Source organism: Elephantulus edwardii, unplaced genomic scaffold (assembly GCF_000299155.1).
Source record: "Elephantulus edwardii isolate Elephantulus edwardi_28Jun2011 unplaced genomic scaffold, EleEdw1.0 scaffold00014, whole genome shotgun sequence".
Lineage (NCBI taxonomy): Eukaryota > Metazoa > Chordata > Mammalia > Macroscelidea > Macroscelididae > Elephantulus > Elephantulus edwardii.
In genome coordinates this window covers 9,333,096-9,401,403 of record NW_006399764.1, presented here as the reverse complement: position 1 = coordinate 9,401,403, position 68,308 = coordinate 9,333,096, and the positions used below count along the sequence as shown (strand labels likewise).

The window sequence follows — 68,308 nt, the reverse complement described above, 5'->3', positions numbered from 1 at the left end:
GGCTTCACCTTCTCCAGGACAAACCTGTTTGTTCTCCTAGCAGTCCATGGTATATTCAACACTCTTCTCAAGCACCACAGCTCAAAGGCATCAATTCTCTCTCTATCATCCCTACTCACTGTCCAACTGTCTGATGCATAATAGATAATTGCAAAGACTAGCCTGGATCAGGCGCACCTTAGTCTCCAGTCTGATGTCGTTGCTCTTTAGTACTCTTGAGAGGTCCCTCACAGCTGACTTTGCCAGCAATTCTTCTCTTGATTTCCTGACTGCTGTTACCAAGAGTGTTGACTGTAGAGCCAAGTAAACTAAAACTGTTAACTATCTCAATCTCTTCACCATCCATACTAATGCTACCAATTGGCCCAGTGGTGAGAATCTTTGTTTTCTTGATGTTGAGCTTCAGTCCATATAGGAGGCTGCAGTCCTTGATATTCTGCAGCAAGCGCTTCAGGGCCTCCTCAGTTTCAGCAAGCAGGGTTGTGTGATCTGCATAACGCAGGTGGTTGATGAGTCTTCCACCAATCCTGATGCCACATTCCTCTTCGTATAGTCCAGCATCTCGGAAGATCTGTTCTGCATAATGACTGAGAAGGTATGGAGACAGAATACATCCCTGATGAACCCCCTTCTTAATTCTGAACCATGTAGTGTCTCCGTGCTCTGTTCTGACAACTGCCTCTTGGTCCAAGTATAGGTTTCGTATTAGCACAATCAAATGTTCTGCGATCCCCATTCTTCTCAGAGTCAGCCACAACTTGTTGTAATCCACACAGTCAAAAGCCTTTGCATAGTAAATGAAGTACAGGTAGACATTCTTCTGGTATTCTCTGCTTTCTGCCAAGATCCATCTAGCATTCGCTATAATATCCCTAGTACCACGACCTCTTCTAAATCCAGCCTGCACATCTGGCAGTTCTCTGTTGACGTATCTTTCCAAATGTTTTTGGATAATTTTCAGCAGAATCTTGCTTGCATGTGATATTAATGATATTGTTCGATAATTTCCGCACTCTGTTGGGTTACCTTTCTTTGGAATGGGAACAAATATTGATCTTTTTCCAGTCAGTCGGCCAGCTGGCTGTTCTCGAGATTTCTTGACACAACTTAGTGAGCACATCCAGGGCAGTGTCTGTCTGTTGAAATATGTCAATTGGAATGCTGTCAACTCCTGGAACCTTGTTTTTTGCCAATTCCTTCAGAGCAACTCGAACTTCCTCCTTCATCACCATAGGCTCTTTCTCATATGTCATTTCATGAAATTCTTCTGTGTCAGCCAATTCCTTCTGATACAGTGACTCTCCGTCTTCCTTCCATCTACTCTTGATACTTCCTGGATCATTTAACATTCTACCCAAGGTATCGTTAAGTATTGCCACCCGTGGCTTGAATTTGTTTTTCAGCTCCTTCAGCTTAAGAAACGCTGAGCAAGTCCAGCCCTTTTGATTTTCTGACTTCAGCTTTCTGCACATTTCATTATAGTATCTTGTTTTGTCGTCCCAGGCTGCCTTTTGAAATTTTCTGTTTAGCTCTTTGATTTCTTGGTTTCTTCCTTTAGCTTTGGCTTCTTGGCGCATTAATGCAATATTCAGAGTCTCATTTGACATCCATCTTGGTCTTTTCTTCTTTTTCAGCCTTTGTAATGATCTTTTGCATTCTTCATGGACAATTTTCTTGATATCCTCCCAGAGCTCATTTGGTCTACGCTAGTGGGTGCTCAAGGCCTCAAACCTGTTCCCAAGGTGGTTTTGAAATTTAAGTGGGATAGATTTAAGATCCAATTTTGGTTCCCGTGGACTTTATTTAATTTTCCTCAACTTTAGCTTGAACTTGCATATCTGGTATATATATGTGAGTGATATTTTTCAAGACTATAGAGTTCAATATTCACAATCACTTTTCCTTGGAATTTTGAATATTCTTCTATACCTTAAACATCTGTGCTGCAAAACATAAATTGGATGCCAATCTAATTCTAATTTTTTTGTATCAATGATATATTTGTTTACTTATTACTTAGGAAGCTATTGTAAGATTTTTATTTAATCTTTTGCATTCTTAAGTTTCTTGCTTATGTTTGTATGTCACATCTCCTACTCTGAGATTTCTTCTCAGTACTAACTTGAATACTAATTTCAAGGTTTGAAACTTTATTCAGCTCAGGAAAATTATTTTTCCCCTCTCTTTCCTTCTTTACCACTTTTATTATAATTCATGTTAGACAAATTGTCTAACTTCTGGTACTATTATCATGTTCTCATCTCTTTATCTTTTCATTGTGTTTACAAGAGAGTCTATTGACATCGTGTGCCAAATTTAAGATGCAATTCAGCTGTGTTTATCTTGACATCAGTTCTGTTCAAGATAAGATTTGTTCTTGTCTTGCTTTTTTTCTTATTTCTTACAATTTGCTTTTAAAATTTTGCTCCTCATACTTTTAAAAGATTTTTTTTTAACAGTAAGAGTGTCAGTGTTTGTACTGGTGATAATCTTCCAATACATTCTATAGTTTGAATTATACACATTTTTTTCTATTTATCTTTTAATTGCATGTTTATTTTTCTGTTTGTTGTGATCATTTGTTGTTCTGACTCATAGCTGACACTCCAGCAGGTTTTCAGATGTAGTAAATCGCTTGGGAGGAGAACGTCCATTATATTCACATGGAGCAACTGGTAGATTCAAACCATGTGCCTTTGGGATTGCAGCACAACTTTTTACTGCTCTTTCTCTCTTGATATTAATTTCTTCAAATAATTTTTTACTCTTTATTGTATGTCCACATTTAAAAGTGAAAGTCTGAATTTTCTCCTGCACTTTCTGCTATTTAACCTGTAACTTATATTGTTACACATTTTTTAGTATGCACTGGCTCATAGCTGACCCTCCAATGGATCTTGAAAGGCAGTAAATTATTCGAAAGGGAGGAGATTGCTGGCTTTTTTTCTATGGAGCAGCTGGTGGATTTGAACTGCATAACTTTGGGTTGCAGTGCAACCCCTTACCAATAGTGACCATTATTATTCGCTTGAGTGGATTTCCCTAGTGTCAATTTCAGTGAGTAGTTCAATTATCACAAACATTCTAATCTCTGACCTTATAATTTCAGAGTAGGGACATATTATGTAATTATTAATTTGTTTAATTACATTTATGTGTGCATCTACATATTTGTCTCATTTCACAAAGGTATGTTTCTAACACATTTGCAGGTATTTAGTCTATAGATTTTGGTTTACAAATATGTGCAATCTTTTGTCATTTCATGATATTTTTCTTTAAGCTCTGGATATTAATTTATATATTAACCTATCTCCATAGCCTAAAGGTAAGTTGTGATTGTGTTGTTGCTGCTGTTAAGTGCCATAGAGTTGAATACAACTCATTGGGACCCTATGAACAAAAGACCTGAGCATTGTTCTATTACTATCGTTGTTTCTCTGTTCATAGAGTTTCTAGTGGCATGTGGTTTAGGAAGTGTATCTACTCCTGCTTCCAAACCTGAATCATTCTGGGAGCTTCACCAAATAGTGACACATGTATTGTGTAGCAATCAGCATCACAGCAAACCCAAGTTACTTCACTCCAGCAAATTGACAGACCAGTGCTGTACCACTTAGAAAAATGTTCATTTAAAAATCAATTAAAATGAGGCCCAAGGGCCCTACCTCCTTTTATATACACGGAATGCCCACCAGGTGCTGGTTGACACTAAATCAAGAGACTTCCAGCCCACAGCTCCTTGTTAGCCAAATCCAATCAATCCGATCAGCTGACACCCAAGTGTGAATGAAAAGAACAGAAAAAAACTGAAGCCCCACACCTGACCCTCACCAAGACATGAGAAACCATCTTCTAGAGTCTAATTGCTTCACACATGAGCGTCCAAATTGTGAATATACACACACAAAAGCACAAAGTCTTGGCTCCAATAACCTAAAGGTTTAGAATTTGAACCCATCATATGCCTCATGGGAGTAAAGATCTGGTAATCTGCTTCTGTAGATTTGTGGTCCAGAAAATTTATGAGAGAGTTTTCTGTCTCTTTTATAAGGGTCACTATATAAATCAGAATTAACCTCAGGTGACCAAGTAACTGCAACACTATTTCTGGAGTTATACGGAGATCTATGACTATACTGTGGTTATTGTAGCTATGTATTACACAGTTGGAACTGACCCATAACTGACCCACCAATAGGTTTTCAGAGGCTGTAAATTGCACCAAAGAGGATTGCTCATTTTTTTTTTTCAGGTGGAAGAGGAGAGTCCAAGCACCTGCCTTTGGATTCGCAGCAGTATTTCAGTAGGAACTGACTCATAGATGACCCTCCTTTGTTCAGATTATCGGATGAGCGCTGGTGGCTTCATGGTAAGGCATTGCACTGTCAACCCAAAGGCATGCAATTCAAATTCACTAGACGTTCTGTGGGAGAAATGGGGGCAATATTCTGCAGTGAAACTTACTGGCTCTGAAAAAGAAGGGTCAGCTACAGATTGGTTCAGGCTCAAACACCACATCGTGTGTGTGTGTGTGTGTGTGTGTGTGTGTGTGTGTATGTGTGTGTGTGTTATCCAGTTGGTTCCAACTAGTATGAATTTTTATGAGAGGGGACTGTCCATTGTTCTTTCTGGCAGTTGCTGGTGAATTTGAACTGCTGACCTTTAGGTTATTCACCAAGCCACTGGAGAAACTGTCAAAGAACTGTTAAGATTATTTAATTTTTTTATCTTCTAAAAAGTATTATATTAATACCCTAGAAAATATTTCAAAGAGCTTTTCTGGAAGCTGGAGATATATGTCTTAGTTAGAGCATATCTTAAGTAATTGCAGCTAGATTCTTAATATCTTATTTTACATATCCTGCTGATTTTAGTAAGTATTTAATGTGTAGTAGAATCAATCTATGGAAATATTTTCTGATGGTATTTCCTGTATAAATTTATTGGTTTTTCCTTTTTCATAAATTTCACAAGAATTGTTGTATCTAGGGCTACAAAGAACTCAATAGAGAACTGCCAGATGTGCAGGCTGGATTTAGAAGAGGTAGTGGTACTAGGGATATTATAGCTAATGTTAGATGGATCTTGGCAGAAAGCAGAAAATACCAGAAGAATGTCTATCTGTGCTTCACCAACTATGCAAGGGCTTTTGACTGTGTGGATCACAACAAGCTGTGGCTGACTCTGAGAAGAATGGGAATCCCAGAACATTTGATTGTGCTAATGCGAAACCTATACTTGGACCAAGAGGCAGTCGTCAAAGCAGATCAGAGGGACACTGGATGGTTCAAAATTAAGAAAGGGGTCAATCAGGGATATATTTTGTCTCCATACCTTCTCAATCTGTATGCAGAACAGATCATCTGAGATGCTGGGCTGTACAAGGAGGAATGTGGTATCAGGATGGTAGAAGAATCATCAACAACTTACGTTACGTGGATGACACAACCCTGCTTGCTGAAACTGAGGAGGACCTGAAGCGCTTACTGCAGGTCAAGGACTGCAGTCTTCAATATGGACTGAAGCTCAACATCAAGAAAACAAAGATTTTCACCACCGGGCCAATTGGCAGAATCATCAGTATGGATGGTAAAGAGATTGAGATAGTTAACAGTTTTAGCTTACTTGGTTCCACAGTCAACACTCTTGGTAACAGCAGCCAGGAAATCAGGAGAAGAATTGAATTGGGAAAGTCAGCTGTGAGGGACCTCTCAAAAGTACTGAAGTGCAACGATGTCAGGCTGGAGACTAAGGTGTGCCTGATCTGGGCTATAGTCTTTGCAACTACATGCTATGCATCAGAGTTGGACAGTGAATAGGGATAACAGAAAGAGAATGGATGCCTTTGAGGTGTCATGCTGGAGAAGAGTGTTGACTATACCATGGACTGCTAGGAGAACAAACATTTTTGTCCTGGAGAGGGTAAAGTTGAAATGTCCTTGGAGTCAAGGATTCTGAAGCTTCGTCTGACATATTTTGGGCATGTTGCAAGGAGGGACTGGTCCTCAGAGAGCGACATTACATTTGGGAGAGTGAGTGGTACAGGCGAGGAAGAACCTCGAGATGGATTGATTCTGTGAGTGGAGTGGTGTGAATGAGTGTATCTGAAACAGCGAGGTTGGCACAGGATAGAACTGCATTTAGGGCTCTTGTACATAGGGTCGCTTTGAGTCGCAAGTGACTCGATGGCATATAACAAAAACATTAACAGGGCTACAGAATGAGATGTTTGTTGCAGATGAATAGGGTCTAAAAAAGACAGGCAATAAGCAGTCACAAATATATTTATCTAGACTACTTTTATAACTATTGGATCTTTACAAACTTAGGTTTGGGTTTTTGTGCTCATAGACAACAGTTAGTTAAGTAAGTAACCATGTAAAAAAACTATGAAGATGGTTTTTAATCATTAAGATAATGATGGTATCCCCTGATGGTTCATAAGTTAACATGCTATTGGCTGCTAACCATAAGGTATAGAGTCCTCATTGCACCACCAATTACATTTTAGCCCCCAGGTGATAGCTGTAAGGAATGCTGAAAAAGAAAGCATGCATTCATATCCTTCTATTTATGTTCCTAGAGAACAACATTTTGATTAGCTTTATAAGAGTACTCTGCCATTACTATTCCTGTCATCAAGGCCTGAACTCTTAATAACCCTGCTTCTAATTTTTGTCTTACATTGATTTTATTTACATTTATCTAAAACCAATTATTTTCACAATATTGAGATTTTACATTTCTTATTTCTATTTTTAAATGTTTCAATTAAACATATCAAGATGCATGAGAAGGTTTCGTCTTAATAACTTCCATGTAGATAAATTGTTGTTGTTGTTGTTAGGTGTCGTCAAGTTGAGTATGACTCATAGCGACCCTATGACCAACAGATCTACACCCTGTCCTATCCTGTGCCATCTTCACACAATAGGGTCTGTTGCAGCAGCTACTGTGTCAATTCATCTGGTTGAGGGATTTCTTTCCAAGAATGATAGCCCTCTTCAAAGAATAATCTCTTCTAACAAAATGCCCAAAGTATATCTGAGACAAAGCTTTATCATCTTAGCCAATATGTAGCACCCTGACTGCAATTTCTCCTAGAAATACCTGTTTGTTCTTTTGGAAATTCATGGGCTATTAAGTACTCCTCTTCAATACCCTGCGCAAAGGTATTAATTCTTCTTATGTCATCCTTATTCTTGTTCAGCTCTCAGATGTATAGCAAGTAATCAGAAAGACCATGGCTGGAATTAGAAGCACCTTAGTCCTCAAACTGAAATAATAGTTCCTCAATAATTTAGAGAGGACTCTGACTGCAGATTTTCTCAGTGCAATATATCTCCTGATTTCCTAACTGCTGGTACCAAGGTTATTGATTGTGGATCCAAGGAAGATGAAATAATTAACAACTTTAATCTTTTCTCCATATATTGTGTTGTCTATCTGTCTGATGGGCAGATGTTTTCTTGACATTGAGATGCAATCCACTTTGATGTAGATAAATGACATCACATCACTTTAATTCAGAATATTTTGGTATGTTGTTGTTATTGTTGTTTTTGCTATGTGCTGTTGAGTCACCTGCGACCCATAAGGACCCATAAGGAAGCTCTGAACCCTGCTTTGTCCTGAGCCAGTCTCACTAATTCCTATACAACAACTACCGTTGTCCTAGTCACTGTATCAGTCCATCTCATCAGGGTGTTCCTCTCATGCTGTTCCTCCATCCTTCTGAGCAAGATGTCCTTCTTTAATGACCGGTCTCTCCTGGTCACATGCCTGAAGTATGTGAGAAAGAGCTTCAAATCCTAGCCTCCAAGGAGAAAATTAGTTTCACTGTCTCCAAAACCTATTTGTTTTCTTGGCGGTCCATGGTATGTTCAAGAGTCTTCTCCAGCTCCACAATTTTAGAATGAGATATTTATATATGATATCTATAATATATCTCTCTATCTCTATATATGTTTACACAAACAGTATATAACTAATAAATTAATCATACCAACTCTGATTTCCTTTCCCTCTACTGTGGGTCCATTCTATAATGTTTCAAACTTTGTTAAAGATATTACCCTCTGTCTGGCCTACGTGGTTGTGGTTTTCTTTTTTTTTTTTTAATTTTGAGTCTGAGTATAGAGCACTTGTGTTGTTTCTTTTTCAAAAAAATTCTAGATAATTATCACAGAGTAAAAGGACAAGTATAAGCAAAGCAAAACTCGTGTATGCCAGTGACTGTCTTTTCTTGAGTGGTCATGGACATATTATTTAAATGGAAGTTCTAGGAAATTTTTAAGTCTATGTAGAACTTATTTAAAAGAGAAATACATACTGTATATAAATATGTGCTATTATAGAGAAGCAAATGTGTGCTTATGGTTTATCTACTTTCACTTTCATGTTTAGTTCTCAAGAAAATAAGCAAAACCGCTGTGCCAGAATGACACATGTAAATTAATATTTAACATAAACCCTGTTTATGCCTTTTAGAGAGTGCTTACATGTGAAAACATTGTTGATATTCAGTCAAGGGCCCTGATGACTATGAAATCTATGTGAGGAATGTCAGATCTATGGTGAAAGATTCCTTCTTTTCAAGAATATGGATCCTTGAGAATGACTGACTTTTCCAGATGCATACATTGTGATAAAGAATAGTTATTTGATTCTTGTCAAAGTGATGAATTTGGACAATAAAGGAAAAAATATAAAAATTGACATGGGAAATATCTGGAAAGTTTCAGCAATCTAGTTTCAAGTACTTACTGCTGGACTTCACAGCACCTCCAGCTTTATACTTACAACCACAGGAAAAAGAAACAAGCAGCTTTTCCATACCAAGAAAAGTATTCACGTTAAAACAGTTCACTTAAGAGACATAACGTAAATTTCTTCCTATACTTTTCACTCTCAGAATCCCTTGACATTTAGTCCCATTTACACTAAAACACTTACATATGAAATGCCTTATAATTTGAAAGGCACATATGATGGGTCCATGAGGAGATAGAGAAAGCTGACACAACGGTTTAATTTTGTCCATATTTTACTGGTGCTTCAAATTTTTCCTTTGAATCATAATATTTTATCATAAATATAATTTTCTCTAGCGAATTTCTGAATGTGGCTTGTTAGACTTTTGATTTTAAATAGCTTCCATTCAGGAATAGTTTCCACAGATACAATAAACAACGAGCACAAAATAACTTTCATTATAGAAATTTATCAGTTAACTGTTTAGCCAAGGAAACAATGTATTACTTATCAAGTAATCAACAGTGAGGAGGAATAAAAAATATTTAAATACATTCATATACATATATAAGTATATATACACATATATGCATATATAAAATATATACTATACATACATAGAATATATAATTTTATATATAAAATATATAATATATATACATTCATACAATTGAGCCTTTTTTACATTTGTGTAATGTCTTATTATTTAATATAATCTTATAGCCCATGTTACCTTCTACTTATTTGAATGTGAAAATCAGATGTTTTTAAAAGTTACTTGTAATTACGGTTGTAATTTATACAATAGTCTTTTACTCTTTTGTATGAAACTTGTGCTTATTCTTTTTATGTAATTTGTTAAAAGAATGTAAGTTTCAATTGTATCTACACTGAAAATAAGTTCACTCCAGAAAGATGTTTAATGAAAGTACTCTAAGTTAGCACACTGTGTCTTTCACCATTTATAGCAATATTTGCAGCATCAGCTTGTCAGTTAATAAACCACAGTACTGTATGATTCGTTCTGTGTTATATTCAGGAATCCTGCCGTCTTGGTAAGGTGAGGGATAAGGACATAGGAACCTAAATTGTCTTGTAATGGGAGTCATCGTTCCATGATTTCTGGCCTCTTTTTGTTGAAACTGCTGAGCTCGTGGCCAGCTTTCCATATTTAGTTTTCAACATGGCCTGCAATCTATGTCGGGCCCCATGGTACCTGAGACTGGCATTCTTCCTAGCGCTGATGCCTCTTTAACTGGAGATGCCTGCTCTATTAAGAAAGGACTGTGCTCCATTGGGGAAAATAAAAATGTAGCTATTCAGAGTGGAAAAGTTGCATTCGAAGAGAAATTCTGAAACTCTAGGACTTTGGGATGGATGTCATTATTCTTGGCCTTCAATCTCAAGTTTAGATGCCACTAAGTGATACTTACTGTCACTGAAAACATAAAAGCAAAACTAAAAAAAAACACCCAACAACCACAACAAAAGGCCAAAACCCTCCACATGGAATAACCCTCAACTCGACTCCATCAGAACGCCAATCCTTTGACCTTCTAAAGTGTGAGATAATCAGTAAAGTCAGCTAATATTTTTGTGTAGTGTACCACTTTCATTTATCTAAGGCTCACCCAATACATCTTAAATTTCATTCCTTTAGCAAGTGACTTGGTGCACAATTAATTGGCTATCCACTGCATTCCACATAATATGCTGGATATTGGACAACGGTGAACAAAACAAATTAAATTCTTACCCTCAAGTGCTTATTTTTCTAATGGGATTGTTGACCTGCTTTCTCAGAAACAAAGATAGAGTCAGCTCTAGAGTATGTCCTCTCTTCTGAGCTCAATGATCCTCTATATGATACTAAATTTTTAACATTATTTTATGTTCATCAGGTTTTTCTACTGCTATACAGTTAACGATATACTAGTTTGGTGGTGTATGCTTTTATAATCTGAACCATGTTTACATGACTTATTCTGGAGAAATACATTTCCATTTTCTCGGAAATCTACCAGCTTTATGTTGTTAAAAATATGGAGAACAGGAATAGTAGAATCTAATAACATGAGTGGGGAACTTTGGTGGCCTAGTGACAAGGCGTTGCACCGCTAACACTAAGGCACAAGGCTCAAATTTGCCTGCTGCTCCACAGGAGAAAGAGAAGGAATCTCCTCCCGAATGACATGCAGCCTCTGAGAGAAGGGTCAGCCATGAGTTAGTTCCCACTCAATGGCAATAAGTTTGAGTTTTGCATATCTTGAATAATATGAGTATAGCCCTGGTGATGTGGTGTATTATGCACTGGATTAATAACTAAAAGGTTGATAATGTGAATCTACCTACCAGCCAGAAAAAAAAAATGATGGAGTCATCTCCTTCTATAAAGATGCACCACCTTGGAAACTCAATGGAGGGGCTTCATGACCTGAAACAATTTGAAGTTAATAGATTTTTGAAATAATGTAAGTTATGTAGAATTATAATTTTCCAGACTTAACCACTATTTAAGAAAAACATCTTTCCTCTTACCACAGGAAGTTTTGGTAATGTAGTGCATACCCAGCTAGACTTACAGCCCAAAGACCATGTGTCACAAGCAGTTCAAGTCCATCTGCAGCATTAGGGATGAAACACAACCCATATATTTCTGTGCAATTTACTCAACAAACTATTAAGGGTCAACTATGTGCTGGTTCTGACTCCTCTGTGGGAGCTGGAGGGGAAATGGAGGTGGGGGAGAGAGAGAAAGAAAGAGAGACAGAGAAAGAGAGAGATCACAAAAATATTATAGTTCATGTTCTGTTCCTTCTGTATTCTTGTGATTCTTCTTAATTGAAGTGCAATTTTTAGAAGAGATCAAAAGTTGTTTGTGTAATGTTAAAAAGAGTAGGGATTAGAGTGCAATATGTAGGAAATAAAAAAATACAATGCATAGTACATTGTACAGAAAAAAAATCTGTCAGTCCATAAATTAGAACATGATTTTATTTTATTGACAATTATGTCTTCTATAGGGGTAGGATAATAGATCAGCTGTGGGTATTGCTGTGTATAAATTATACTAGTACCCTATATAAAGCAGAGATTTTTAAAAAACAATACTGTTAATACTTAACCATAGAAAGTAGAAGCTATTCAGATGTATACAGAGTTGAATTTTTAAGAGAGAAAAAAGAACACAAATATCCTATCTACAAAAATCTACTTTGCAAATAAATCTAAGCCAATAAATAACAATACTGAGATTTTTCTGGCAGAAAAAATCTTGAATATTTAACAAAAGTTTTGGGATATTTTTTAGCTTCTTTGAATAGACTTAACTCATCTGAACAAAATGTCATAGTATCCTGCCCCTTCTTTTTAGTTTCTTTTTTTTTTTTTTCTTCAGATGAGTGAGATGTTGGCAAAATAAAGAGTGGTCTGCAATTAGCTTGTCAAGGACACTTCTTTCAGTCTGGGATATGTATTATGAATAAGAAAATATGAAGCAAAGCTAACTTCACAAAAGTTGTTAACAAAACAAAATAGAAATGGGAAAGTAAAATAAAAATCAGTGCCTTTCCAGAGACAATCTCTTAATAAATGACCCTTACAAAGCAGCAAATTTGTAATGATTGGTGCCATCAAGTTGCCTCCAACTCAAAGGAAACCAAAACAAAACAAAAAGAAACTCTGCTCTATCCTTAAAACCTAACGGTTACAGCCATCTTGTAGTGAAATTAGGTCATTTTCATTACTATTCATTGAGCTTCAAGACCTTCTCCAGGAACTGGAACCTCCATGCCTAAATCAGGTGAGATGAAGGAACAATCTGGGAGTACTTTTTCCAGGGCAGATTTATTTGATCTTTTGGCAGTTCATATTATATTAAATATTCTATGCTAACACCACAATTCAAAAACATCAATTCTCCTTTGGTTTTCTTTATTCATTGTACAACAGTCACATGCATAGAAAATAACTGAAAATGTTATGGCTTAGGTCAGGTGCCCTTTAGACTTTAAACTGACATACTGGATATTTTAAAAAGGTATCTGACAGCTTATTTTCCCAGTTCAATATTATGGTATTGAGGGTTTATTGTTCAAAGTAGCGTATCTAGCCATTGATTTTTACTTTGCCATGTGGACTTGTTTGTTCTCCTAGTAGTCAATGGTATATTCAATACTCTTCTCCAACACCACAGTTCAAAAACATCAGCTCTCCTTCTATCATTTCTAGTAATTGTCCAGCTCTCTGATGCATAGCAAGTAATTGCATAGACCAGGCCCTATGTCAGGTGCACATTAGTCTTCAGATTGACATCTTTGTATAATTAATATATAAATAAGTAAGTAAGTAAGTAAATGGCAAAGATTCATGATAGATAAGAACTCTGACTATAGAGAAGAAAAGTTATGAGGATAGTTTTCAAAGGATGTTACCACTGAAGGAAAGGAAGGAAAAAAGAGGGATAAAAGTGTTTTAGATTTTTGGTGGTTAGAAGAAATAAAAAAAATGTAGACAATCTAGTGTCCAGGTTTTAGAAAGTAATATAATATGCACTTTCCCCCCCCTACTACCATCCCACACACACACATAAAATATTTAATAAATGTTATCTCACTGTTAGAGTCCTGTGTGGCATTGTGCTTAAAACACTTGGCTGCTGACTAAAGAACAGATCTTCAAACCTATTCACTGCTTCTTGGGAGAAAATAAGGTAATTAGTTTCCATAAAGATTACAGTCTCTGCAGTCCCTACAGAACTGTTCTATCGTACTTTATTCGATAGTCATAAAAAATTTGTTGAGGAACACACACATACACACACATACACACACACACCACACACACACACACACACACACACACACATTCCAAAGTATATTCAAATTTTTTAAAAATGAACAAGAAAAGTTTAGAAGCCAAGAAAACTGTCAGAGGAAAAAAGGAAAAAGACAAAAAAAAATGAGAAATATACTAACTACTCAAGGGACTTTAGACTCAAGTGAAACTTTAGTAGAAAGGCAAAAGCAAACAGAAATATGAAGAAAATAAATAGAAAGGAATAAAAGGAGCTAGTAAAAATCTGAAGGAAATGGCAAAGAAGAAAGAACATACATGTAATTGGATGCTTACGGACGCCAAACCAAATAAGTACAACAATTAATATTTAAACTTATAATTCCAGAAATGTTTCTGAAATGAAATAATCAATCTCTGTATTGTAAATAGGAATCTGGAAATTTAATCTGGTTAAGCATTCCTCTGGAAAATCTATGCACATTTAGAAATGATGATAGATATAGAAAGGCTTCAGGTCTTTCATTCATAGGGTCGCTATGAGTCGTGCTTGAGGTGACGGTAATCAACAACTCAGATAGAAATAAAAATACTAAACTCTTTAGAACAACTATGAGCAGAAAAGGACGGCTAACATATCTACGGCATAAGCCTTCCGCCTAGTACCAGAGCACCATGGCCTCCGTCTCTGAGCTCGCCTGCATCTACTCGGCCCTCATCCTGCACGACGATGAGGTGACAGTCACGGAGGATAAAATCAATGCCCTCATTAAGGCAGCCGGTGTCAACGTTGAACCTTTCTGGCCTGGGCTGTTTGCAAAGGCCCTGTCAAATGTCAACATTGGGAGCCTCATCTGCAATGTGGGTGCTGGTGGACCTGCCCCAGCGGCCAGGGCTGCACCAGCTGGAGGACCTGCTCCCACGACTGCTGCTGCTCCAGTTGAGGAGAAGAAAGTGGAAGCAAAGAAAGAAGAATCTGAAGAGTCTGATGATGACATGGGATTTGGTCTTTTTGACTAAACTCCTTTTGTAACATGTTCAATAAAAAATGCTGAACTCTTCAAAAAAAAAATTGTAGAAAATTCAGGTGATTTCAATGCAATAAATGCTACTGCTCTTTCATCTAAGATGCTTTGAGAAAATTATCTCCGATGACTTTTTTACAAAGTTCAAATTCAGCGTACATTATTTTTAGGACTAAGAAATAAATTACAGTTTGTTCTACACTAAAAAAATAGTAAACTTTAATAATTAACAAAGCATCCTTAAGACTTTCTAGAAAAATATTAAATCACATAGGAAAGCAAAGGAGTTACACTGACACCACCTTCTCAAAAAACACAAGATTGCAATACAGTATCAGTCATAAAAAAGATGAAACTATGAATTTTAAGTTTGTATGTCTTTCTTGATGAAATGTCCAGTTTTCCTACATTTGTGTCATGTTGAGGCTCAAATTTCTAAATACATTTCTGAAAACTACTAAGATAAAAATGTTTTTAAAAAAATGAGATGCTCAAATTCTTTTCTTAGCCCAAAGGAAAAGGATTTCTGTTAAGCCTTCATACCAAGTTAAATAGAATAAAATTCTTGTGAGTAGAAGATTTCCTAAACAAAGATGGTTAGACCAATGGTGAAAAATTGTAGTAATCATTTTGAGCCACTTTTTCTCTTCCTGAAATTTAAAATCCCAGCCGTTAAAATTAACAGTTGCTGTGTTAACAGTGAATGCATGTTAAAAAGAAGCAGTTAATCACCAGGAGTAGGGCATTAAAACTGTTAATTTGTAGGTTTGAGACTTCCTTTTAATTAGAGCTGTAGAAAGTTTCACCCTCAAAGCAACCCTGAGATCTCATGGTTCTTTGTCATGCTTGCCAAATATCACAAAGAAAAATGCTCTCAGAGGGGAAGGTCAAGGTGAGGTGACTGAGGACATTCTTGATTTGGATGAGAGGTATTCAAAACAAAACCAACTCATTGCCCTGGAGTTAGAATTGAATTTTAGTTGACCTTCCAATGAATTTCTGGAGGATGTAAATCACACTGGAGAGCTCTCATTTTCCTCCCTGGGGCCCTGGGGGAATTTAAACCCCCAGAGAAGTGCTGCATTTGGGTTAACTGTGCTACTTTCTATGGACTACACCACCAGAGGTCCCAGATAAGGGGTTTAATCAGTCATTACAAGGAAAATACTGTGTGATTGCATTGGTAAGAAATATCTAGAATAAATAGGTATGTCTAGAGAGATCACTATTTATTAGTGCTTACCAGGGATGGAAGAGAAAGGGGTGTTGCTTACAGAATTGACACAAATGATTAGAAACACTTACAAATGTGTAGAACTTTAATTGGTTAATTTCATAATTTCTGACTCAGTTGATTTTCTCCCTCCACCCCAATCTTTTTCATGTAGTTTTCCTGGTTTACTTTAGAACTTTGTCTATTTCTTCCTTTAGCTCATTGAGCATACTTGATAAATTTTCATTTCTATCAGGCAAGTTCAATGTTTCAACTATCTCCGGGCTTGATGTTGCTTTATTTTGTTCATTGGGTGCAGCGTCTTTTATGTTTTCTGTATACATCGTGATTTTGTTGTTGAAAAGAATGCAAATCACAGAGTGAGATAACTGAGAATCAGATGTTTCCCTTTCTCCTGGATTTGCTGATTTCTTTCTTTCTTACCTTTCCCCCCCCCTCACCTATTATTCTCCCAAACCTGGCTTACTTGATGAACATGTTTCATTACAGTCACAATTGAATCCATACATGAAAACATAAACAAACAAACATGACATATAGTCTTCGCAGATTAGCTCTGTTCTGGGCAATTTATCAACACAGCCTTTTTCATGCGTCCTGGAAGTCCAGCTTGCATTTTCTGAAGAGAAGTGTGATGCTATTTCTTTATTCCTTTCTACATAATGCATCCTTCCCCCAACCCCTTTAGTATTTTGCCATAATCACTGCTTTTCAGACTTTGATTGTCATATATCATGCTGGAATATTTTTTTATTCTGCTTGAATTTAATTCTAGTTTAGAAAATTCATCATTTGGGAGACTGATTAGCATTGGTTTTATTGTTAAGTCCAATTAATTTGATTCTGACACGTGGGATATCCATGTACCACAAAAGAAAATACTTCCTGGATATGCAGTGTCCTCATAATCATTATAATGTTTAGACTAAAATTCTGCCAGAATTCTATATTTTTCTTATGGAATCCTTCAGTGATACAATTCAAGGATTGAAATTATTTCTTGGTTCTTTCAGGTTTGGAAATTCTCAGCTGCTTCTTTCTTTTTTGTTTCCTAACACAGGGCCTTTTCTTATTCCATTAGACTGTCTTCTGGAGCTACTGTGTGGAATCTTCTACTCACTTCTTTCCGTTTATTCCTTAGGCATTTGGGTTTTTTCTACAAATGAAAGCAAATGAGTCTCTTTCTGATACCCAGTTTGAATTGTTGTTTTGTTTTGGGGTTTTGTTTTTTTTAAAATAATCTTTTTGCTTTCTTATGCTGTTATGTTCTTGACGTCATCCCACATGTCTGTTCTTTTGTCATTTAGTGTTCAATGTTTTGCCAGTCTAAGCCTTGCATTGATATTTCTGCTATCCACAAGGTTTTCACCAGGTATGCTCCTCAGTTTTTCTCAGCTTGGTAGCTCTGCTGAAATCTATCTATGATGGTTGACCTTGCTGATGTTTGACATATTGCTAGTAGTGTCAAGAAATATAGAAACTACCAAGACGATTACATAATGGCAGTCTAGTTGTGTTTACTGTTTCTAGAATAATAATTATGATAATTATTTATTCAAATAAATATACAGGCTTCTCTTCTGTCATCTTTGCAGTCTGTTTTTCCTTTCACATACTGTAGTTTTCTTCTTTGGAGTTTCCATTTGGTTTTTATTATCATGTTCATGTTTTCCTTCTAGACATTTAACCTATAAACTATACTTATTATACCAATATAAATGCTTTTGGCTGTGATTTCTGTGATGTCTCTGTTTCAATTTTCTTTCTTTTCCATTTTGCTGTTGCTTTTGGTCCCATTTCCCCAATTCATGTTATGTGTAGTCATTTTTACCTAGACGCTGCCCATTTTGAATTTTGCATGAATGAGTGAAAGCTTTTGTTGTGTTTCTTTAAAATATGTTAGACTTTTATAACAATTATGTACTCAATTAAATGTGATCTTTTTTATTTTATTAACACCTCCTTTAGGATGGTCATGTATACACTTCATGCTAGGGTTAATTCATCTTCACTTACCAGATGTGGTCTTCTAAGTTTATAATTAAGGCTCTATCCAGGCACAGAGTGTTCTTCATTCCAGCAGGAAGAAACAAATTATTACAATCTCTTTGTGGCTTTGTTTACTCTGGGAATTATTTTCTGTACTGCATGAGGTAATTATTCATTCATTCTTCACAAATCACTTTTGTCTAACAGATTGGGATTTTACTCAATGTTTTTACGAATGTGCAACCATTAAAAATTCAAGGGAACAACACTTAAGCAGATTTCTGGACCTCTCTCTCCACCCAGGCTACAGATGCTAAACAAATAAATACCTAAAGCATTTTAATGACTAGCTCCACTCTAGTTATCCAGATGCTTATTAGCATAGCATTAAGCTTATAGAGAAAAAAGATTTTTAATTCATGCCCCTTGGGAGAAAATAACAGTGTTTATTTATAAAATATGAAAATACCTTTTACATTTTTTAAACCATAAATCTGGATATTGAAATAATATGAATGAAAGAAAAAATTATTGTGATTTTAAAGTAATTAACTTTGACCTAGCACATATTTGTAAGGAGTGTGGATTAGTATACTACTGGGTAATGAAAGAGTCATATTATTATTAAAACCTGTATGATAGACCAAATTACCTATATTTATCTTAAGAATTATAAAAGAGCATATTTTCAACATATATGCAAACTGCACAAATACTTATTTTAATAAAAATTATTTTGTTTTATAAATTAAGAGATTATTTTTCTTTTATCTAATTTTTAAAAAATAAGTATTTTTGTCGATATATTTTAAAATAAGTGTATCAATATAGATATTTGCATATACATGCAAATATAAAGTTAAAATGTGCCATAAAACCTGTACCTTTGATTGTCTAATTGCCTTGAAAATGCATCCTTTAAATTTTCACAAATTCTGTTAATAATAATTAGAGTTTTTGTGTGAATAGTTAGGCAATACTTTATGGTTTAATATCAAAATGGATGTGCAAGCTGTATCCTTTCTCCATATCTGTTCAATCTGTATGCTGAGAAAATTAATCAGGAGACAGAACTTTATGAATAAGAATGTTGCATTAGGATTAAGGAAGACGCATCAACAACTTATATTATGCAGATAATCTTTTTTGCTGAAATGTGGAGGACCTGAAGCATTCACTGCAGAAGATCAAAGACCACAGCCTTCAATATGGATTATATCTCAAAATCAAAAATACAAAGATTTTCACCTCTGGACTTATAAGCAACATTTGATTGTTGTTATTATATATCTCTGTGTCAGAACCAATACATAGCTGTCCCCAGTAAATTGCATGAGAAGAGATTGCCCATCTCTCTCTACCTCAGAGCACTGAGTGGATTTGAACTACTCGCCTTTGGGTTGTTGTTGTTGTTATGTGCTGTCGAGTCGCTTGCGACTCATAGCAACCCTCTGTACAACAGCCCTAAACCCTACTCTATCCTGTGTCAATCTCACTGCCTCTGACACACCCATCCCGATTACCCCAGTCACTGAATCAATCCACCTCATAGAGGGTCTTCCCCTCATGCGCTGTCCCTCCACTCTGCCCAACATGATGTCCCTCTCCAAAGACCTGTCTCTCCTTACAACATGTCCAAAATATGTCAGGCGAAGCCCCAGAATCCTTGCCTCCAAGGAGCAGCCTGGTTTAACCCTCTCTAGGATGAATCTATTTGTTTTCTTGGCAGTCCATGGTACATTCAGTACTCTTCTTCAGCACCACAGCTCAAAGGCATCAATTCTCCTTCTATCCTCCCTAGTCATTGTCCAACTCTCTAATGCATAACAAGTCATTGCAAAAACCATGGCCTGTATCAGGCGCACCTTAGTCTCCAGAGAGACACCGTTGCTCTTGAATACTTTAGAGAGGTCCCTAACCACAGACTTTCCCATCCCAATACGTTTTTTGATTTCCTGGCTGTTGGTGCCAAGAGTGTTGACCGTGGAGCCGAGCAAACTGAAGCTGTGAACAATCTCAATCTCTTCACTACCCATCCTGATGCTACCGATTGGTGCAGTAGTGAGAAATTTTGTCTTCTGGACATTGAGCCTCAGTCCATATAAAAGTCTGCAGTCCTTGACCCTCTGCAGTAAGTGCATGAGGTCCTCCTCAGTTTCAATGAACAAGGTTGTGTCATCTGCATAACGCAGATTGTTGATAGATCGTCCACCAATCCTAACGCCACGCTTCTCGTCATAGAGCCCTGCCTCCCGGATAATCTGCTCTGCATACAGGTTGAAAAGGTATGGAGACAGGACACATCCCTGGCGTACACCCTTCCCAATTTTGAACCATGCAGTGTTGCCCTGCTCTGTTCTGACTACTGCCTCTTGGTCCAAGTATAGGTTTCGCATTAGCACGATTAAATGTTCTGGGATTCCCATTCTTCTCAGAGTTAGCCACAGTTTGTTATCATCCACGCAGTCAAATGCCTTTGCATAATCAATGAAACACAGATAGACATTCTTCTGGTACAATTCCTTACTACTAGGCAACTAGAACCCCCTGACATCATGATAGATGGAGAGAAGAGTTACATTGTCAACAATTTAGTCTTCTTTGGATCCACAATCAACTCTTGGCACCAGCCGTCAAGAAATCAAAAGGCATATTGCATTTGAAAAATCTGCTGTCAAAGACCTCTCCAAGATGTTTAGGAGCAATGATATCAGTTTAAGGACGAAGATGTGCCTGATTCAAGCCAAGATCTTTTCAATTACTTGGTATGCATCTGAAAGTTGGACAATAATTAAAAATTACAGAAGAGGAATTGATGTCTTTGAGTTTTGAGGTGGGAGAAGAGAACTGACTACTGCCAGAAAACAAAGAAGTGGGTCCTGCAGAAGGTGCAGCCAGATGTTCCTTGGAAGCAAGCATTGTGAAGCTTCATCTCACATACTTTGGGCATGTTGTTAGGAGTGTTATTCCTTAAAGGGGGTCACCATCCTTGGAAAGGTGGGGGAATCAATGAACAAGAGGAAGACGTTCAATAAGATAGACTGAACACAGTGACTGTAGTAATGGAATCAAATACATAAAAGATGATGAGGATGGCACAGGATGCGGCAGGGTTCAGGTCCTTTGTTCATGGGGTTGGTAAGAGTCATAGTTGACTCAACAGCAGCTAACAACAACAACAACAATATGAGAGTAATTAAACTAGAAAACAACTCATTTAGACCATTACTTTCCCCTATGTAGATATAGGGCACAGCTGACATAATAGAATTAGTATTTTTGTGTTCATGTGCTTATGGTGAGCAGCTGTGCTGCAATCCCAGCAGCATGCTGTTCAAAGCCACCAGGTGCTCTGAGGAAGAAGGATGGGCATTCTCCTCCCAAACGATTAACTGCCTCTGAAAACTGGCCAGAGGGTCAGCTATGGGTCTGTTCTTACTCTATGGAACACAACAACAACAATCACCCTAAAAATAAACCTAAATATTGTCCACATTATTGTTCAGCTGTCTATGGTACCAAACTTCCAAGAGTGAAGAAGTTTTCTAATCTTTGTATTATTGGAAATTTTGCATTACACAATTTCATTACTTTAAGATTCACTCTTTGCTGAATGTACTTCTCTTCCTTTATCCTTTATTCTGTACCATGGATTTCAATATCCCAGAGATTATGAGTGTCACAGAGACTGTGAAGATGATGCAGGATTGGACAGATTTTCATTCTTTTGAAAGTTCACTGTGAATTGGAGTCAAACTGGTGGGACCTAACAAAAGCAATAATTCTGACAAAACTAAGCAAGCTATTCTATGGTATGTGATATGTGTCAGAAGTTTAGACAAAACTACAGTCAAATCTTACTGCGAATATTTGCCTCTTGTATAACGTCGGTTAAATTATGTAAATTAAATTTAAAATTATGTATAAATAATCTTAATTTCACATTTTAATTCAATTACTAAGTAATGTTTGATACATGAGTATATTATTAAAGTGAATTTTTTAATTAAAAAACAATTATTTTGGAATTAGTTAAGGTCAAGCAGAATGAACATTGAAATATACATATTTCCTGGATAAATAAAATCTGAAATGTGTTTGAAACTATGGTGCTTAGCATAGGCAGTGACACTGGATAGCTCTTTGGGAGAAATTGGTTTTAAGGCCCCATCTCCCGCCTTGGTTGCCTGGTGCATTTCAGAAGGGTTTGCTCACTGCAAGATCAGTGATTCTAATTCACCAGCTACTCTAATGGCTGTGGGATCAGCATCTCAAGGACAGTGAATTTGGTGATTGTTGGCTTGGAGTTTGTCTTGTTCTCTATTTGAGCGTTTTGTTTTGAAACTTGCAAATATTTTATTGACATTGGAACAACTCTTTCTGCCACTATTACCAAGCCTTTATTTCTGACAAAGTTGCTCATTTGCTGTATTGCCTCATGAATGAGACTCTTTCCCCCCCCTTTTTTTAATTGAGATTTTAATGAAAGTTTATAGAGAACTTGGATTTCCATTCATTCATTGTTACACATACTCTCTCCTGTACCCCTCCTCCCAGTTCACTTTTTTCCTTTGGGAAAAAAAATTCTTTCATTGTTATACAGTCCTTTCCCCCCCCCCCCCCAGTTCACTTTATTATGCAGCTCTTCTTCTGGACTCTCGGCATGCTGAGACGCCCCCTTTTCAAAGGGCTTATCTCTGTTTATTCGTAGACTCACATTTCTCAGGAGAGCTTTTGATCTTCAATTTTGTCTGTTTTTTCAATAGTTTTACAAGATTCTCCATAGCACAACATTCTCTTCCTTAGAAAGTAACAACAAATTCATGCCAAGGTATTTATACCCTTGGTTCTGTTTTACTACAAAATACTTTGAGCAGGGGTGACAATACAAAGCAGTGATTCCTTGAGTGTGGGATAGTGTCATGAACCTTCAGTATGATTGTTCTATTTTCCTACATTCTTTTTCATCATTTCTCATATGTTGTTAGGAGTGTTATTCTTCTTGGGATCTGTTCTTTCCAAGAAATTGCCCCTTTTTGATGTTACTTTTCAAATGAGCACCTGTTGTAACTCCAAGATATCTTACCTATATCATGATCTTAAGAAACAGAGTTTGTTCTTCAAACTACCACTTTCATGTCTTTGTTACCAGTTTTTTTAAGAGATCATTTCCTGGAATATACCTCATTTCTACAAGTGAAATTGCAATCACTGAAGTTATCAACATGAGTTTATTAATTTTCAGCATCCTTAAGGGGAGAAAGAAAACAAAATGAATTTCATGAGTTTAAAGCATTTTTATTCACTGTAATTTTCCACATAATGAGAATCATGAATATTTAACTTATGTTCTAAGTAGGAAAGAAAAAATGTTGTCTTCAGAGTTCACAACATAATTTTTCTCAGGGATAAAAATGTATATAGTTTTTTGACATGAAGTTAGGTTATCTAGAAATATCTTAGAAGGATTTAGATTTAAAAAATAATCGCTAGACTTAATGATTGCCATTGAGATCAGGTCCATTTCAATTCATCGTAATCTCCTGTGTTACAGGATAGAATTGTTCCATAGGCTTCTTGGTTGTGACCTTTACAAAAATAGATCACGAGGCTTCTTCAAATCACCAACCTCTTTAGTTTAACAATCACTACCTACTCATGTTCCCCAGTAATCTTATATTCTGTCAGTAAGCAAATACAAATATGACTTCACATGAGTGGTTGTAGTATTACAAGCTTAGGGTGATTTAAGAGTAATGAAAAATCTGGACATAGACCAGGACTTTGTATATAGGAGTGATTTTGGTCATACTAATGAGGAAATAAATGGTCAAGAATGGGGCTTTCAGATATTACTAAAAGATATTATTAAAGCATCAAGGAGCTTTGCTGGCCTAGTGGGTGAAAGTTTGCACTACCAGTCCAATAGCAGCCAGTTCAAATTCAACTATAGCTACAAAGACAAAAGATGAACAACTTTCTCCTGTGTGATTTGTTGTTGTGAGGTGCTGTCGAGTTAAGTAATTCTCCTGGTGACTATGAACAACAGATCAGAACCTTGTCCTATCTTGTGTGATTGTCATCGACTTTGAGACCCTTGAGCCCATTGCTATAGTCATAGCCTCTCAACACCTGCTGGGAGGTCAGCTTTGAGTTAGTTCCAACGCATAAAAACAACAACGTTTCGAGCAATATTCTATCCTCCTGTTACATCCAACCAACAGAAGAGAGTTACCTCACTTCAAGGGCTAGTCTAGTTTCTAGGGAAGAAGAAAATCTAGACTGTAATAGGATAAAGCAAAATGGAAAAACAGAACAGGTATATATTCAAAAGGAATCACAGAAAGCTGAGAAGACAAATTAGGAAGAATTTAGAGCACAGAGGTACCTCAGAGAAATCACAAGCCCCTATCTTTCTTAAAAATACATATATTCTTGAATATTTATATAATTGAAAGAACATTGAGCTTTTTCACTCAGTTTGAATCAAATTTAACTCACATTTCAACAAATCTGTGTTAAATTATAATAAGCCATAAATGGCATCTTAATCTTATATGCTACCTGATAGTTTTACCATATAATTTATCTTCATTTATTAAATTTCTTTTAAACCATGTGGTGATTGTGCAAACGTGTTACTAGAGCATGCTGCAAACACTTTAACAATATGAATTTTAATGAAGAATGTTGCCTTCTAGTAGTCAAGTGATCACACTATTACATCTCTCTCATATGAAGAAGAAAATTACACAGGTGGTTATGCTATTAAGAGTAGCATCTAGTTCTGTACTCATCAGTAGTGTCCTTTTTATGAGCACATTAGTAACAAAGCCAGTTGTTAATCTGCTTTCAAATTTCATGACCCTATATCTTATATTTTCTCTAAATTTCAGTGCTTTCTCCCTCCACTCTCTCCTAGGCTTATCTAATACAATCATATTAAACAAAACAGTTCTAAAGTTGAAATGATGTCTTTTTTTCAGGTTTGTGAATCCTTAGTTTTTCTCCTATTTTCTAATAAAACTAATGACATAAACATCTACTCCTTTATTAAAATGCAAAGCATTACCTTTTTCTCTTTCCACTATTCCCTCCCTATTCATTGTCACCTCCACATCAGATAGTCATCATTTCCTCGCTATTTTTCTCTCTCCTTTATCACTACCTCCTTCCTTTCTGTCCCTTAACTTTTTCACACCTCCATTCTTTTTCTCCATTTCATTCTTTTTGTGATTATGTTTGAACACACACACCATTATGCACCTCTCTTTCAAGTATACATTTTGAAAGTTTGCTACGCACTAACATATTAATAAAAACTCCTTAAGACTGTTGTGTACCGTAGAGTCAGAATTGAACCATAGCTGACCCTCCAGCATGTTTTCAGAGGCAGTAAATTGTACAGGAAGAGATTGCCTATCCTTCTTCCATGGAGCTGGTGGTGGCCTAGAACTATGTGCCTTTGGGATTGCAGTGTAGCTTCTTGCCACTAGGTCACTAGAGCTCCCCTAAGACTAGATCTTTGGAAATATTTGTCAATCTTCCAATTTGACCTCACTGAAAAATACTTCTCTAAACATTCTCCATACTCTAAACATACCAGAAAACTTCTCTAAGACCAAGTACAACATATGTCCATGTTATTATCTGACATTTTTTTTTCTTCCTCAGCTTTCAATTACTATTTCTCTTTAAATGCAGAGCTCAAATCCACTTACATAAAACAAGGTGTAAATTTCACTAGCAACTGGAAAATAACTGTTGCTGATTAATATGTTATAATTAATTATAAAACACAAATCTCTAAGAATGCCAAATTTACATTCTTAAATTTACTTGTTACCTATCAGTACAGAACATATTTTTTCTAGTACGATGACCAGACAGTAAAATTTTATAATATGTCACAAATGTGCACCTTACTACATAACAAAGGATCTATATCTTTAAGTCAGATAGTTAATGCCATATGGTTCAGACATTCAGTAGAAAAGTTAATGACTTTGCCCTACCACTGTACCTTTAACAGAAGGGATTATAAAGAGCTTTGCAGGATTATCAGAGGCAAAGGGATACCTGAAGAAGATTGAGGTCGTGTGTAAGATTTCATTAGGTAGTATTTACATTAGACAAGAGCCTTTAACTTAATGTTCAAGGAAATACCAGAAAATACTCAACATAAAGAAGAATCAAGGGATATAAGGAAAACTTGATGTGCTTCTTAGAGAATAAAGAGGTATTTAATCATCTATCAACAAAGTCAAAAGCTAGCTGACTAAACCTTAGCTACAGAAGATGAGTTCCCCAACTAGGAAAGGTTTGAAGAGGAATTGCTGAGCCAACACCAGGAAAAATGTGAGCTTAAATAACAAATAAATGAGGTTATTTCTGCAAAGAAGTATTTCTAAAAAGAAAGACATTTTTTTCTGTATAAAGGACCTTTTTTAGGAAAAGGGAAAAATAAATAAGAGAGGGATGGGTCTTACGGCAAAGCTGAGCTTTCAACATAAGAGAGGGTAGGGAGAATGAGAGCCCAACCGAAAATTACAAAAAGAAGAAATCTATGACTAATTTCTATCTATCTCACAATTTTGCAAATGAAAAATTGAAGTCAAAGAAAGGAAGAGTTTGTTGTTGTTGTTTTTTTGGGGGGTTATACTGGTTTACTTATAAAGTTCACAAAATACAAAGTTTGAATACATTGTTTTTCACACTGGATCTTTCCTTTTTCCTTTACCAACACCTCTTTCTGCCTATCAAATTGTGTGACCCTATGATTAAGTTAAGCCCCCCTTGGATCCTCATAGTCATTCTACAATAATGGCCTTATATGGTATTTATCGTTATGAGATTGAGTTAGTTCACTTAGCATAAAGCTCTCCAGTCCTACCTGTTGTTAGGTAGTAATTTACAAAATCATTGCTCTTGCATTCTGCACAGTATTCCATTATGTGAATGTACCATAATTCTTCAGTATATTCTGTAGTGGTTGGGCATTTGGGTTCTTTCCATGTTCCTGCAGTCAATTACACTGCTATGAGCATTGGTGTACAAGTCTCTGTGCCAAAGTTCTCATTTTCCCAGGGGATATTCCAAGCAGTGGAATAGCTGGATCATATTGAATTTCTATGTTCAGTTATTTGAGGAAACACCAAACTGCCTTCCAGAGTGGTTGTAACATTTTACAATCCCACCAACAACAATATATAATAATTTCTTTCTTGCCACATCCTCTCCAACATTTATTGCTTGCCGCCCTGCTAAATTTTGCCACTGCTACTTGGATAAGATGTATCTCATTGTGGCTTTAATTTGTATCTCTCTTATTGCCAGTGGTTTGGAGCATTTCTTCATGTGTCTACTGACCATCCAAATGTCCTCCTCTGTGAAAATTCTTTCCACATCTTTTGCCCATTTTATAATTTGATTATCAGGCCCTCTCTATAGGATTGTGGAAACTTTGATTATGAGATCGTTGTCTGAGATGGAATTGCCAAATGTTTGTTCTCAGTCAGTAGGTTCTATTTTCACCTTGTTGGAAAAGGTTTTCAATGAGCACAAAGATTTAATCTTTAGAAGTTCTCCTCATCAATTTTATCCTCTTCAGATTGTACATTTCTGACTGTATTAAGCAGGGTCTTTATACCATTGGTTAGGCCTTCTAAGTTTGGTCCCAGTTTGTCTCTTATGAACTTTATGATTTTGGGCTTTATTCTCAGGTCTCTGATCCACCTTGAGATTAATACTTGTGTATGGTGTGAGATGTGGGTCCTGTTTCAGCTTTCTGCAGTTAGCAGTTCAGTTTTGCCACCACCGTTTGTTGAAGAGGTTGTCATTTCCCCGTATGATAGGTTATACTTCCTTGTCAAATACCAATTGACTGTAGCTATATGGGTCCGTTTCTAGGATCTCATTTCTGTTCTATTGGTCTATGTACCTGTCATTGTACCAGTACTATGTGTTGGTTACTACTGCTGTGTAGTTGGTTTTGAGGTCAGGGAGTGTTATGCCTCCCATTTAATTTTTGTTTTTCAGAAGTGCTTTGCTTCTTCAGTGTCTCTTTGTTCTCCAAATAAAGTTGACAATTTCCCTTTTTTATCTCCTTGAAAAATGAATTTGGTCTCTGTATTAAGATTGCATTGAATATATAGTTTTTTTTTGGTTAGGATTGTCATTTTCACAGTAGTTACTCTTTCTATCCATGAACAGGAAACATTTTTCCATTTATTTAGGTCTTTTATTGTGTCTCATGAAAAGAGAGGAATCCCACCTGATTTTTGGATATTGACCTTATATCCTGCCACTCTACTAGCTCTAAGTTTTTTTGTTGAGCCGTGTGTTTTCTGTATACACTATTATACCATCTTCATATAGCAACGGTTTAACCATTTCTTTGTCTACCTGAATGCCTTTTATTTCCTTCTCTTTTGTATTGCCCTACCGTGTACTTCCAATGAGTTATGAATAGAAGTGACAAAAGTGGACATCCTTGTCTGATCCCTGTTCACAAAGAAAATGCTTTTAGTCTTTCTGAACCATTAAGAATGATATTGGCTCTTGGTTTTGCATATATACTTTTCACTATGTTGAGAAATTTTCTTTCTATTCCAATTTTGCTGAGTGTCTTAATCAAAATCAACGGATGTTGTATTTTTGTCAAATGCCTTTCTGCATCAATTGCTAGGATCATATGGTTCTTGATATTTTGTTAATGTGGTGAATTATGTGGTGAATTGGCCATAATGAATAATATCTATGATGTGCTTTTGGATTCTATTGGCTAAGATTTTGTTAAGGATTTTTTCATCTATGATCATGAGAGATATTGGCCTGTAGTTCTCTTTTTTGGTAATATCTTTGCCATTTTTTTATATTAGAGTTATGCTCTAATTAGGGTAATATCTCAGGAATATTCCTTCTTTTTAAATATTTTGTAATAACCTTAGTTGAATTGGTGATAATTCTCTGAATGTTTGATAGCCTTCAGCTGTGAAGCTATATGGTCCAGGACTTTTTTTGTGGGGGAGTCTATTTATGACCTGCTCAATTTCTTCTTTTGTGATGAGTCTGTTCAAGTATTCTACATCTGACCATGTTAATCTGGGTAGAGCTTTAGTTTCAAGGAATTTGTCCATTTCCTCTAAGTTTTCAAATGTATTTGAGTAAAGCTTTTCATAATACTCCACTGTTATAAATTTAAATTTCTCTGGTTCTATTGTGAATCACCTCTACCATTCCTTAATCCAGTTATTTGTGTCTTCTCCTTTTTTTCTTTTTTTAATTTTGCCAATGGTTTGTCAATTTTCTTGACCCTTTAAAAAATCAGCTCCTAGTCTTATTGTTGATCTCAATTGTTTTTCTGTTTTCTATCTCATTGATTTCAGCTCTTATAATTTTCTTCTAAAGGCTTTTGGGTTAGAGCTTGTTCTAATTCACATTCTATTGAATGACATTTAAGAATCTTTACTCACCCCATTTACCACCTAATTCACACTTGTTCATTGTCATCGAGTGAGCAGATGCTCCAGCAGGCTTTCAGGGCTGTAAATCACATAGGAGGAGATTGGGCATTTTTCTTCCTTGCAGCAGCTGTTAGATTCGAAGCACCTGTGTTTGGGTGTGCAGTACAATTCCTTACTCATAATTAAGTGCCTAGATTTAGGATGTAAATGCAGAGATTTTGTTTATAATGCACTTTATTTCTGGAACAATTCTCTCTATGACTATGCAAATGGAAATTACACGAATTAAAATTACTCTTATTCAAGCTCTTGAGATAAAGCTATCTTGAAGAAGTGTACAAAACTGGGGAGATTAGCCACAAAATTTTGTGTGGAATAAAACTGTATGTACTCTTTCTTGGCCTTAAATTTAATGAATCTTAGCTGCCTGGAAGCACCTTGCAGGTAAATTCTCTAGCTAGTATTAACTAAAAACTGAAAATGGCAATCTATTCCCATGAGATTTACAGCCTCTGAAAACCCGCTGGAGGGTTGACTTTGAGTCAGTTCTTACTTGATGTCATGTAACAACAGCAAAAACTATTATTCTGTGCCATTATGTTGGTTTCAATTAATAATGATCCTCTCAGCTCCCTTGCTATGGAACTCTTGTGGGTTTTCTAAGACTGTAAATCTCACAGGAGGAGGTTGTCTCCTTTCTCTCACAAAGCAATTGATGGATTTGAATGTTCTGAAAGGTAACACTTTCAGACTAGAAACATAACTTCATATAAACCAAGCCACCAGAACTCCCTACAGTTACTATGTCAATGCATCTTGTTAAAGGTCTTCCTCTTTTTTGACACTCTATCAAATGTGATCTTTGTTTCTGTGATGTTGAGCTTCATTCTATATTGAAAGCTGCAGTCTTTGACCATTTGCAGCAAATGCCTCAAGTCCTCCTCAGTTTAGGCAAGCAAGGTTGTGTCATCTGCATAACACAGATTGTTGATGAGTCTTCCTCCATTCCTGGTGCCACATTCCCCTGCATAGAGCCCAGCCTCCCAGCTGAGAGAATGATCTGTTCTGCATACAGATTGAAAAGATATGGAGATAGGATGCATCTGTGGCATACATCTTACCTGATTTCAAAAATGCAATATTTCCTTGCTTTGATTTGAAGACTGCCTCCTGGTCCAAGCATAGGTTTTACATATAAGCACAGGAAAAGTTCTGGAGAAAAATATTGAATATACTGTGGGCTGTTAGGAGAACAAACAAGCTCATCCTGGAGAAGGTGAAACCAGCCAGGCTGCTCCTTAGAGGCAAGAGTTTTGAAGCTTAGTCTGACATTTCTTGGGCGTGTGGCAAGGAGGGATCAGTCCATGGAGAGGGACATCATGCTTGGAAGAGTGGAGAAAGACACCGGATGAGATGGATTAACTCAATGATTGAAGTAATTGGCATAGGTGTGTCAGAGACAATGAGGCTTGCTGAAGATAGAGCTGTTGTACATAGGGTCACTATGAGTTGCAAGCAACTGGAAGGCACATAACAACAAGAAGAAACATGATGTCTTTATGCAGGGATTGACTTCTAAAACCATCCACAAAGTAAGTGAGATGAAGACTTACCATTCTTGTTTGTAAGGAGCACATTAACTAAACTTCTTCCAAACAGATTTGCTTGTTCATTTAAAGTTCATGGCATATTCAGTATTTTTCACCAGCACTACATTTGAAAACCATCAATTCTTCTCCCTCCTTTCTTTTTCTTTTTTTTTTTTTAAATTTTATCAATGATTTTTAATGCAACATATATATAGTTTTACAACATATTCGTTCCATTTAATTTTTCCCCATTCATCCATTGTTACACATTTTCTCCCTGCCTACCCCTTCCCGCAGTTTGCTTTTCTCTTTGGAAAAATTCTTTCATTGTTGTACAATCAATCCCCACTATTCCACTGTCCACTTTAATATGCATTTTTATTTTTCCGTAATCTTGTCATGAAAATAATACCTAATCCTATATTCCTTTTAAACAGTCTCTTCCTCATCCGTTTTTTCATTCCTCCCAACCCCAATGTCAGTCCCATTTTACAACAGTAGCACTATGCAGTATTTGTCCTTTTGTGACTGAGATATTTCATTCAACATAATGTCCTCCAGGGTCACCCACTTATATCTAGAATTTATAGAGTATTCAAGTGCCACAACAAGATAAAGATAAATAACCCAGTTGAGAAATGGGCACAGTATATGAACGGGCACTTCACCAAAGAAGACATTCAGATGGCCAGCAAACACATGAAGAAGTGTTCCAAATCTCTAGCTCTACGAGAGATGCAAATCAAAATAACTATTAGGTATCATCTTACCCAGTAAGAAGAGAAAAATTCAACAGAGCAGCAAACAGCAAAAGCTGGCGAGGTTGTGGAAAAACTGGTCACTGTTGTAAAATGGTGCAACCACTATGGAAGGCAGTATGGCGCTTTCTCAAAAAGTTAGAAATAAAAATACCATTTGACCCAGCAATTCCACTACAGGGAATATACCCTAAAGAAACAAGAACTGCCACCCAAGTAGATATATGTACACCCAGGTTTATTGTGGCTTTGTTCACAATAGCAAAGAGCTGGAAACAACCCAAGTGCCCTCCTTTCTTTTTCATTGTCTGCTATGTGTTTGAGTGATTGAAACTACCTGGGATGGGTCAGGTGTGCCTTGTTTCTCAGAGTAGCATCCTTTCTCTTTAGCATTCTCCCATGAGCATTGATTACAGATATAAATGAAATTAAATTCTTGACAACTTTAACCTTTAACTTCTTTTTTTTTTTTTTACTTTAACTTTTCCCCCCTGTATCATGATGTTTCTTATTGGGCCTTTTGTGCAGATTTCTTTCCTTCATGCTGAGGTATAACCCACTATGAAGGCTACAGTTTTGAACTTTGTCATAAAGGTTTTTTAAAGCTTCTTCTCTTTCTCCTACTATGTGTCACTGTAAGTATATTGTAAGTTGTTAAAGAGTCTTCCTCCAATATTGTTATATTCTTCATGTATTCCAGCATCTTGGATTTTTTTAACAAAGAAATTAGTGAAAGGTATGACTCTGGCACATGCCTCTCCTGCTTTTAAACCAGGTAATATCCACTTGTTCAATTTGAGTGACAACTTACAATTCTGAAGAAACAGAAAATCAGAAGAGTGGAAAATTCCCCTCTTCTTTTTAATTTTCTGTAACTAAGGAAAGAGCTGCATGATACAGAAAACAAGTTATACCTGTAAGTCTGAATGTTCATTTGTTTTCTTTATTTAGTTCTTTGTGTCTTTATCTAATTCTTTGTTCCTTTTAGCATAGCTCTTTGTAGTTTAAATGTATCAATGTTTCAGTCATGTTATAGATATATTTTTTTTAAAAGTATATGTTGGTCACAGGCTTTAAATGGAAACTATGTTATGACTATATTAAACATTAATAGAGGATAAAAAAGGAGATAATTAAAATACAAATCTTTTATCAGGAAGGGTTAATGCATTATTAGTCCATCACTAGTCAGATACATTAGGAGATTGAATCTCTGTCCTTTGTGCTAACAAATTCAACATTTTTACAAAAGACTCAAATGAATGTATGGAAGGCATGCTTATTAATATAAAAACTGACACAGAGGAATAAAAAAATACAATGGGTTATAGAGTTAATACCCAAGATGATCTTGTCAGGTTGAAACAAAGGGCCAAGTGTTTAATAAGATGAAAGTGAAAAGGTATGAATTTCAAATACTGCATTTACATTTTAAAAAATCAATGCTAAACTAAGGTATTTTACTTTGGAACCATCAGTGATTTCTGAATGTGTTTCAAAAATTTGAAGCGTATTTCATTTTTTAATCTATCTTTTAAGTGCTGTTTATTAATACAGTTGCCTTATGAACATGGCTATAGGGTCATTATAAGGCCAAATTGACTCAAGAACAGTAGGTTTGGTTCTTGTTTTGGCGTGGCTATGTGGTTTGAGAAAAATCTATTTCATCTAGTCATATTTATGTATGTACCCTACCTCATCTTAAAACTTATTGTTAGGGTTAGGGATTTATTTTTTCCTTCACTGTTTAATGATTAGTCTTTGATAAAATTAAAACATTTGTAATATGTGGTTAAATACATGAAATTTTATTAGTTTTGTCTTCCAGGTAAATTTTTCTTTCAGTTATTAGTCTGTCTATATATTTATCCATGCTAATGTTATTGCCCTTATTTAAATGTTGTCTGTTTTATGTTCATAAAATAGCATTCTTCTAAATGGTGTTTATTAAGTACATCTTTTGTCTATTTTAGTTGTAACATTTTAACGTGGTTTTATTTCTTCTATATCTTATTAAAACATGCAATTTTAGACCAATTATTTCTGTCTAAAATGTTTTTATTGTTCAGTGTATTGTAACGCACTTCAAATTATTGTTACAAGGTCATCAAATTTTCAAACTAATTCAGCTATTTACTGTCATTTTTCACTTTCTTTGCTCAGCTACTTCTCACATTCATCCTGAAATGGACATTTCAAGTCCTATCTTGAAGTTCTGTGCTGCGAGCAATAGGATACTATACAGTCCACTGCAAGGAAGACCTCTTAATTCTACTATTCATTCAAATATATATATATATATATATATATCTCACTAAAAACAAACATATAGACATTGATGATTTCTATCAACTTCTATAGGCTAAAATTGATTGAATATTTCCTCAAGATGTATTCAAAATAACCAGGGAATGGATATAAAAGTTAAAACCAAAGAAAAAAAGATATCAGCCATATAATATGGGCTTGGTAAGCTCTGGTGGCCTAGTGGCAAGAAGCTGTGCTGCAATCCTGAAGGTACGAGGTTCGAGGCCTCCAGCTGCTCCATGGGAGGAGGGATGGGCAATCTCCTCCCATGTGATTAACTGCCTCTGAAAACCTGCTGGAAGGTCAGCGATGGGTCAGTTTTGACTCTACAGCATAGAACAAACAAAGCAGAAATGCAGTTGGAGAATTGTGTAAGACCAACTTATCATCACAAGCATCATTTTAAAGTATAACGGATGTTGAGTCTCTTAGGCATCTATTAGTCTTTTAGCCTGCCTCGCATATTGAGGAGCTCTGGTGGCCTAATGATAAGAAGCTACACTGCAATCCTAAAGGCACGCAGTTTGAATCCATCAAGACTCCATAGAGATGAGCAATCTCTAATTCAATTTATAGCCTCAGAAATCCAAAATGGATGGTAAATTATGAGTAAGTCCCAATGAGGGAGAGTGTTCTTATAGAAGCCAACATGTTTGCTGCATATCAACATTTCTTCTCACTGCTTATGATAAATATGCAGGGTGGAGAGTCCATGGAAGAGGGGGAAAACCTTAGTGTGAAGGATTGACACAGGAAGACTGCTGCAACGGGCTTGGCTGTGTAAGAGATGATGAGGACATAACAGGGTAAAGCAGGATTCAGACCTGCTCTTTATAAAACTGCAGTGAGTCACACTGGACTCAACAGTGCCAAACAACAACAACAACAACAACATATTTTTAATGCCATTTTGCTTTCTTCTTGCACAATGAATGGCCTTTGCTTTCTTCCCATACAATGTCATCCCACAGTTTGGTCTTTTAAGATCAGGTCCTCTTCCTAGTCTGTCTTAGTCTGGAAGCTCTGCTGAAATCTGAGAATATGGGTGACCTTGCTGCTTAGATGTTAGTCATCACAATAGGACAAACTCTCAGATGAGTAGTGAAAGAGAACATTTAATTTCAGAAAGACTGACTCCAACTGATTTTAGCTTGTCAGATTCTGAGCAGAAAACACTAGCTAAAACCATATCCAGACACTTGACCTGCAAAAATATGAGAGAAATTGGTACTCTTTTTAACTCACTATGTTTATTTTCATTTATCACACACCAATGTTGTTATTATGTACTGTCAACTCAAAACCTACTCACAGCAAACTTTCCGGTGGATTTTCAGTGGCAGCCAATCACCAGGGAGAAGATTACCCATCTCCCCCCCCTCCCCCCCAGCGTCTGGTGAATTTGAATTGCATGCTTTGGGGTTGGTGGTAAAAACTCATTACTATTAAAACACCAGAGCTCCCTGTTATGCAACAATAGAAAGCAGATTAAGTGATACAGATATGAGCTTCTGTTTAAAGCATGACAGCATTTTACTTTTTTAGAGCTTTAACTGCCCTAGTACTTGGGTGATAAAAACGCTTACCACACTTAGTGACTTTAGAAACACACTAGATGATTGAGATTGTTTAGAAGTATCCCAGAATAAAAGCCTAGTGATCTATTTTCACAAGATTAGCCACTGAATGTTCCATGTGGCAAAGTTCTACTCTGATAAATATGGAGTCACATTTCTTTTCCATCTGTGTTATTTGTTGTTTTCTTTTCTTTTCACTGCTATTGTGAGTTGTAATTGACTTGCTGTTAATAGTTATGGTTTCTGTGAAGCTTCCTAGATGGTGCGAATTGTTCTGTTCATCTGGTAACCTACATGTTGGCAATCAGAACCAACTCCGAACACTGCAGAAACAGGTCTGGCTATCTGCTTCTTCTAAGACCGCTGCCAAGAAATTCCAACCCAGCAGTTCTCAGTAGTGCATGGAGTGGACTTTATTTTCTGAATAACTCAATAATGACAGGGTTACAATAACATAGTAACAGTAACAACCACGGTACAGTTGTTAGTTGCAAGTGAGTTGCTTCTGACCCATAGTAATCCTATGCACAACAGAGCAAAATTCTTAGCAGTCCAGCACCACCCCCACAATCATTGCTACAATTGAGCCCATTGTTAAGGTCACTGACACTCCATCTTGTTGACAGGCGCTATTTGGAGGCAAACAGAGTGAAAGTTCTTCTCACATACTTTGGGCACGTTGCCGTCAGGAGGAGCCAGACTTTGGGAAAAGACATCATGTTTGGAAAGGTAGAGAGCCAGTGAAGGAGAGGAAGTCTCTTAATGAGATGGATTGACACAGTGACACTAAAAGTGGGCTTCACACCAGATGCTCTGCTGGAGAAGGATGGACAATCTTCTCCTGTACCAGTCAGATCCGATTTGATGGTACACACACACACACACACACAAAATGTTGTTGTTGTTATGTGCCGTCGAGTTGCTTGCGACTCATAGTGACCCTATGTGCAAGAGCCCTAAACACCGTTCTATCCTGTGCCCACATCACCATCTCAAACACACTCATTCTCACCACTCCACTCCCAGAATCGATCCATCTCATCGAAGGGTTTCCTCTCTTTTGCTGCACCTTCACTCTCCCAAACATGATGAACCTCTCCAAGAACCAGTCCCTCCTTGCAACATGCCCAAGTATGTCAAATGAAGCCTCAGAATCCATGACTCCAAGGAGCAGCCCAGCTTCAACCTCTCCAGGACAAACCTGTTTGTTCTCCCAGCAGTCTATGGTATATTCAACACTCTTCTCCAGCACCACAGCTCAAAGGCATCAATTCTCTTACTATCATCCCTATTCACTTTCCAGCTCTCTGATGCATAGCACGTAATTACCAAGACTATAGCCTGAATAGGTGCACCTTAGTCTCCAGCCTGACGTCTTGTTCTTCAGTTCTCTTGAGAGGTCCCTTACAGCTGACTTTCCCAATGCAATTCATCTCCTGATTTCCTGGCTGCATTTACCAAGAGTGTTGACTGTGGCAACAAGTAAACTAAAACTGTTAACTATCTCAATCTCTTCACCATCCATACTGATGCTGCCAATTGGACCAGTGGTGAGAATCTTTGTTTTCTTGATGTTGAGCTTCAAATCTATATAGGAGGCTGCAATCCTTGACCTTCTGTAGCAAGCACTTCAGGTCCTCCTCAGTTTCAGCAAGCAGGGTTGTGTCATCTGCATAACGCAGGTTGTTGATGACTTTTCCACCAATCCTGATGCCACATTCCTCCTTGTACATCCCAGCGTCTCGGATAATCTGTTCTGTATACAGGTTGAAAAGGTGTGGAGACAGAATACATCCCTGATGGACCCCCTTCTTGATTTTGAACCATGGGCTTCAATATGTCCAAGATGGTCAGGGGAACACAGGATCGGGCAAGGTTCCAATCCATTGTTGTTAACTGTGAGTCACAGTCACTTCGACAGCACTGAACACCACCACCACCGTCACAATCATGATATCCTTTTCCAGGAACTGGTCTCTCCTGATATCATGTTCAAACAAACCTATAGCTGACCCTCCAGTGGGTTTTCAGTGGCAGCAAATGACAAGGGAGATTTCCCTTCTTTCTCCCACGGAACAGCTGCTTGATTTGAATTGTAAAAAAGATCTTGACATCCTCACTTCTAAGGAGCTTTGTGGTTATACTTCTCCCAAGGCAGATTTACTATTTCTTCTATTAGTCAATGGCATACTCAATATTCTTCACCAACAATACATCTCGAAAGTACCAATTGTAGGATCTTGTTATTGCTGCTGTTATTTGTGACTATTGTTCCATCAGTATCCTTAGAACAATTATAACAATAAGACATTGCACAGTATTGCAACAAAGCTCCAAAGAGCAAACTTTAACATGTTTCCCACACAGCAATATGTTATTCCATGTCAAAGTTATTCTTAGGAAAGAAGTTACAAAGAAAGCAGAATGGAAATAGGCATACACTCACTTCTATGGCACTAAAACTTCAAGTTTATTTTCGTTAAAGCCATCTCAGAGAAACAAAATGTACTTGCAAAATAGAAGGTTCCTATAGGACTGGATTACACAAAAGATGTCCCAAATCTCTGCAGAAATAAAAATGCCCACGGAAGACTAAAATTTGTGTCACACCCAGAAAAGGTCAGCCGGCAGTATCAGGAAATTGATAACTTGTGCAAGGCATTTCTTATTGAAAGTGGATGTGAGGCTGAGAGCACATTGCTTCTTTAGTTAACGATGTTGCATCAGTGAACATATTCAAATGTCTGTCTCCACTTGGAAGATAGTGCCACTTAACGAGCATAATCATAGCACACAACATATTGCTTCAACTAGACATGTATATGCAACACACGACGACAGCGAGCTCTTAACAGCTTTAAAGAGCCCTCACAGTTCACACCTGGTGACCAACTCTCTGGTCTCTTAGACACATACAGTAATACGGGGTCAGATGTGTGCATATATGCATATATTACCAACATTTTCCCAATGCGTCATGTGTGTGAAGCCTTTGTGTCGATACCTCCTTCTATTAACCCTGATTCTCCCTCTTAGCCTGAAGAATGGCAGTTTAAAAACAAATCCCCTTATAGAGTGTATGCAGAAGTCTACACAAATAACTTGTAATGTTTAATTAAACTAAACTGTCATCAACAGACGTCATCCTTTGACAGCCATGTATCAGGAGCTTTATCTGTTGAAAATTAACTGTAAGATTGGCTTGACTTTTAAAGGCAGTATGTGAGTTTCTCATTAGTCTTATTATCATTTCTGAATCATAAATATGTAAATGATGAGTTTCACACGGGAGATTTAATTCTGCACTCTTATTTCTGATTAGCTGGAAATACACTCTGGCTCTGTCAGATAATTGGGAACACTGCACACCAATAAGGCATTTCCCTACGCTTCATCAGAAGCAGTTGAAATTAAAGAAGGCAGGCCTGTTACGTTTTTGACAGTTTTGTAACACCAACTTGTTAAAGTTTTAACTCAGCCATTAATATAGTCTATGAATTATTAATACAATTTTTATGTCAAGAAGCGTTTTTTTTTCTTTTTCTAGGTTTTTTCTTCTCTTTCTTTAAGTTGAGATCTAAGACTAAAAGTAAAATGCTCTAGGAAAGAAAATGCTTTCCCTTTTTCTTTCTCATAGTTTAAAAAAATTCTTTATTAAACAATAAGCATGAGAGTAATTTAAGTAGGAGAAAAGAAAATATTGTGACCTCTTACTGTGAACTTCCTGCCTAGTTCTCAGTATTAAATTATTTGAAAGATCCAAGATGTTTGGCAATAGACAGACCTTTACTGCTTTGATGCATGAAGCTTTGAATGCATACAACTTAGTGTCTTTGTTGATAGCAACTACACATAAAGAAAATGATAGGTAAGTTTTTCTCAGGTTGTCTCATCAATCTAGAAATGATAGTATTTCAATTTGCATCAACCTGGAGAAATTGAAATAATTTTTCACTCATAAGAACTCCAATCATCCTGGCAAAACGATGCTTATACTTATAAAAGTACGGTGTGTTGGTGTTAGTTGCTGTCAAATTGTCTATGACCCTATGATCTTGTGAATAACAGATCTAAACGTGCCCTATTCTGTGTCACCCTCATCATCTTAGATAAACTCAACCTATTGGTACAGTCACTGTATCAGCCCATCTTGTTGAGGATATTCCTCTCTTTTGTTGACATTTCCAAGCACAATATCTTTTTTCCAAGCACCGGCCTTTCCTAGCAACATGCCCAACATATGTGAGACAAAAATAGGATTTACCTTTATAAGTAAAAATAGAAGAGTCTGGGTGTTACAAAGAATTAAGTTCATGGCTACTAATCAAAATGTTGACAGTTCTAATCTAGCCAGAGGCACCTCGAAGGAAATATTGGACAATCTATTTTCATAAGTAGAGCTACTGAGTGCAGTTCTACTTGGACACCCACGAGGTTGCCATGAATCAACATTGACTGGATGGCAAGTGGCTTGGTTTTTGTTTACCAGTAAAATGAACTCTCTTTACCAGTACTTTGAACCCAACACTAAATTCAAAGCCTCAAACTGTTGTCAAGTCAACTCTAGCTCATAATATAAATCGTGTATGAAATATATGCTTATTTAAAAAAATATCAGGGATGTGAAAGAAAACTAGTATTTCAAAATATCCTAACCTGAATCTCTAGTAGAGATTGTTGGCTTGGTCCGTAAAAAAAGATGTGTATCATTGTAGTATAATTTTTATGTCAAACACTTGCATATATGTAAATCTACTTGACAAACCAGTCAAAGGAATTTCAATCTAGTTGGCAATTGTTTTATTACATATTTCTAAATGTCTCTTTATATTGAGGTCTTCATGAAGATTTGTTCTTCACTTTAATATGAAAAAAAAAATTAAAGTGGAATTTTCTACAAATTTTTCTTAATAGGATGATTTTTTAAAGTTATTTTCTTCACTTAATTATAGCTCTTGGCATAAATTCATTGAATAAAATATCCAGTGGGTAAACTAGAAAGGACTCCCAAGTAACCAGTCTTTAATAGGCAGCATACGTATTACGACAGTATATTCACTCAACCTCATCCCTCCTGGCTGACGTTCAGTGCTTTCTTTCAAAGTTGATCAGTATAAGAGAACTCTTGGAATCAGTTTCTTATTTCATACTCATTGCAACAGGTAATACAACACCAATTAGAATAAATGAATACTTTTTTTTTAAATTGAACTCATTATATTTGGGTGCTCTGGTGGCCTAGAGGTCAGGAGTTGCACTACCAATAAAAATGCATGTGGTTGGACTGCACTAGCTGTTCTTCAGGAGGAAGATAAGCAATCTCCTCTCATGTGACTTACAGCCTCTGAAAATCTGGTGGAGGATCAGCTGCAAGGTTCTGACTCAGTGGACCATAACAACAATATTTTAAAATCTGTTTAGAGTTGAATGGGAATCATCTGCACTTTTTGAGGGGAAATAAAACCCACACAGACGTTTTCACAGGTCTTCATCCTGGCCTCTTTCTAAGTCTAATTTATTCACATAACTCATTTCTCAGCAGAAGTAATTTTTTTTCTTAAAAAGAGAAGTTAGCTATTACATGGCAAGCAAGATTTGGTGTGAAATTTAATTCCACTTGTCAGCACACACAACTGAATAGAATGTATTGTCCTTAATCAATCTTGTGCTCATGTGTTTCCACTTATTTACTTGATTCTACAGTAAGTTATGAAACAAAACAAAAATAGCAGAAAATGTACTGAATATTGCAAAATGGAGAGATGGTTAAACGTGTAGAATGTTATATTCAAGGTATATGAATCAATCATAGGAGGACTAATAGAAGGCAAGACACCCAAACCAAGTGGTAAAATTTTCACTGAGATAGGAATGTAAGGGAATAGAAGGAAATAGTTCTGTGACTACGAAAATATGATGCTAGATAGTACTGGTAATTAGAAATGAAATGCTCACTTCTGATGTGAAAACTGAGCTCCAGGTGCACTTATCTTCACACATGAACCAGCCATATAACATAGAGTAAAATGAGAAATGAGCCATCAATTCCCAACTCAATTATCAGCCATCTCAAGCAAAACAGTAAGACAGCATAACACTATGATTAACCACATGGTCTGTGGGCCCAAATCGACCTAAGTTCAAATCCTAGCTTCATCCTTCTCTGGGCACAGTATTTTTCAGTGTCAGTTTCCTTAATTATAAAGTAGGAAAATAAGATCTATCTCACATGTTATTAATAAGATTCTGTGAAATCATATAAAGCTTGTTGTATAAAATTACTCACTGGCGATTACCTGTTAGAAATTTTTTTCTTTCATTTCCTTTTCCTAGTAATAAAAAAGTACTTGTAAAAAAATTTTAAAAACACAAACGATCTCTCTCTTTTTCTAAGACAGACTTGAGTACAAAATTTCAGGCTCCCCCACCCCCCACCTTCTTGATTAGTTTTAGGGGAAAAACTAAAAGGTATTTCACTAAAACCAAAAGTCTTTAAGAATTATCTCAATTAGAGTCAAAACGGGGTAAAAAAAAATAGAAGTTTCTCTCTTAACTGAGTATTGACTCAAGTGTGTAATAAAATAGAAAGTCGGACAGACGACAGAAGATCAGATTTATTCATTAAAAATCTTAAATTATCCTCTTAGTTTTCCAGTTTTGATTTAGAGTTTATAGAACACTTAACATTTGAAAACTCTGTTGGGTGCCTTTACCACTCTGAAAGATGTTTCTCTATGTTAAAGTCATGATGTGAGGCAATATATGGCTATTGTTGTTGCTGTTACGTGCCATCAAGTCATCTGTGACTCTTAACAACCCTACATACAAACAACAGCTCTTAACCATACTCTATCCTGTGACAATCTTATTGTCTCTAACACACCTACCAGAATGCCCCAGTAATCAATCCATCTCATTGAGAATCTTCCTCTCTGCCTCTCTGCTATATCTTCCCAAGCATGGCATCCCTCTTCAAGGACTTGTCCCTCCTTGTAACACGCCCAAAGTATGTCAGACGAAGCTTCTACCCGTGTTCTTGTGATGGCAAATAATGCTGCTATAAACATTGGTGTAAAAGTCTCCATGTGCTTCAGTTCTAATTATCTTGGGATATTCCAAGCAATGGAATAGCTGGGTCATATGGAATTTGTATGTTCAGCTTTTTGAGGAAGTGCTGCCAAACTCCCTTCCAGAGTGGTTGTACCATTTTACAGTCCTGCTAACAGTGTATAAGAGTTCCAACAGACACATGAAGAAATGCTCAAAATTACTGGTAATAAGAGAGATCCATATCAGAACTGCAAGGAGGTATCACCTCACCCCAGTTGCAGCGGCAAAATTTAACAGGACAGCAAGTAATAAATGATGGAGAGGATGTGGGGAGACCTTTGTCTTCTCGATGTTGGGCATGTTATCAGGGGAAGCCAATCTCTGGAGAAAGATATCATACTTGGAAAACTAAAGGGTCGATGAAAGATAGGAAGACTTTCAACTGCTAGAGAGTCTAGGATAACAATGGATTCCAGAATAGCAGTGATTGTGGGGCTGACTCAGGGTTAAACAATGTTTCATTCTGTCATACACAGGGTTGCTACAAAAGAAAAAAAAAACAGAGGACCAGAAAAGAAACCTATACTCTCAACAGAATGGGTTGGTACAGTAGCTGCAAGAAGAGGCTTAAATGGCATCAATATATTTGGAAAAGAGCAGTGATTGTAAGTATGGCCCAGAATCAGACAGAGCCTTGTTCTGTTGGTCACTAGGAATTGGAGTCAACTCAGTGAGGGGCATCTATCAGGACCACCACTGCAACAAAATAAGATCAAGTATAAATGTGCAAATGCAAAAACACTCTGATAGTCTAGTGATTATTACTTTTATGTTTTAATATATACCCTTCTGGATTTTTAATAAAATAAGCAGGAAATCTGTGGCTTTGTGGATTTATTTATCTCGTGACACTTGATGTTTTTTCCTGTTGTTGAATCATTCTTTTAATGGCAATTCAAGAGCTTATTTAAATATAATAAGATCATGGAGAAAAAATAAAAAGAAGATATAGCCCAGGTTACTATGGATGAGATCCCAACACTTGCACCATTTCTTAATCTTTGCCTAATGATGTCTATGAGCTGGGGTTATACTGAAGAGTGAGAATTAGTCACTTATCCTACAGGAGGGGTCAAAGCTGAAAGTACCTCAAAGCTATCGGGTGAGAGGAGGGGAGGGGAGGGGAAGGGAGAGGAGGAGAGCCACACCAAACCTATTTCCAATCTTCTGTCTGTGCCAATCGCTAAAGCAATAGGTATGGAAATTTCACCAAGAAACAGTTGAAAACCCACAATGGAATTTCCATTTACTTTGCTTCTCTGTTATCTATAAGAAGCCTTTGTAGTGCATTATGTGTTGGGCTGTTAAACAAGGTCAGAGGTTCTAATCCTTCAACCATTACACAGAGAGCCAGATGGGCAGGTAGCTTCATACAAATGTTTGTGGGTTTGTTATTGTTTTTTTTTTATGGGTTCTTGGTCAGCACCCACTTGTAGTGACTCTACAGAACAAAACAAAACAGATCCAGGCAAATGAAAATTACCAGTTATGTTCAGCAGATGATATTTCTACATAAATCTTATGTACTCCACATATATCTGTGGAAATGACACAGCCAACAGGGGTAATGATATGTAAGATTTTCAATCATAATGAAACACCCTGGGGAAGTGAGTTGCTGGTTACTTGCTATCATTGGCGTAGAGAGAATCAAAGTTAACTGATAGAACTTGCTCCACAAAGACAAAGATGTACAGAATCAATTAGTGCATAGAACTAATGAACCACTATGAAAACCTCAACTTCTACCATCCTGAGCCCAGAACTGGGTAGTGCCCAGCTACCACTCTAAAAGGGATCATAGTAGACAATCCTGGGTAGTGTAGGGAAAATGTGGAACAAAACTGAAGAACATCAAGAAGGCAAGGCTTATCAATCTAATAGAGATGGTTGGGACCTCTGAGACAAAGCCTCTTCCAACCTGGGGGAAAACATGCCCTCATGACTCAACTTGCAGTTTGAACAGTAGACAGGTTTATAAGATGACCAACACACCACGGAGACACATTTCCTCCTTAGAATAACCAACCACATAAGTCAAAAGAGGAGCTTTTGTAAAACATGAAGTCCTGATGGCAGGAAACAATAGAATTGAAAGATTAACAGGAGTGAGAATTATAGAAAGGGAAAGGGGAAAATGGGGTTGCACTGTAGGTATTCTAAATAATGTTTGAAAACAAAATGTGTATGCATGGCTGAATTGAAAGCCAGTTGTTTTGCAAGCTTTTGCTCAGATCACAAAAAAGAAAAAAAATTTCTCTTACAGGAAGTGGCCCTAGTGTGTCCTTGTGGTGCAGTGTTAGAAGCACTCATGCAGCAAACTAAAAGGTTGTGATTTAAACCCCCAGCCACTCAACAGGAGAAAAATCTGTCTGTCTACTCCTGTGAATATTTACAACCTTGAAAATCCTCTAGTGAAGTCTTCTAAGATATGGTGGGTTGGAATCCACAATGATGGGCTTGGGACGCTTCCCTCATTAAAGCTAACCTTGTTCAGCATATACCTCTACGTCTATTGAAAGCCTATGCTTACTTACATTTGGAAGCAGGAGTGGCATTCCATTTCCTAAATAACTTGCCTCCAGAAACTCTATGAACTTTGATAAATGTCGATAGTTATAGAGGGACTTCAGGCCTTTTGTTCATAGGGTCGCTATGAGCCATACTTGACTCGAAGGCAATCAACAACAACAACAACAACAACAACTTACTTATGTACTTAGCTCCTAAGACAAAGGATCAGATTTTGAGTCCTTCCACAGGCACCTTACAAGAATCTGGCAATCTACTTCTAAAAAGTCCGAGACTGATTTTCAGAAAACAGTTCTACCTTGAAACACATGGGATTAACCATGAGCCAGAGTTTACCTGAAAGCAACTGATTCCACTTTGTATTAAATAGAGCCCAATCAGCTCATTTACTAGAAAGATGCATTACCCGGCCCTGTGTCACCCTCATAACTGTTGCTGTGTTTGGACAAGGTGTTGCAATGATTGTTTTTACTTTTACTTTAATCAGAGTGGGCTCTCTAGATCTTTCCACCCCATTCTGGAAATACACATTCAGATCCTCTCACTTCTGGTTTGACTCTGGCCTTGTTCTCTTGGGTCTATAACTGTTCCTGAGATGTCAATTTAATTTTTTGTCCCAGATTGGATAACTGGGTCTCTGCCTTCTTTCCTCTGCCTTGGTCCCTTTACTTATTGTCTGAGTAATTCCCTAAAGCCTTGGGACAGCATCTCTGTTAGGTTCTCGATAGGCTTCTAGGTAGCAAAGCGAGTGTAGCCTTTGGATCCCAGTCTAACACTTGAAAATGGATATTCACTGAGAAAGCAGTGCTTGTCTGAACACATACAGTTGCTGTGCTGCACTAGTTTACTTTGTCCCTTCATTGAACTGATTGTGCTGAAACCCATTTTTGTAAACACCTACTTTAAAGAGCCTTCTAAGAATCAGCCACCTTTGTGAAGTCCATTGCTGTATTCATTAGGGTGTTGTTGAGGTTGTTGCCCACTGCCTTGAACACCGAGTCTTTTATGAGGAACCACAGGAAGCCTTCTCTTTGAATCTTGAAACGGTAATCAATTATACTTTATCATAAATTCATTATTTTTTGTTGTTTATTGACTGGTTTGTTCTATGTATTTGCTACTCTGAGTCATGTGTCTATGCATTCCACCTTTTGAGAACAGTTAGAAAAATTCAGCATCCACCTTTATCAATTATGCAAGGCCTTAGAGCTAATATTTGTTTGCAGTAATCTCATCCCTGACTTTCGATACTAAGTTCATCTCCCTGAAGTCCAAAGATGCTTACTCAATTATTTTTAATTTTCTTATATCTTGTGGAATTGAGTGTATTTTTATAAGCAGCTTAGCATTTTGGAGGGCATAAAAGTGAGATAAAACAATAAATATTTCAGAGACATTGCACTGCCTCTCAGTCCACGGTCATATAAATATCCTTTTGTGAGGGAGAAAGTTTCCCACTCCATAGATTCTAATTCATCCACCTATCCTGGTACTGTATTTTAATAATTGGCAGGAGAATTACTTATATGTACCACCTTGGTTAGGCTGTGCTACCCAGTGGTTTGGCCAAATGCAGAATTGGATGCCATTCCATCATGTACTGTCATAAGAGATCTAATGTAATAATGCAATGAGTTGAAAGGATCATTTTCTTGAAGCTGTATGCCACCACTAGATAGAAATGGATGGTCTAGCGGAGTGCCTTCTCTCTTATACCTCACCATACCTCTCAATGTCTGACCTCTAGATTTTGGAATATAAGCCTCCAGAAGTCTCTTGTCTGCTGTCTGCTGCATAGATCTTTTACCTGTTTTATGAACCAATCCCTTGAAGTCAGTCTCTCTCTCTCTCTGAATGTTTCTTTTTCTTTCCTCCCCTGCCCCATCCTCATTCGATCTTCCAGACTAAGACTCCTAAGAATCTCCTCATAATTTTACATCCCCATTAACTTCCCACTCAGATGTAGAGACCAATAGTTACAGGGCCTAATTATTTCCAGTAGGATAATTCCTATTTCATCCTTGGGCTGTAAGATAAAATCAACATCAAACCCATCCTTCTCATCTCGAACAATCACTTTTTAAGAATCATCTTATATTGGTTGACTTACAAAGTTCCTATACATTGTGTTTAATACAATAATTCCCGTTCATTATGTTGTATAAAATTAATCATCCTTGAACTCTCTCCACCATTACCCTGTCCATCTGGATCCCTGTTAGATTTTTTCCCACTTCCTTTACCCACCGCTCCCTCCACCCACCAAACTGTGCAACCCTATGATTGATTTCTCACCTGCCCATCCTTACCTTTCTTCTCCCATCCTCCCAGACCTTGGGTCCTCAGACATATTTTACTAGTTATCTTTTTATTTCTACAATAATGGTCTTATGCAGTTTATGTCCTTGTAAGTTTAAGTTCATTCAACATAATGCTCTATGTAGTAATATTTGAAATTGTTGTCCCTAAGTTTCATCATGTGAATGTACCACAATTTCTCCATCTATTTGATTGTGGTTGGACACTTGTGTGGCTTCCATGTTTTTGTGATGATGAATAATACTGCTATGAACATTGGTATACAGATCTCCGTTTCCTTCTCAGTTCTAATTTTCTCATGGTATTTTCCTAGCAGTGGGTCATATGCAATTTCTATATTCAGCGTTTTGAGGAAATTGCCAAAACTGCCTTCCAGACTAATGTACCATTTTACAATCCCACCAACAATGTATGAGAGTGCTTGTCTCTCTACATCCTCTTCAACATTTGTTGCTAGCTCCTAACAACTACTTTTTAAAAATTATTTGTAGAATAAAATATCACTAACTCCTTCAAGAATATATATTGACAAAAACAAAACAAAACAAAACAAAACAAAAGAATATATATTGACAAAGATTTTTAGGTTTGAGAAGCCCAACTTTTATTTAACTGGACCCTTATTGTTGGCACACGAGCGTAGAAAATTCTATTTATTTTCTCCATATTATCTTGAAGATAATTATTAACTTCAAATACAGTACCAAATATTTTTTATGAAAACAAAGAAAGGATTATGTCGTTATAATGAAGTGGTACACTAAATCTACATAGGAGAGGTGGAGAATATTTTCATTTACAATCATAAATTGAACTAACACAAACGTGACTTCAAACCCATTCAGTAGCATCACTCGTAATCTATATTTAACGTAAATTACAGGAAAATATAATTAATAACTAAGTCTGAGAATGAAAACAAATCCAAAGTAATACAAGTAAATTTCTTTTAAGAATAATAAGTAAACCTTTAGCTTTCAACTACGTCATCAAAATCCACCATGCACGTATATGGTAGAACTATATAGAGAGTTCGTGATGGCTATTAACAATTATTACTATTATTAGCTCCCAATTATATCATATACACTTCTATGTAAGATTTTACTTAATCTTAAAAAACAAACAAAAGAGATCCACAAATATATAAAATTGAAATATCTTTTATTATCACCGTGAACATGATGCAAAGAGAAATTCAGAAATATTTCTACAATAATACTTTTGAGATTATGCACTCGGAATTCAAACTCAGGCCATCTGGCATGAGAACCTATATATGTGTTGTTTCTTATTTTCTCTAAGGTCTGTATAAGTGGTTGAATGCCTTTTCAGGATCTTTACAAGAGTTTTTTTGTGTGCCCTACTGTCAAGAAGCTGTGCTGCAACCCCAAGGGCACGTAGTTCGAGGCCACCAGCTGCTCCGCGGGAGAAGGATGGGCAGTCTCCTCTTGTCAGCTATGGGTCAGTTCCGACTCTAAGGTACACAAAACAACAACATGAATAATTTCTAAGCAACCTCAGTTTTACTCAATAAAAAAAAATGGAAGTCATTTTGACTCAAACAAATTACTACACCATGTCTACAACGCTGGGAATGAGAAAATGAAGAGGAAAGGTATCGCATTCATCATCAAAGGTAATATTTCAAGAACCATCCTGAAATATAACACTGACAGTAATAAGACAACAATGACATGTTTGCAAAGTTCTCTCAGCGTAAACTTACAATTCAAGTTAAGTGCCTGGGTGCTGCAGACAGTTAAATACTGACACCTAAGCAAAATATCAAGGTACTCAGGTCATATAATGTCTAGTGTGTTCACTGCTATGCACTTGACCAGTTGGCAGTTCAAAACCACCAGCCACTCTGTAGGAAAAAAGATGAATAGTCCTCTACTGATAAGATTTACCACTTTGGAAACCGGATGGAGGGTCAGAATCGACTCAAGGGCAACACCTTCCTGTCACTTTGAATCAGCCAGCAGCTCTTCTAGAGAAAGATGGGCAATCTCTCCCCATGTGATTTACAGCCTCAGAAACCCAATCGAGGGTCAGCTGTGTGCACTTCCCTCTCCAGACAGTAAGTGAATTGTAGCCAACAAAAAAAGAAGCATCGTGAAATATGCTTCTGGGTCACAGGAGGGAACAGGCACCGTGCTGGCCCACTCTACATCCTGAACACAGAAGGCCATTCCTTGTCTGTAGCACTCTTGTGGGATCAGGAGGAATTTCTCACGTACAAAGAAGAGTAAACCTAAGGGGTTCTGTAAACCGAAGGTCAACATCCCTTTGAACTACCCCTGGTGGTAAAAGCATGTCTTTGACTTATAAAATTTGATGAAGGACTGACAGAATGAGATAAAAAGAAATCAAAGAAATGGAACATCTACTCCTTCTAGACTATTTTCAGCATTATAAAAATTTGAAAGTGTCTGGGCAGAACAGTTAGCCACAAGGGTTTTTAAGGTATTGATTTCTGGGAGAGACATTTACTCTTGACAGACAGCTTGCATTTTAATGACGGCCACTTCGAAAGATGATCTTGCCCATCTTGATCAAGCTATGCAAATTGCATAGAGTAAGGAATACATGCTCAGGAAGTCAGAATATGAGTTCAGCTTTTTGTACATTTCTTTCTGAAAGCACTGTTTATATACCAAAACGTATGTGAAGGCTTGTTTCCTTGGCACCACAATGCAACCATTGTCCTGTACCTCGGTCAGTTTTGTTTGAATCCTTCCGTTGTCATGCAGATTGTCAGCATGGTCCACAATTATGGGGGGGAAAAAATCCCTGATTGTAAAATAAAATAATAAAGAGAAAAATCAGTAGGAGTGTGCCTGGGGTGAATTTATAATGCATTTAAACTGCGAAGCTGTCCATTTAACCCTTAACAATATTCATTTTCTTCACAGTGTGCAAACCTTGTCAGTAGTTTGAAAAGCTATGAATTTAAATAACCTTAAGCAGCCTGAGAAATGAATAATTTGATAGGTATATCTGGCAGATGGTTGAAATGTCTATGGTTTTTTTTACCACCTCCCCCTTTTTCCCTGCGAATATGCTGCAGGGTTTCTGCCAAACTTACATTGTAAGGAACGCAAAATCAAACAATAAATGTTCCATATTTGCAAACTACCAACACTAAGGTAGCATTTAAGGAGAATAGTTGCCAGTCCTTTGAATCTGTGGTACCATGACCTGAAAAGTAAGAGTTTGGGGGTTTGTTTGTACGTTTCTAGAGTTGTTTTGTTGTTTGGTTTTGGGGTTTTTTTCCTGATACCTTCCCTCCTCCCCCACCTGCTTCAAGTTCTCAAAATGAATATTTAATCTGATGCAGATTAAAATCAATGACTTGCTCCGTGCTTCTCAAGCCTGTCTTTATTGTTTTGTAAAGCTTAATGCTTATTTCAATATTAATGTGGGTACTGACAACTCCACTAACATACTTTGATTGACATATCATTGAAGGGACTCTGGTGAGAAATAGAATATCTTTCTTCCCTCTGGCTGTTGTGCAGACATATACCTTATCTTGCAGAAAATAATTAGCTGGAAATAATATTGTAGACTCAGATTAACATATATCTTCAACACATTAATTTTTTTATAAACTAGTATCTTTATCACACCCTTGCTTCTACATCGAAGATATAATGATACCTTGAGATGAACTGACTGACTTTTAAGACTAAGGCACCAAACCCAAACAGAAGAATATATGCTCAAAAATCCCAAAACAGCAATTTCTAAACACACACACACACACACACACACACACACACCCCATGATAGCATTTTCTGACAGTGCCAAGGTGGGAGAAGACTTGTTTTTGGTTTTGTTCATTACTACAATCTTGAGACAATGATTTTAAGGATATTTTCCTTGTAAGTTATATTGGGAATGCTTGTTTACTTACATTGAAATGAGATATTTGCATACTATGATAAACCAGACTGACCTATCTTATTTGTATTGTTGTTTCTATATCATTTCTTTTTACTTTACTGTTGTTTCAAATGTACAGAGTACTACAGAGGTAAATCCAATGATTTCTGCATTTACAATTGAGTAACAGTGATTACATTCTCCTCATTGTATAATTGGGGAGTTCTGGTGGCTTACTATGTGGAAATTCGCTCTGTCAACCCACATGCAGGAAGTTCAAGTCCACTTGATGTTCCATGGAGAAAGACGGACAGTCAACTTCTGAGTGATTTACAGTCTCTGAAAACTCACTACAGTGTCAGCCGTGAATCAGTTCCATTTCAATAATAAATGAGAGAGAGAGAGAAGAGAGAGAGAGAGAGCTGCTCATATAGTATGAGTGAGTTTCTAGTTTATTAAAAGGAAGAGACTATTTCAAGAAGGTCAAAATTCATTGGGGTGGGGGAAGATAGAGAAGGGGAGGAATGATGTATACTGCATTGCCACAGATGAGAGAGAGAAATGTTTAAAAGGGTTATATGATTAGGTATTATTGTCATGACAGAAGTCCAGAATAAATGCTGCACAGTGCAGTGGACTGGAGGGGAGGGATTGTATAGCAAAGAAGGAGTTTTCTTTTACTCATCAAGGAGAAAATTGAATTAGGGGGATGAGGGTGGGTAGGGAAAAAAAATGCAACAATGAATGACTGGAAACCCTAAGTCTCTGTAAACTTCTATTACAATAAATTAAAAAAAAGAAGGTAAAAATTTAGATCATATCTGGAGAATAATTCACTGGCAAGTAGTTTGACCAAGAAAAGAGTACATACTAAATCATGAGAATCTTTTTAATATTATTTGTACAATCAAGACATATTAAATACTTAGAAGATTGAAATTAATCAAAAAACATAGTTTTATCCTACTGTAATCTTGAACTGTGGCTATTATGACGTTTACCCTGTTATTGTTGTTGTTGTTAAGTGCTATCGAGTCATAGATATCTCATAGCCACCCTATGAACGAAAGACCTGACCCCTTGTATAACTTTCTGTGCTTCTCCAAGTTTATAGGGGTTTTGGAGGCTAGCTATTTTGGAAGTAGATATTTCCAAGCTTGTTTCAATCAGGAGCCCCACCAAACACTGTCCACCATGGGTAACCATTATTGCATTTGACACATCAGTGTCACAGTGTTCAGCATCACAGCAACCACCCTACTCTTATATTTTACAACATAATGAAGAGATAAGAAATAGAGAGGTTAGGGAGAAAAGAAGGAAAGAGACCGTTGTTAGTTTCCTTCTGATTTATGGTATCTCCATGTATGCAGAGCGGAATTGCTGCACAAGGATTTCAAGACAGATTTTGGAAGCAGATCAGTACATTTGTCTTGTAAGGGGTGGATCTGAACCTTCAATTTTAGGCTAGTACTCAAGCACTCAAGTGATTGTGCCACTTAAAAATTCCTGGTAAATAGACAGATGGAGAGAGGGAAATAGGACAAACAACATCAAAGAATAAAAGAACTGAGTGAGAAGGACGAGGACATAAGGAGTAGAAAGGTAGGGAAGGAAGACATAAATGCAGTGGAGTCATTTGGATAAGGAAAAAACATAACATTTTTAATGTAATTTTATTTCATTAAAGAAGGTCCACATAATACTGTTAATTTAGATAGAAAGTGGTTCTCTACCTCTTTTCACAACTGAAGGATTAAAGTTCTGCTGTGATCAACATAATTTTAAAAGTCATTCTTGTGACTGTAGCTATGAGGTTGGAAGTGACAAGATGTTTATTGTACTTGTTTGGATGCCTTACACATGAATTGAGCCCATGTTGAACAGATAATGCATGTTCTGCACCATTTAACAATCAGCAGTAGAAAGAACAGGAAAGACTATAGAAATAGCTTTGACATTTATCTACCTCCCATCTTCCAAAAAGACCTATGAAGGAACAATGGGATGCACAAACAGGTTTACACACACACACACACACACACACACACACACACAGGCAAACTGCTCTCTTATAATCTATAAACTAAGGGCAAACAGCTAAGGAAAAAAAGGAAACAATGGAATAAAGTGTGTCATAGCAGATTCATTGTCCATAATCCAGGTAGACTGTTGTCTGAAATAGGACGTTGGAGGCTTCATGTATCTAAGTTACATTTCCCCACTCCAAAGTATATCTGTCTTTCACGTTAGTGTAATACTTTAGAACAGTACATGCTGCACCCAGACCTTGTAAAGCACAGTGCTACATGTGAAACTTTGATCTGCAGAAAATATGAAGATCAAAGTTTGTCCTCATTTGGATCTAAGTCTCAGCCAAAAATTATAAAGTGATAATAGTCTAGACAAAAGAAAGCTACCTGGTGCCAAGTATCTGTGAACTGATGTTACCAAATGTATGGCTGCTGCATGGCTGGGTTAATTAATCCTTTCTTTGAACTTCCATATTTGGCTCTCACTAGGTTAGGGGTAAATGCCAGTCATTGTTAAGCTATCTGAAATTCATTTTCTGTACCAATGTGTTGTATACAAAATGAGAAAAGAATAAAATTGGTTGGCCCTGAGAAACACAAGACAGAGAAAGTTCATGATGTAAAGAAATGTACAGATGGGATTAAACACCATTTCTAGGCTTAATTGGAAAATATGTAAAGGACCTAGGGAATGTGGGGTTGTTTGTGTTTTTGGTTTTTGTTTTTGTTTTTTGGTAGTTGAGGTTAATGTGAGTATCAACTGCTGTAATTAATGTACTTATTAATGTGAAGTCGGCAGACTGATCTTAAATCACAACTCTTCCAATTACCAACTACTTGAACTTGAGCCAATTACTTGACCTTTCCAAGCCATAGTTGCTCCATTTGCAAAGTGGGGATGCTAATAGTACCCATCATATAAAATGGTCATAAATGTTAATAAGATAACAGCTGTAAAGTGTTTCCCATGCTGATTGATTGTTTAGAGTTTATTATTCACAATTAATTAGTATAGCTCAGAGATTTTTAATCAATTTCTCAATGGCAGGTACTTTAAAGATTTTTCTGGGGAATTATTGGATCATAATAGTAAACAGTCGTATTGCTAAGCAAAAGGCAGGATGTTCAAGTCCACCAGCTGTTCCATTAGAGAAAGATCAGCCGTCTCCTCCCCTGAGATTTACTACTGGATGATGTGCAACATCACCACCACAGAGAAGCAGCTAAAGGTATGAGTAGATGGTAGGTTCCTGGTCCACAAAGACTCTGCTGGTGCAGTCTGCAGGCTGTTGCACTGTTAATTCAAACTCTCTGGCGTTTGAAAGCCATCAACCTCGCTCCTTGGATGAAGATGGGCAATCTCCTCCTATAAGATTTGTAAGTCCAAGGACGGTCAGCTATGAGCCAATTCTGATTTGATGACCACAACTTTCAACTCACTACTATGAAGTCGATTTCTACTTAGAACAAACTCTTTTGAGTCTCTGAGGTAGTAATGAAACGAGACTATCCTTATCCCATGAAATCACTTGCAGATTCACGTCAGTAGCTCAGCATGCTACTGACTTTACCACCGGGACTAGTTTATGTGTGTGTGTGTGTGTGTGTTATATATCATTATATTAATATATGTATATAAGTGTATATTATGTGTGTGTATATATATACATACATTTACACACACACACACACATGTTGTTGTTGCTGTTATGTGCCTTCGAGTCGCTTGCGACTCATAGTGACCCTATGTATAACAGCCCTAAACCCTGCTCTATCCTGTGCCAATTGCACTGCCTCTGACACACCCATCCCGATTACCCCAGTCACTGAATCAATCCACCTCATAGAGGGTCTTCCCCTCCTGTGCTGTCCCTCCACCCTACCAAGCATGATGTCCCTCTCCAAGGACCGGTCCCTTCTTACAACATGTCCAAAGTATGTCAGACGAAGCCCCAGAATCCTTGCCTCCAAGGAGTAGCCCGGTTTAACCCTCTCCAGAATAAATCTATTTGTTTTCTTGGCAGTCCATGGTACATTCAATACTCTTCTCCAGCATTACAGCTCAAAGGCATCAATTCTCCTTCTATCCTCCCTAGTCATTCCAACTCTCTGATGCATAACAAGTAATTGCAAAAACCATGGCCTTTATCAGGCGCACCTTAGTCTCCAGAGACACACCGTTGCTCTTGAATACTTTAGAGAGGTCCCTAAAAGCAGACTGTCCCATCACAATATGTTTTTGATTTCCTGGATGCTGGTGCCAAGAGTGTTGACCATGGAGCTGAGCAAACTGAAGCTGTGAACAATCTCAATCTCTTTGCCATTCATCCTGATTCTGCCAATATACATGTGTGAATTTTATATATGTGTGTGTGTTTGTGTGTGTAGTATATTATATATATACATTTTTTTTACTTGCTAATTTGTATTGAATCCACATTTTTGGACCATACCAAAGACTCTGCTTCTAAGCCTGACTACCATCTCTCTCCTCATGTACATTGCTAAAATTCAAAGACCCTTCAGATTTACACTCTCTAACAGGGACAGTGTTCCCAATAAACAATATAAGGAAGCACAAGTATGCCCCACGCATCCCCTGTTTACTAAATAATCCATTTCAGGTCTTGGAAACCCTATTGGGAAGTTCTAATCCATCTCATGAGGTCTTTGAGTTGGTAACAGATAATTTAAAAAAGTGGCAAAAAATATTTCTTGGTCAATAATTTGAGTTAAAAAAATGGAAACATTGGGTGCTAGCGAGGTGACAAGTGACTGACTTACAGTTACCCTTCGAACGACAAATCGGAACCCTGTCCTTTCCCCTTCCATCCTCACTATCTCTGACATGCTTGAAGGTTGAATGCTTACCTCATTGAAGGTCTTTCTTTCTTTGACTGACCTCTGCCTAAGTGCATATGATGTATTTTCCTGAAGACCTAAAGTATGTGAGAACGTCCTCCTTTCTAACACCTTCGTGGCCCTTCCTCCATGACAGATTTGTTTGTTCTTTTGAACAAAGCGACAGTCTATGAGATATTAAATACTGGGGCCAATACAACTCATAGACTGTTCTTCCATCTTTTTCATTGGTCGACTTGCATATGACTGACACTGAACTGAATATGGTATATTAAAACATTTTTTTCTGAATCACTTAGCTAGTTATGTGCTCAGGCTTTTCTCTGTCCACACTCTCTCCTCTCTCTACACTCTCTCTTGAAGTGATCTAATCAGTCCATGACTTTCAAGTTCACTGATAAACCAGTCACCTCCATGTCTTACCTCTAGTGATCTTTTTGATATAGATGATATCTGTATGAACATCAACATTTCAACATTTCAAACAAAAAAAAAATGCCCAAACATAGCTCTTCCTTTTGTCACCCAGGATTACCTTCTCCATTTCAATCAAGGACTTTGCCATCCATCCAGATGTTTAAACCAAACACCCTGGGGTGAATTTAGAATGTTTTCCTTTTCCTCTTATTAGTCGCGGCAGAAAGTTGATAAATGCATCTCCACCCTGTCCTAGTCTTCATTATCATTTTTCCTCCCATCTGTGATGTTTCCCAATCGATCGTGACATAGTTCTCTAGCTCTTATGCAATTCTGTCTCAATCCAACAACCTGAGTGATTTTTTGAAAACCCAAGTCAGATGATTTCCCTCCCCTCCTCAAATTCCTCAAACGGAGTTAGATAATTCTCTGATTGGAATACTGACTCATAATGACCTTTCTGAAGCAGATTGCCAGCCCTGTCTTCCGCGATTCTTTTGGGTAGGTTTAAAGCACCAATCTGACAATTGGTTGTAGAGAACTTGACTATATGTGCTGTCAGAAACCCCTTCTGTCTTCTGCTTTATTCTTTCCTTAATCATTATGAGAAACCTGGTTAAATTTGGTAATTCTATTGATAACCAAAAGTTCAGGAGTTTGATTCCACTTTCAGCCTGCTTCCCTAATGATTTATAGACTAGAAAACCCTATAGGGCAACTCTACTCTATCTTAAATGGTTGCTATGAGTTAGTATTGACTAGATGGTAGTTGTTGTCTATGACCATATGGAGACCAATTCATAGCTTATATTCTAGCAGGTTTTCAGAGGCTGCAAATTACACAGGAGGAGATTGCCCATTCTTCTCCGATAGGTGGCAGAAGTTTAGCAGTTATTTTATTATTATTTGTATAGTCACTGTACTACATAACTTTTTGATGTTTTTGTTCTTCAAGTGTTGTTGCTGTTACGTCCTGATAAGTCACTTGAGACTCCTAGTGACCCTATGTACAAGAGCCCTAAACTCCATTCTATCCTGTTCCAACTTTATTGTCTCTGACACACCTACCCCCATTACCTCAGTTACTGAATCGTCCATTTCAGTGAGGGTCTTCCTCTCTTGCTCTTTCCCTCCACCTCCTTAATACAATTTCCCTCTCCAAGAACTGGTCCCTCCTTGTAACATGTCCAAAGCATGTCAGACAAAGCTTCAGAATCCTTGCCACCAAGGAGCAAGCTGGTTTCACCCTTTCTAAGACGAACCTGTTTGTTCTCCTAGCAGTCCATGGTATATTCAACACTCTTCTCCAGGACCAAATCTCAAAAGCATCAATTCTGTTTCTATCATCCCTAATCATTGTCCAGCTCTCTGACACATAGCACACAATTGTGAAAACTATGGCCTGGATTGGGTGCACGTTAGTCTCCAGACTGGCGTCATTGCTCTTCAGTACTCTGGAGAGGTTTCTGACAGCTGGCTTTCCCAATGCAATTCATCTCTTGATTTCCTGGCTGCTGGTACCAAGAGTGTTGATTATGGAGCCAAGCAAATTAACACTGTTAACAATTTCAATCTCCTCACCATCCATAATGATGCTGCCAATTTGCCAGTGGTGAAAATCTTCGTTTTCTTGATGTTGAGATCCAATTTCTATTGTAGGCTGTAGTCCTTGACCTTCTGCAGCAAGTGCTTCACGTCCTCCTCAGTTTCAGCGAGCAGGGTTGTGTCATCTGCATGAAACAGGTTGTTGATGAATCTCCCTCCAATCCTGAAACCACATTCCTCCTCATACAGCCTAGCCTCCCAAATGATCTGTGCTGTTTATTGATTGAAAAGGTATGGAGACAGAATACATCCCAGGAGGACACCCTTCCTGATTTTGAACCATGCAGTGTCTCCTTTCTCTGTTCTGAAGACTGACTCTTGGTTCAAGAATAGGTTTCACTTAGGTACAATCAAATGTTCTGGGATTCCCATTCTTCTCAGAGTCAGCTACAGTTTGTTGTGATCCACACAGTCAAAAGGCTTTGCATAGTCAATGAAACACAGATAAACATTCCTCTGGTATTCTCTGCTTTCAGCCAAGATCCATCTAACATTAGCTATAATATCCCTAGTACCATGGCCTCTTCTAAACCCAGGCTGCACATCTGAAAGTTCTCTGTTGACGTGTTGCTTCAGCCATTTTTGGTTAATTTTCAGCAGAATATTGCTTGTATGTGATATTAATGATATTGTTCAATAATTTCCACACTCTGTTGGGTCCCTTTCTTTGGAATGGGAACAAATATTGATCTCTTCCATTCAGTTGGCCAGGTGGCTGTCCTCCAGATTTCTTGGCATAATTTAGTGAGCACATCCAGAGCAGTGTCTGTTGAAATATGTCAGTTGGTATGCTGTGAACTCCTGGAGTCTTATTTTTTGCCAGTTCTTTCAGAGCAGCTTGAATGTCTTCCTTCATCAGCATAGGCTCTTGCTCATGCGTTGTTCCATGAAATTCTTCTGTGTCAACCAATTCCTGCTGGTACGGTGACTCTGTATACTTCTTCCATCTTATTTTAATGCTTCTTGGATGATTTAACATTCTGCCCAAAGCATTTTGAGGTATTGTCATTCGTGGCTTTAACTTGTTTTTCAACTCCTTCAGTTTAAGAAATGCTGAGTGAGTTCGGCCCTTTTGATTTCCTGACTCGAGCTATTTGCACGTTTCACTATAATATCTTGCTTTGTCTTCCCAAGCTGCCCTTTACAATTTTCTGTTTAGCTCCTTAATTTCTTGATTTCTTCCTTTAGCTTCAGCTTCTCAGTGTCCTAATGAAATATTCAGTCTCCTCTGACATCTATCTTGGTCTTTTTTTCCTCTTCTGCCTTTGTTGAAATTGTTCCCTCCATTGGCCCTTTGTGCTTGTTGTTCTCTCTGTCTGGAACATTCTTCTGCCAGAATTTTAACAATTGTCCTCCTCAGAGCTTCTCAACATCCTACACAATTTTTCTTAAAATCAACCTCCTCAGTGAGGCCTCTGAGACCACTATAAAGTAATCTGTCTTCTCTCGCAGTTAATATTATGTCAGATGCCCTTTAGTTGATTTCAGGTAAGCGAGTAGAACTGTCCCATCAAAGTTTTTGGCTATAATTTTTACCAAAGGCTTGTGTTTGTTGTTGGTTTTTTTTTTTTTTTTTCTTGCAGGGAGACCTATATAGTCCTTATCACTGTGCATAATCATATCTTTTATTATTTTCTTTATCTCTTCTCTTTCTTCTAAACCATAATATCAATGAGAACATATACTCTGACTTCTTGTCTTCTCCCATGGTTTAACTATTGGCTGACACAGAATCCTTTTGGTGATTTTAATTTTTTTTTTTAATAGCAGAGTGAGCATCACTGTACTTGGAGAACAAAAAACTGTGATCTGATCATAACTTACTCCCTGACTTGGAGTCGGTTTGATTCATAGTGACATACCCTAGGGCTGTCATCTTCATGAGAGGAGACTGCCTATCTCTCTCTTGCGGAACACTTAGTAAGTTTGAACTACCAAGTTCACGTAAGCAGCCTCAACCATTACATGCTACATCTCTAGGGACTCTTCAAGCTAATCACGGTAATGCTTATTTCTAAATGAACTTTATTTACTCTGCACTAAAATCCATCCGAGTTATTTCCCTTCTTTCTAGAATGGACGTAATGTTTCCACTTGGGGGATAACATGAAATGATACGCTGTTTATTCTCCACTATTCTCTTCCAGATTCATCCCCATCTCCACTGCGGCTAGCATCTCTGTCCTAATATCACTTTTGGTTTTTCTGGTGTTAGATGCCAGCTACAACCTTATGAACAACAGATTGAAGTCCTGCACTCTCTGGGGTCATCTTCAGGACCTCTGTCATGCTCAAGTTCATTGTTGCAGTTCACTGTGTCAGTCCATCTTTTTGAGGGTCTTCCTCTCTCTTACTGACCCTCTACTCCTCCAGGTACAATATCACCTTGCTGTTGCTCTTGTTAGGTGTTGTTGAGGTGCATACGACTCATAGCAACCCCATGAAGAGAAGGACTGAACTCTGTCCTAGCCTGTGCTGTCCTCATTATCTCCAACACATTGAGCCCCATGCACTTGCTGTTGTTGTTGTTGCTGTGTAAAGTGGAGTCAGAACTGACTGGTTTTCAGAGGCAGTTAACTGGTCAAGAGGAGACTGTGTATCCTTCTCCCACAGAGCAGCTGGTGGTGTCTAACGACATACCTTGGTGTCAGTAGCAGAATTCCTTACCACTAAGCCACCAGAAATCCCTAAAATTACCTAGAGTCCATTAATTTTCTATTTGAGATCCAACAGTGGGAGACAAGCCCTACCCCAGCCCACACTCCTATGTCCGTTGTCTTCCTGCAAGCCTGGCATCTTCATGAGCGGGCTCTGGTGACTGCTCTTCCTGGCAGCTCCATTCCTCTTCCAGAGACCCAGTCCTTACCAGCACTGGGGGCAGCCTGTCCTTACACTCTTTCAGGAGCGGTAACAACTGCTGTTGTCTAGACACCTCACTCCCTAATATCAATATACACATATGTGTAGGTTTAGTTGTCTTTCACCCTTAATCATAACTGCAGCTTATCAAACCACAGGTAGGAGAGTTTATTTTAAGGTGGTTATGTATTCACTGATGTGAGCTACAAATGTCAGGCTGAATCTGATAAGGTAAATGCAATGAATGTTTATTTACTTCCCATTCTATTAAGCAGAACTCCCTGGCAACTAGTTGTCTGCAAATCCATGCTGCAGGGGTGTTTTTGCATGTCCATAGAGGGCAGGCATTTGGCATTGATTCCCAAAGGCAATGATTCTACAACTAGAGTCACTGTATTTAAATCCCAATCTTCTATCTTGCTAGCTCTTTGATCTTTGACAAATGATTTAAAATTTCCAAACCTTAGTTTTGTCATCTGTAAGAAGGAAATGTATACAAAATACAGTTTCAATTTTACAAGGCTATTATGAGCCAATGGGCTCAAGTATGAGCGAGGTGATGAGGATGGCACAGGGTAGGACAAGGTCCCTATCTGTTCAGAAGGTTGCTATGAATCATATTCAATTTAACAGCACCTAATAACAACAGCATGCTAACAGTTGACAATGTTTTGCATAGATATGAGAGAGAGAGAGAGAGAGAGAGACAGAGAGAGAGAGTGAACAAACACTTGAGTAGATTCCAACCCATGGATTCTAACCCCATGTGTGCAAAGGAAAACAACTCCATTGTTGTTGACAATTACTCCATTGTTGTTGACTACTACTCTTAATGACACCGTGAGCAAAGGATCAGAGCTTTGCCCTCTCCCTTGCCTTGCCGGCCTAACAATCTCCCAGCATGCTCAAGTCCATTGTTACAGTCAGTGCAAAGACATCCATTTTGTTGAAGGTCGTCTTCTCTCTCTGACTCTTTACCTTTCCCAACATGATGGATTTCTTTCCAAGGACTGAGTCCTTCTAACAACATGTCCAAAGTATGTGAGACTGAGTTTCACCATGCTTGTCTATAAGACGTACCCAGGTTGCACTCCCTTGAAGACAAACAGTTCATCTGATTGTCCATGGAATATTCCGTACTCTTAAGCCACACAACTCAAAGGCATTCGCTCTTCTTCCTATTTCAGATGCATAGAAAGCAATTGAAAATGCCACGACTCGGCTCATGTACCCTTCAGTCTTGAGTAAAGTGGCATCCTTACTCTTCATGTAGAGATCTTTGACAGCAGAATTCTCCAAAACAATGAGTCTTTTGAGGTACTGATTGCCGCTATCAAGGATGTTGAAAAGACTGTTCCTCCTCTGTTGCTGTTGTTGTTGGGTGCTACTGGGTACAACTCATAGCGACCCTATTTACAGCAGATCTGAACCCCATTCTACCCTGTGCCATCCTCATCATTTTGGACTTTCAAATCTGTAAAATTTTGAAGCAGATCACCAGGCCTGTGTTCAGAATTAGGGCAGATTGGAGAGAGCTAAATTGTCAAGCTTACCCCTAGAAGCCAAGTTTCAACTGTCTGCACCATTCACAGGAAGCTGCTTGCCGCTTCAGTCTTCTATAAAGCATGTGCAACAGCTATCATTATACCTGAGATCTGTTCTTAAATCGGTAACTTCCTACATGGATTTCTACAAAAACTGACACTGACCTAAAATATGAAGACTTTTCTTTAATGTTAAAGCTCTTGATATCTCTACCTTATCTTCTAAGTGGGACTATTGCATCACCACATTTTTAACATCCACACAAAAAAGCATAGCCTTAATAGACTGTGGAATCATCAGCCAATCACAAAGGCAACACAAAATTCAATCATAAACACCTGCAACTCATTACAAATTTAGCAGCACAAATGCCAGAGGCTGCAATGGGTCTCAGAGAGTCTGGGCAACTCTGCCAATATGCACCTATAATTTGGACTTGACATTTACAAAAAAGACAACATTTACAAAAAGAAAAGGGCAAAGAGTTTTACCAAATAGGCCCACTCTTTCAACTTCCCTCCCCTCCCTGCCAAGGCACTGCAGGGGGAAAAAAGAAAATCAATCCTAAATACAGGTGCTATTTTGTATTCCTTGAGGAGTGCTTATGAAACCAAATTAATTGATGAAGAATTTAAATCAATATTCAATAAGGGATTTGGCAGAATTCTATTTTTCCCCAGAAAGTAACATTTTCAGTAAATGTCTCTTGAGTGAAGCATATAGACAAAGGAGAAGGGGGTTGGGGAGAAGCAGAAGAGGGAGAGAATTTTTTTGTAATGACTTTATAATAATGGCTTTATTTTTAGGTGTTCTTTCAATTGTGATCTAGGGATTAAGTGTATTCCATAAATATAAATTTACAATCTTATGAAGATAAACTGTCACGCTTGCACATACATATCAGTTACAGCTGTCTTTGTGTGGAATGTGACTCAGTTATCTGGAGATTTGAGGTTTTATCCTGGACTTTTCACTGATATAGTGACCTCTGGGTCTCTACTGTTTGCATTTAAATTTCTGTGGATTGAAGATTTCAGCTTTTTCTTCTGTTCAGAAGCCTTACTTCCTATGCAAGGACTCCCCAGTAGATAGGACCTGTTGACAGATAATTTTTTTTCCTTCACATGTTCTTCAATATCTGTTCCCTTTGTACTTTTCAAAGCGCAACCTTACCTGAGACATTGCCCCAGTTATAAGTAACAGATTAATTCTTCTAACATGCCTCTTGTTCTTTGGAGTAATCCTGGGCTGTTTTCCCGTGGGTTTTTCTTTGTCCTTTTCCCAGCCCAAGTTAGAAATTGCTCCCTTTCAATACCATTTAGTGGAAGTTGAGAAAATAAAACTCACTTTAATATTTTAAGTAGGAAAGTAGTCTAGTGGCATAATGGCAAGAAGCTGTGCTGCAATACCAGAGGCAGGCAGTTCAAATCCACCATCTGCTTAGTGGGAGGATAGGCAATCTTCTCCTGTATGATTAACTGCCTCTGAAAACCTGCTGGAGGGTCAGCTGTAGGTTGGTTCTGACCTGACCGTATACAACAACAACAACAACAACAACAGTCTGTTAATTATCAAATGACAGATAAGCTATTTGTCTCTTGGCTCTGTAGCCCACCATTTACTAGCATTACTGAAAGCTGTGCAAGGCCCTGTTTCCCACAAATGTTTTTATTTCCTTCTCATACCATGAAGTTTCATATATTTTAGATGGCAAGAGTCGTGTGAAGGAAATGTAGTTGAACAACAGTTAAAGTGTTTAGCTGATAACTCAAAGGCCATAGTAGAAAGACCCATGTCTGTCCCATTAAGAATTTAACTTAGAAACTCTTATGGGACAGTTTTATTCTGTTAAAGTGGGCTATAGTGAATAATTCTGAGTAAAAGATTAACTCAACCTGGCCTAACAAGATCAGTGTAGAGCCCTGGTGGCATAAGAGTTAAGTTTTCAGCTACTACCAAAAGGTTAATGGTTCAAACCTTTCCTTCCTCAGTTGCTCACTGGAAAAAAGACCTGTGATTTGCTTTTGTAAGGATTCCAACCTAGTAAGACCTATGATGCAAGACTGCTCTGTCAATTTAAATGACTAGAAGTTGCAAGTGACTTGATGGCCCCTAACAACAAAAGCAATGAAAAATATCAAACATCTATATCTCATCTATAAGATTCACACACACAAATAATGTTCAGAGATTCTAAGGGTAATCCTTCTTCACCACAGGCATCTTGGGGATGCTCTCTCTTTGAGAAAGAAAATATATATAATATCCAAGTACCCCATAAAGGAATATGGCAGCCAGGAATAAAAAGAAGAAATACTAAAAGAAAAAGAAAGAGATAATAGAAGATTATTACAATATATGTCAATTGAATCTATCTATTATTTGAAAAGTGACATAACACTACGGAACATACACAAATCATATGGGATTTCAACAGTTTATAAAATAATACATTCTTAAGATAAAAGTATGTGTGTGTGTGTGTATATATATATATATATATATATATATATATATATATATATCTATCTCCAGTTTACAGGGCATAGTAAATATACTCAGAATTGTGTCTGGGTGGTCAGGCTGTGAGTGGTATCGTATTCATTTTGGTTTTATTTATACAATTCCTATAATTCAAAAGATTAATAAATGTAATCTGAACAACATGACAAACTGGAAAACCTGTAAACTTCTATGTTGATTTATAACCCTCTAACTCAGGTCACCAGAAGTGAAATGATTTCTCTTCCGATGAACTCTCAACCTCACAATGCTTTTGTGAGTTCTGCAGGAGGGTAAATGATGAGATTATTCCTAACCTTGTCAGGTTCTGGTGACATACTGCCTACTATAATATAATAGGAGTGATTCATAAGATATTCCTCCATCTGAACCAGTCGTAAGTTCTGTGGCTTTGCACCTGCCGTTGTAGTTACTCCACACAGCACAGTTAGTGCAAGGGATTCCTTATGGAACAAAACAGAGAGCTGAAAGCTCACTTTACTTGCTAATTCTCCATTGTCACTTTGGCATCAGAAGGATGCAAAGCAGATGTTTTAAAAATGGAATCCGTGTGCACTTTGGTGCCCTGCAAATGGCTTGACAATGTGGCACATGGCATTGATCCAGAGAATGGTACTGATCTCCGGGGGCTCTTGGGCAGAGCCTGGATCAGATGGAAATTCTGATTTGACAACTATTTTAAGAAACCTCCTCAAGGAATTCTTCAAGAGTCGACCACGCACCCTGTAGTCACTCCTTGGGGGTAGCGATCACAGGCAATGTTTTGTGTTCGCTGTCTTAGTAGTGGACACAGGGTGACATCACTTTAGCAGCCATGACAGACGGTGAGTCACATTTCATCAAGCAAGGTACCCAAGTGTTGGCTGGTGAACTTTGGCCTCCAGTTACCCAAGGAGTATTGTGCTTAGCTCAAGGTATGAATTGGGGTATGAGGATCACATAAAATTAGCATAGAACTCTGCATGCATAGTTTCTTTACAAGTTTTACATATTGTAAAGAACAATTTTTACATATTGTAAGGAACCAATCTTTACATATTGTTAATACTTTATAGCCAATAATCTCTTTTCTGTGACATATGAACTTAGTTCTTGAGTAGTTACTGAAAGAGCACATGCAATTTAAATTCTCAGTTTTTGTAGTTGCCCTGATTTAGGAAAGATCAGCAAACAACTGGCTGGCCAATTAGCATTCTGCTGGTGTCTTAATTCAACTAAATTATGAGAACCCAAGGCAAAGGAAGATAGAAAAGTTGAAGATATTTGGTAGTAAAGTTACAAGCATCGCATATGCAAAGACAGTGTCTTAGTCCACTCAGCTGCCTCTTTTTTTTTTTACTGTGTACTTCCTGCTTTTTTATCTTTTTTAAAAAATTTATTTTTCATTTCAATGAACATCTACAGAGATTTTGGAATTCCATTCATTCATTGTTGCAACCTTCTCCCCACACAACCCCCTCCCCCCTCCCCCCCCCCCCCCCCCCCCCCGTTTGCTCCTCTCCTTCAAATGCAAAAGAAAAACTCCCTCATTGGTATGTAATCCCCCACACACATCCCCCAACCCCCAAATATAATCCACTATGCAACCCTCATTCCGTACTCTTACGATAAACATAATGCCCTAAAATATAAAATATTCTCTCCCCCAAAGACTTCAATGCCGTAAACATATTTCATCCAGTTTTTCTCAGTCCTACCCCCATCCCGATGTCAGCCTCATTCTACAACAGTGGCACCATATAGCGTTTGTCCCTTTGTGACTGAGATACCTCACTCAGCATAATGTCCTCCAGGGTCACCCATTTTGAATAATATTGCATGAGTTCCTTGTTTTTCAATGCTCAGCTGCCTCTTTAACTACTGGTCTGAGTTGCAGGTGGTTTAAAATTCAGTTCTCTTAGTAGTCCCCTTGCTGCTGAGCAAAGCTCACAGGAGCTCCTCTAAGAAGCTTTGCTCAGTTGCACCCTGAGTCACGCGCTCTTCTTCTGGCAGCTTATCCCATCACAGGGCTAAGAGACCTTGAAGAGTGTTTATATCACACCCTACTAATTAGGCGTGTGTATTTAACCTTATCAATTCTTCAGTGGAACATCAACAGAAGTATTCGATTTTTTTTTTAATGCTGTAATACTCTCTGAGTGAAAGTTAGAATGGGAAGTAAGATTTAAGCCCTAACTAAGCTTTTTTAAGAAGTGCAAACACTGTTCCCTTCTTACGTCATTTTAGGAGCCGTCGTCGGCAGGGCGTTGCACTGCTTACCCCAAAAGGGTCTCCTTCATCAGCTATCCTACAGGTGAAAGACGGGCAGTCTCATCCTGTGTGACTTACAGCCTTGGAAACCCACCCAAATGTCAGTGGTGAGCAGGGATGAGCTCAACCGCAACAGACAAAGAGAGATTTAGGTAATTTTAGGAAGTCTTTCGGTTTCTTATTCCAAAATGTCGATATAATGACTCATCCCCAAAAGCCGTCATGTTTAAAAGGAATAGGAGGCAGTGAGTGAGTCCAAATCATACCATCAAGTTCATTTCTAAACTATGGTTAACTATGTTGTTGTTGTTACAGGCTATTGAGTCAGAAACCACTCAGAGCTGCCCCTCCACAGGGTTTTCAGAAGCAGTTAATTGTGTGGGAGATTGTTCATCCTTCTCCTGCAGAGCAGGTGGATTTGAACCATGTGCCCTTCAGATTGCAGCTCAGCTTCTTATCACTAGGCAACCAGAGCTCCCTTCACTATGTTGTTGTTGTTATGTGCCGTCAAGTCACTTGCGACTCATAGTGACCCTATGTACAACAGCCCTAAACTCTTCTCTGTCCTGTGCCAATTGCACTGTCTCAGATACACCCATCCCGATTACCCTAGTCACTGACTCAATCCACCTCATAGAGGGCCTTCCCCTCCTGCGCTGTCCCTCCACCATACCAAGCATAATGTCCTCCTTACAACATGTTCAAAGTATGTTAGACGGAGCCTTAGAATCCTTGCCTCCAAGGAGCCGCCCAGTTTAACCCTCTCCAGGATGAATCTGTTTTCCTAGCAGTCCATGGTACCCTCAATACTCTTCTCCAGCACCACAGCTGAAAGACATCAATTTTCCTTCTATCCTCCTTAGTCA

General features: G+C 37.6%; 1 pseudogene; it reads left to right on the top strand.

Moving 5' to 3' along the window:
- The first annotated feature begins 14,226 nt into the window (after positions 1 to 14,226).
- On the top strand, positions 14,227 to 14,571 carry LOC102870460 (annotated as a pseudogene).
- The last annotated feature ends 53,737 nt before the right edge of the window (positions 14,572 to 68,308 follow it).